The following is a 72,089-nucleotide window of genomic DNA, read 5'->3' on the forward strand; positions in this document are numbered from 1 at the left end:
TGGGCGGAGTTGTACACTGACCTACTAAATTCTTAGTGTGTGTGGAAAAAATAAAATCAGAAAGGGCTAAAATTTGGTATACTAAGATGTTTTTAATTTGTTAATTTCATTTGTTAATTGTTAAAAGTGTTTATAAAGATTTAAAAAAAATATATATATATTTCTTGAAGGAGAAGTGACAGTTGGGAGTGGTTGGTGGTTGCCGGGGGTGACAGTGGGGAGTGGTTGGTGGTTGAGGCCTGGGCTATGGCCCAAATGCATGACAAGAACCTTTTTAACACCTTAAGTAGCTTGATTTGACTAGAATGCATGAGTATCATGCACGGGTTAACTTGTGTGTGTGTGTGTGTGTGTGTGTATATATATATATATATGTATATATATATATATGTATATATATATATATATGAGAGAGAGAGATATAGAGATCAACAAGTTGAGAAAGATAAAAAGAAAGATGGTAAAGAGCAAGGTAAATGTTGTGCATCAGAGGAACAGATATGCAGTAAGGAGGATAGGTTCTGTAGAAATATATGGTAGATTCAAGATACCTGTATTAGAAGTCTAAGCAGAATATTCTTTATACACCTAAGTATCAAAAGCACATACGTATATCCCAGTAAGTACGCCAGGGAAAAATGGAAGCCTAAGGTTATCATGTAGGTCTATGCTTACTCCTCTTAGGTATGAGGTTTGTAAAAGGTAAGTTTAAAGAAATGTCCCAGATCGAAATCTATATTAAGACTGCTAGGCGACAGAGGTTTCAAGGTATAAATTCATTTCATCTCCTCCTTGGATATAAGTTTAGTGTAGACCCCCCTCCAAGATTTGCTTTCCCCAATGAAGTCAATCTACTCAGTACTCAGAGGGGAAGGTCTGTCCCTGTATTTAAGGTATCTTTGACAAATCTACAGCCAGTTGTGTGATCTATCATCGTGTATAGCGATGTTACATCACATGTCATAAGAATGTAGTCCTGTTCCCATTTTGTATTCGCTAGAATGTTTAGTACATGATTGTTATCTTTGACGTAACTCTTTTGTTTGATGACAAGTGGTTGTAGGAAAGTGTCGATGTAGCAAGACAGATTGGATGTAAGAGTCAATCCCTGTGACAATAGATCTCCCTGGTGTTACGAGCAGCGGCGGTGCCTAGCCGCCGTGACTCTCTCACAGTCGTCCCGGCTGTCGCTATGACGACCGGGACGTCACTTCCGGGGGCCAGCCGACCGCTGCCATAGCAACGTTCGGACGCATTACAGTTCAGCGCCGCGTCCCGGCACTTCGGGGCATCCGGGTGCGTGCGCAACAGTGCGGCAAGCCTGCGGGCTAATTAATACAATTATGGGGACAGTCTGTGCGCAATTAGAGAGCTAGGCTCTCATTGGTCTATTTCTGTAGGGTTTAGCCTCCTTGCCGGTTATAGCTTCCAGACTCCTGTTTGCTGCCTGCTGTTGGTGTGAAAACCTTTGGACCTTCGTTTACCGTGTATGACCCCTACCTGTACCTTGGATTTGCCTTCTGCCTGTGCCCTTGACCTTCTGGCTTGAACCTTGGATCCTGCTTATTTGCTCCTGACCCTGACCCTGACCCTTGGCGTGTTTTCTGACTTCTATCAGGCAAGTGACCCCTGACCTCGGCTAGTTCTCTGGATACGCTGTCTGCTATTACTCTCTGTTCCTGGGTTCTCCACAGTTGGTACACATCACACGACCCTCCGTTTGTCTGCGGCCAAGTCTGTCCCCACCACTAGGGGCAACAGTGAACACCAGACTTTCGGAGCAGACTCCAGGTGTTGTTGTACTGGCTGGAGGGGTTCCTAACACCGGAGGGTTTTCTAGTTGCTTGTGAATCTTAGGCAGACAGTATATGACTGGGACCCTAGGATGCTTGGTGTTAAGATATTTAAACTCATTCTTGTTAAGTAAACCTTTTACTAGGGCCCTGTTTTAAGAGGTTGTCTAGTTCTTTACTATATTACAGCCTTCCAGTCTCATGCCTAAACTCCCACCGGTCGGCTACCTCTCTTTCTCATCCCTTCTTCCATTCTCCCCCTTCCTCGACTCCGTCTCCGTTTCTCCCGTCTCTCCGTCTCATCCATGTGTCTGTCTGTCTTCCCCTCCCTTTAGATTGTTCGCTCCTTTGAGCAGGGCTCTCCTACCTCCTGTTTCCATCACTTTTAACTGCGCTCTCCAGCTACTCTGCTCACCTCCTCTCGGTCCCTCTGCCCTCTGTCTCCTCTCGCTTCTCTCCGCTCCCCTCAGTGACTCTCAACCTGTCATCCGTGCCCACCCTCTTGGGCCATAGTTACCTGCCTATACTCACTTTTCCCCTATCTCCCTCTCTTTCATGCTGTGCCTGAGCCCCCAGAGTTATAGTGCTTACTGTTACTTGTACTGTGCCGTTTCACCTTGTACTGTGCCATTGTTTGTCCTTGTGCGGCGCTACGGATACTTTGTGGCGCCCTATAAATAAAAATTAATAATAATAATATATATTGCTGTGGGATCGCTAGTCAAAGGTTCGTAAGTGGTTCTATCAGCTAATTGATCCTTAAGCACTTGAAATTATTTATTTTTGTTTTGAACTACAATCCCTCCTCCTTTGTCCGCAGGCTTAATGTTGATGGCCTTATTATTGATTAGTTATTTTATAGCCGTGGATTCTGATCCAGTAATGTTGGATCTCCTTAGGGCTATTCTTTCTGAATCCTCCTCCATAACTTCGGAAAAGTCTCGATAAAAGGCCCTTTTTGGTGACTGGGTTAAAAAGAGGATTTCTTTTTAAGATTAGTGTGTGTAACCAATGGATGTATTAGTCTCATTGTCTTAATTAGGCCATAATACTGTTTGAAAACTTTTTTAGAGAGATTTTTTTAATGAACTCGTAGAGGTCAATAAATGCTTCGCATTTATTAAGCCCCATATCTGGGGAAAATTTAAGTCCTTTCTCAAGCACATTAACTCGGGAGGCGGTGAGGTTGGTATTGCTCAGGTTAAATATCCCATTACTCTTTAGTGATGTCGAGCTGTCCAGTATCTTACTAATCGTGAGATGATTCATTTTCTGATTTTTGATTTTGTACCTATTTTGGATTCCTCCCTGTTTTCCTCTGGAGATTCTGGTCTCTCCTTTCTCATTAAAAATTGAGGACTTCGGTTTGGATGTGGTGGAGGTTCTGGTGGGCCTGTTTCCCCCATGCCAGTCTTAAAAAATTGTCTATGTTCTCCTCTGCAGTAGAATCAAATGGCGGAGAGAGTTTTACCGGGTTAGAGACAGGGTGGAGATTTTTAAGGATACTATGTTGAAGTCGTGATAAATCTGATTCGGAATCCTTGATCTTTTTCTTATAACCTAATTTAACCACTTCTGAATAGCTTCTCATCTTAGGGTGTTTGTCTAATGTGTTCACAGGACACTTCCTATCCTGTGGGCCACCTACAGGGAACCCAATGTTCCTTGGGTATAGAGGTTTATACACTTTTTTTTTGTTAGTCTTATGGCAGGGTGGCGGGAGGTAATGGACTGCGTCTAGGAGAGGACCAAGAGTAACATCTGTGGCAACATCTTCATGTAAGTTATACCCCATTCATACTGCACCAAAATCCCAGGTTTTTGCCGGGGCGAGCTCAAACGACCCGGGTCTTGGTGCAGTATGAATGGTACAAGTCAAAAATCCCGGGTCTTCAACCCGGGATTTATCGAGGGGTAATTCCCGGGTCGGACTATGAATGGTGCAACCCGGGTTTTTTGACCCGGGTTGCACAGAAAACAAGCTGATTGGCTGTCTGCCTGTCTCTGGAGGATGATGTCATCGGTGGGAGCCCGTGGAAGATTCGAGAAGGAGTTTAGGAGAAAAAAACAGTCACCTTTCAATGACATCACCATTTTTCAGCCAATGAAAACTGCTCTGGTGATGACTCCCACAAATTGCCAGGGCACAGACTTTTGCAGTATGAATGGGGTCAACCCGGGAAATTCCCGGGTTTGAGGTGCAGTATGAATGGTGTTTCTGAGCTGGGACGCTCCGAGCCCCGGCAAAAACCCGGGATATTGCCGGGGCGGCAGTATGAAAGCGGTATTACAGAACTTTTTGTCTCCGTTATTGAGGTTGCAATACCCATAGGAGCAAGATTTTCTATACTTTCACATAAGCCACAGATGGATCTGTCCCCATACATCAAGTTTACATTATTCACTGGAGTAAAGCTTTGCGTTCTATTACCGCTGTTATCCACTCTGTCTTTTGAACATGCCATTTCTATTGGAACCAGACTGTGTATACAAATACGATCATTCTATTTGACTAGTAGGCACACCGCTTAGCATCAATAAGAATGTGCTGGAATACCATTTATGTCCCTTTTGTGTTGTAATATATGTGGCTGTCTACTGTACATGTTTTCTCACATGAGTTTCAATTCAATCTATTTGATTGTGGACCACTCATTGTTCTTGCCAGAACTTTTTATTTTCTGTATTGTAAATAAGCACTTGGTCTATTTTACACTTTTCTGTGACATTACTTTCATATACTCACTGCGCCTAAGAAGAGGTTATTTTTCCACAAATGTTCCTAGAGGCTAGTGAATAAATGACTACTTGTATACAGATTTACACAGAAAAGTTGATGTATTTAGTAGTAGTGTACCCCCTGCAGTAAAATATGTCACTGAGGATGACCATGATTTGTCCTAGAACTGTGGAAAAGCCATGTAGTCCTAGGATAGCAGAATGCAGGGATGACAGCTGACCTATCTTTCAACATTTTACCACCTTTTTTTTTTCTTATGTATGAAATTCAATAATCATACCAGTAAGTGGTAGCATACATTTATTCTCTTTGATACACACAGAGCATGATAGAGTTTGCTGTCATTAAGGTCTATGAAGATGAGGTGAGGAAACCTCAATAGCTTCCTAGGGTGGCAAAAAAGTGATCTCTGAGTTTGTCTGTTAACCAAAGAAACATTAGGCTGTGGACCAACGGCATTTATTCTCGGTTCAGAGTAACTTCTAATATGCTGATCTGTTCTAGCCTGGTTATAACAAGAGGTAGGTTCAAGTACTGTTAATAAAGGTTTCTTCAAAAAGTGTGAGCCGGCACTAAAATGCATTTAGGTTTTACAACTTATTTTTACACACACCTATCTGAATACTGACCAGTATTTTCTTGAGCTACCAGCCTTTTGGTGCATGCATCGCGGCATATACTGCTGAAACGGGGGTACTGCTTCACTGGTACAGACAATCCTTTGCTCTCTTTAATACACAGTCTGACACCAGGGGGCCGATTCAATTTGGCCATGTAAGTCTAGGAATAATGCGGCGCTAATTGTATTCCTGTTAGTACGGTCATTTTAGCCTGACTTATTGCTCGCGACCCCGAGGGCTGTGAGCAAAAATCAGTGTTAATATTACTATACTAATGGTAATGCTGTGGAGGCTGCGTTACTCCTAGAATAGCACGGCCAAATTGAATTGGCTGCCAGAAGAGCTACAATTCTGGAGACGGGTGGACAGTATGATGAGACTTTTATCCGGATACTCCTATTGTCTGAGTTTACACCAATGCTGGTAACGCACAGGTTAGTCTTACTGCTCTCTCCAAGCTCCAATTTAAAGGTGCCAAATTGGATGCAGTCCGTCTTTTTGTCACAAAGGCCAAGTAGCCGGAACTCTTCTGGCCTAACTGGGGCCTCTCTGTACTGTTGAAAGATGCCACATACACAGACGGATTGTTATCTTACGGCCACACTTTATAACACGCCCAATACCTGAACAGACATTTGTTTTGTTTTGAGAACACACAAGCTGCAATATTGGACCAATTACCTCATAATGTTGATGGCCGGTGAACAGAAAAAAGTCTTCGATGACGAGGTGGTTCTTCATGGTAAATTGCAGCAGCATTGTATTTTGTATTGCTGCGATTTACAGCAATACGTAATGATTGGTACACTCTTTAATAATAAATAGACCCCTACAAAAGATATAAAACTATGTAAACTGACAAACCAGCACAGATTGAGCAATATAGATAGCAGTTGAAGTAAAGCAGTGATGCTGTGATGACTATGATTTTTCTATCACCATTTATCACAGCAATAGAAAATCTCTTACAGCGATATTTTCTAAATCGATTGTAAGTATATCAACTGAGTGGTAAGAATAGTCTTGGTTCCATCTACACATGCGTGACCCACACATGCACAGTGGAACTGGGAGCCCAAGAAATCTGTGAAATTATATATATATATATATATATATATATATATATATATATATATAATCTTTTGCCACAATGTTTGTTAGATAAGCTCTTTATTTAAATACATCTTTTTTTATTCATTTCATCTGCTATTGTCATCCAGTAGCAGAGATCAGAGAATTGCAAGGGTCCTTGTACTGCTGCATTCCTTAATTAGACTTACCCATGCTTGATAGGGAGAAGATTTCTCTGTAGTGAAGAAACCAGTTTATATCTCATAGATACTCTGTAAAGTTAAAGATATCTGTCTGGATCGGGTCTCACATATTGCAATTACTGTTAGATCAAATGTTACAAAATATTAAAATGTCCATTCATTTTATTGCTGGAAACTTTAAGCTATGTATGTGTTATGAGCCGCGGCGGTACCCAGCCGCCACGACTCACTCACCTGCGTCCCGGCCGTCGCTATGACGACCGGGACGTCACTTCCGGCCAGGACCCGGCCGTTGCCAGGGCAATGGCCGGACGCTGAAAGTAATTTTTATGCGCTCCGGCAGGCTGTGTAGCCGGGCGCATTCTCACTTGTAGTTCACAGCCTGTGGGCTGATTAAACAGGGCATATTATTTATTAGCCTACACCTGAGTGTAGGTCCAGGGGCAAGCTCTGATTTGTCTAATGGTATAGCAGGCAATTAGCTTGCAAATGTGCACTCAAGCCCTGATTGGTCTGCCTGTGTATTTAAGGCAGTGAGGTCTGCAGCCTCACTGCCGGTTATAGCTTCTGTGCTCCAGTCTGCTGACCTGCTTGTTCCTATTCCTGTATCCTGATACCACTACTGATTACCCGTGTATGACCCTTGGCTTTGAATTGGACTTCGCTTGTGTTTCCTGTGACCCTGATCTCTGGCCTGTTTACCGTTTCTGCTATCCGCTTGTGACCCCTGACCTCAGCTTGTTGACTGATACTGTTGTCTGCTGCCGGCCCTTGACCTCTGCGTGGACCTCACTCCTCTTGCCTGGGTTCTCCCCAGCCGGTACACACTTCACGACCCTATGTCAGTCTGCGGCCCAGTCTGTCCCCACTATCAGGGGCGTAGATTCTGGGTTGTGTTGTGCCGGCTGGAGGGGTTCCTAACATTATAACCGGCCTACCCACTGAGACGAGGTTGTGATGGATGGAAGCGGATCCACGCCGTCTACGGCGCAAGCCTTAGCAGGCCATGTTGAGTCCTTGTACCAGATGATGCAGGGATTGGCTGAGCGTATGTCTATCCAGGAGGAACTTGCAAAGACCTCGCCACCCACTCCAGATCCCATCTGTGAACCCAAAATGAATTTACCGGACCGGTTCTCCGGAAATAGATCCCTGTTCCGGAATTTCAGGGAGAGCTGCAAGCTCTATTTTCGGTTGAGACCCCGCTCCTCCGGTTCAGAGCAGCAAAGAGTCGGGATTATCATTCCCCTTCTACAGGGTGACCCCCAGTCCTTGGCGTTTTCCTTGCCGCAGACCAGTCCTGCCATGCAGTCAGTAGACGCTTTCTTCGAGGCATTCGGTCTACTATATGATGACCCGGACCGTATGGCCTCCGCTGAAGCTCATCTACGGGCCTTGAAACAAGGCCGGTGCTCGGCAGAGGAATACTGCGCTGAATTTCGTAGATGGTCACCTGATAGTGGATGGAATGACCCTGCCTTACGTAGTCAGTTCCGCCTAGGTCTGTCGGAACAGATTAAAGACTCTTTGGTGCAATACCCGACTCCTACCTCATTGGAGGATCTGATGCACCTCGCCATCAAAATTGATAGAAGGATTAAGGAACGCAAATCTGAGAAGGATGCATCTTCTCCTCCATCTGCCTTGATTCCTGTTGTCACGGATGACGAGGAGCCTATGCAACTTGGAGCATATCGTCTTTCCCCTGAAGAGAGAGACAGGAGGCGATCACAAGGCTTATGTCTTTATTGTGGCACTAAGGGCCACTTCTCCCGTTCCTGCCCTAATAAGCCGGGAAAAGGACATGCCTAGGGAACGAGAGGAAGGTTCACCTAGGTCTGCAAATCGTTTCCTCAAAAAATGCTGTGTTAATCCCTGCACAACTCACGTCTAGTGCCGGCTCGGTGAACCTATCGGCCTTCATTGATAGTGGAGCTGCAGGCAACTTCCTTGACATCGAGTTTGCCCACTCTGCTGGGATTCCGCAAATTAAACTCCAATCGGCAATTACGGTATGTGACTTAGACGGTAGTCCATTGCCAGGCAGCAAGATTACCTGGGAGACCCCACCACTACAGTTGAACATTGCCGCTCTCCATTCGGAAACCATAGTCTTCCTCCTTATCGAATGTCCATCAGTTCCCTTGATTCTGGGCCACCCCTGACTATCCCGCCATAACCCTGTCATGGATTGGGTAAAAGGAGAAATTGTCCAGTGGAGCTCTCGTTGTACACAGTCATGCTTGACACTACCTCTGCGTGTGATCCAGCCTATTCCGGAGCAGCTCCCTTCACAGTATCATGACTTCTGGGATGTTTTCTCCAAAAAGGCTGCTGACACTCTACCACCACACCGGGATTTTGACTGTGCCATTGAGCTCATTCCGGGTTCTAAATTACCCAAGGGACGCTTGTACTCTCTCTCCGGTACAGAGACCAAATCCATGCAAGAATATATTGACGAAAACCTGGAGAAAGGCTTCATCATGCCATCCAAGTCCCCAGTAGGAGCAGGGTGCTTCTTTGTATCCAAGAAGGATGGGGGACTCAGACCCTGTATCGATTACCGAGGGCTAAATCTTATTACGGTTAAAAATACCTATCCCCTTCCTCTCATATCCGTACTTTTTGACCAATTAAGAGGGGCAACTATCTTCGCAAAAATCGATCTTCCTGGTGCCTATAACCTCATACGTATTAGAGCTGGTGATGAGTGGAAGACGGCATTCAACACGCTCTGGGGCCACTACGAATATCTGGTCATGCCATTTGGCCTTAGTAATGCCCCTGCAGTATTCCAGGATTTGATTAATGAGGTGTTACGTGAGTTTCTGGGACACTTCGTTGATGTTTACTTGGACGACATCCTCATATATTCTGAATCGTTGTCTGTACATCAGGGTCACATCAGACAAGTCCTACAGAAATTGCGAGAACACCATCTCTACGCTAAACTCGAGAAATGCGAGTTTGAGGTCCAGAAGGTATCCTTCTTAGGTTATATAATCTCCTCAGAAGGTTTCTCCATGGACCCAACCAAGCTCCAAGCAATCCTGGACTGGGTACAGCCGAATAACCTCAAGGCGGTTCAGAGATTCCTGGGATTTGCCAATTATTACAGGAGATTTATTGGCGGCTTTGCTGATATCATGGCCCCTATCGTTACCTTGACCCGCAAGGGAAGCGACCCAGCTAATTGGTCTCCACAAACAATAATGGCATTTGAAACCCTGAAGAAAGCCTTCGTGTCTGCTCAGGTCCTTAGACACCCGGATCCTAAAGTACCATTTATTCTTGAAGTTGATGCCTCTGACGTCGGTGCCGGGGCCATCCTGTCACAAAAGGATACCCGGACCCGCCGCTTACATCCGTGTGCCTTTTTTTCCCATCAGTTCTCTTCAGCAGAAACCAATTATGACGTGGGAAACCGAGAACTGTTGGCAATTAAATGGGCATTTGAGGAATGGCGACATTGGTTGGAAGGCGCTGCACACCAGATCTCCGTTATAACGGATCATAAGAACCTAGAGTATATACAGTCAGCCAAACGACTGAACCCCGACAGGCTCGTTGGTCACTGTTCTTCACTCGGTTCAACTTTATTATCACCTACCGTCCTGGTTCTAAAAATGTCCAAGCAGACGCCCTGTCCAGAAGTTTTCAGAAATTGGCTCCTGATAATACTCCAGTAGGATGCTTGTTTGTCCCAGTACATCTTAGGAAGGCAGTCCTTGCGGAAGCACACAATAATCAGACCGCTGGACATCCTGGAGTCTTCAAAACGTTGGAAATTCTTTCACGTACGGTATGGTGTCCATCTTTGTCGGCTGACGTCAAGGATCACGTCCGGTCTTGTGAAGTTTGTGCCAGAAACAAAATTCCCAGGACTCGTCCGGTAGGCCAGTTGGTTCCTTTAGCCATTCCTGCAAAACCATGGACGCACTTGTCCATGGACTTTATAGTGGATCTGCCTATCTCTACAGGACACAATACCGTCTGGGTCGCGGTAGATCGGTTTAGTAAGATGTCTCATTTCATTCCATTAACCAGACTTCCTTCTGCTCGAGATTTGGCCGTCTTATTTATTCAGCACATTTTCCGGCTCCATGGACTTCCTACTGACATCGTTTCTGATCGGGGGTCCCAGTTCCTAGCATTGTTTTGGAGATCCTTCAATACCCTTCTCGGAATCAAGGTCAGTTTCTCATCTGCATATCACCCTCAATCAAATGGGCAAACTGAGAGGGTTAACCAGTTCTTGGAGAAGTTTTTACGTTGCTACACATCAGAGTTCCATGACAACTGGTCCTCCTTGTTACCCTGGGCGGAATTTGCCTACAATAATTCCTGTCACTCATCCACCAAAACCTCTCAGTTTTTTTGCAATTATGGTTTTCACCCCAGGTCCAACTCTTTATATTCACTCAAGTCCGTTGGTACCCAGGAGATCCGCTCCACTGCCAGGGATCTCAGAGTTGTCTGGAAAAAGGTCCAATCATCATTAAGACAAGCCTCATTTGTGGCAAAAAAAATGCGGACCACCATCGTACGATCTGCTCCCTCAAGGTGGGCCAGAAAGTTTGGTTGTCTACAAAAAATATCAGGCTTAGACAGCCTTGTAAGAAGTTGGGCCCTAAGTTCATCGGGCAATTTTCTATCGTTAAGCAGGTTAATTCTGTTGCCTTTAGACTAAAAATTCCGAGCTCCTTAAGAATCCCCAACACATTTCATTGTTCGCTGTTGAAACCAGTACTGTATCCTAGCCAAACCCAGTCGTCAAGTGTGCTTAGGGGAGATTCAAGCAAACCACCAAGATATGTGGTTCAAAGGATCCTGGATTCCAAAAGAGTGCAAGGAGGAACCGCGGGTTAGAAGAACGGTCTTGGGTTCCGCGGAGACAACTCCATGCTCCCAAACAGTTGAAAGAGTTCTTTAAGAGGTTCCCAAGAAAACCTGGATGTCGGGGTCCCTCGACCTCTCCTCAAGGGGGGTTACTGTTACGAGCCGCGGCGGTGCCCAGCCGCCGCGACTCACTCACCTGCGTCCCGGCCGTCGCTATGACGACCGGGACGTCACTTCTGGCCAGGACCCGGCCGTTGCCAGGGCAACGGCCGGACGCTGAAAGTAATCTTTATGCGCTCCGGCAAGCTGTGTAGCCGGGCGCATGCTCACTTGTAGTTCACAGCCTGTGGGCTGATTAAACAGGGCATATTATTTATTAGCCTACACCTGAGTGTAGGTCCAGGGGCAAGCTCTGATTTGTCTAACGGTATAGCAGGCAATTAGCTTGCAAATGTGCACTCAAGCCCTGATTGGTCTGCCTGTGTATTTAAGGCAGTGAGGTCTGCAGCCTCACTGCCGGTTATAGCTTCTGTGCTCCAGTCTGCTGACCTGCTTGTTGCTGTTCCTGTATCCTGATACCACTACTGATTTCCCGTGTATGACTCTTGGTTTGAATTGGACTTCGCTTGTGTTTCCTGTGACCCTGATCTCTGGCCTGTTTACCGTTTCTGCTATCCGCTTGTGACCCCTGACCTCAGCTTGTTCACTGATACTGTTGTCTGCTGCCGGCCCTTGACCTCTGCGTGGACCTCACTCCTCTTGCCTGGGTTCTCCCCAGCCGGTACACACTTCACGACCCTCTGTCAGTCTGCGGCCCAGTCTGTCCCCACCATCAGGGGCTCCAGTGAACACCTGATTGGCAGAGTAGATTCCGGATTGTGTTGTGCCGGCTGGAGGGGTCCCTAACAGTATGCATTGATGATAAAAAAAGGTTTAGAGTGTTAAGTGCAAACAAAACCTCACTTGCTGCCCTTCACTATAAGGATCCCATCCCCCCCCAAAAAACAGTGATTACAAATGTGCAGCTATGTATGCACTGGGTTAAACTATGACATATTTACCTCTGCTACAGTTAGCTGCAAACACCATGTGACCTAAGCAGCTAGAATACCTGCCATTATGGAGATTGTTGCTATATATGGTAACCTATGATCAATACATGAATATCAAACAGGAAAGACTGGTTTGATTACTACATACGCTTCTCATTGTTTGACAAGTTACTTTATCATTCTTCACCTCAAAAACTGTACTTACTGCTGTGAAACTTAAAACTACAAATTACATTGTGTGCATCTACAAGTGCATTAGAAATGTAATGTGTTGAGCCAGAAGGTAATAAGAGGGATGTGTTATTCTTACCTATAAAGTGTTGCTCCTCTGTGCCAACCTTTATATTGGCCACATGCACAGTAGGGTTGTTCAATTAAAAAGAGCAAATTAGTCAAAACTGGATTTGTGGCATATTTGTTGAACTCTGTCACAAGATTCGAAAAGCCATAAAGGAATATCTATCTGTAGGTTAAAACAATATTTCCTTTGGGTACTGCCTTCTTCACTAAATTTTTCTAGTCCCAAAGTCCTACTTCTTTCTCAGTGGTGTGACATTTGAATGGAAGCTAAGATGGATGTTTGATAATATTATTTTTCACCTTTTCCTGTTTAAACTTGTACTTTTTTTCTTGTTGAATTTCATGAATTGTCACTATTATTTAGACACCTATTTATTAGTATTTATTTGAATGAAAAGGAACAATTAAAAAACAGACAATTTTCTGAAGTAAGATAGATTAAAATAATTTGAACTAGACCTACTGCAGTGTTTATTATTAAGGCAATTGTGTCTAACAGTATTCTTAAAAAGTAAATGTATTATTTACAAATAATATTTGTTAAAATGTAACATGGCTACATGTCGAGAAAGCAATGAGGCAGATTAAGGTCAATTATAATTGTTCTGCCTCTGATCTACCAAGCCACGTATCTGCCAATTTTGAGCGTATCACATGCAAAATCACTCTGCACATGCCCAGAACAGGGACATACGCAACTAAACCTAGCATTGTTCACTGCAAATACATACATAAAGGACACTTACTACAGCCTACGATTTCTGGGAGTGCACGGTGAAGGGAAGAGGTATTTGCCCGTAGTTAATGTATAGTGAGTGCGTGCCAAACTAGAGCGTGCGCAGCCACATCCGAATCAAGCTGTGGGCATCTCAAAGTTACTTGTTTTTCTGCCATATCTTTTGCATTAACTAGAGGGCTAGTCTGAGTCCTGAGAGACATATCTTCAGATCCGTTCTTTGTTGAATTTGGGAGTATGCAGAGGATTTACATGCGTTTTACAACAAATACATGTTGCACTCATTATGCATGTCTTGATGAATCAGGCCCAGTATCTCCACAGATCAACTGTAGCTGTATATTTTTCTGTTAATATATATGGGGCAATCCATATAATTCTAAAAAAAAGTCTATCCTCTATTAAAGCTTCACAGCAAAATAAACATTATGAAGTCTTCACATATATAGACTTTCAGAAAGCGTCAAGGCTTCTGGTCTTATTACATAGAGCATAACAATTGCACAGATCATACTGGAATACTACTGCACATCCATACTACCGTGCCAGACGGTGCAGCTCTAGAACGGTCTTGATTTACTCTCAAACAGCAGGCTCAGGGTACATTATTTTGCCCTATATATTCTATGATCAATGGGGCTGAACAACATCAAGGGTGAGACTAGTTCCCCCTTTAACCGAGTGGATATTTCGGTAATTGGAAACAATAAATAAGTGTAATAAAGGAGCGCAAAATGTAGTCAACGTATAAACTATCTAATGTAACATGGCAAACAATAATATAATATCATGTTAGGAAGGATAGTATTTATATCTTTTGCAGAGTATATGTAGCGAAGCAAACAAATTCCAATATCCGGATATAAACTCACCCTCACACGCTAACTAACGAATCACCCTGTAAATAGAGGATAATTCAAGTTCAGGGGCGAGATCCGTCTGATTTAAGGTCCGCCATAAACCACTGTTGTCAAGTGCTGGAAGTGTGTATGTTTCGCGACTTCAGAAACTTGCCGCAGGGCCGCACTGGGTAATGACGGTGTCCTTCCTGGACCAAAATTAGAAACAGTCAGTTCCAACGCGTTTAATATCATCATGTTGGTGTCCCTGGCATTCTTTTCTGTGATTTTATACTATGCAATGAGCCACAATTAATAATTTGATTTTGCTGTCTTTGTTCCCTTACGGCTACATTTCAGTCTGTTCTTACACACCATGCTTCAATCTGTTTGCTCTTGTACACCAAACAATAGTTGATTATTATTATTTTTTATTTCTATATCATACAATAAATGTTATTGATTTTACAGTTTAAGACATGCAACAATTATTTTTTACCTAGTTGTTTATTTGATCTTCACTAATCTTTAGTAGAGATGCTCACTGACCCCCGTGAAGGGGTTTTGGATCTGGATTAGCTTCGTGTTTTGGTTTTGGAAAAACCACCCTCGTGTCTTTTGGTTTTGGTTTTGGATCTATTTATTTTGAAAAATTGCTAAAATATGGTAAAATCACATAATTTGGTTCTTTTTTTGATCCTACATTATTATTAACCTCAATAACACTAATTTCAAGTCATTTGCAGTCGATTTTGACCACCTCACAGGTTACAATATTATTTTCATACAAACAAAGATTGCAGCAGTTCTTGCCAGTGATAAGAAAAAGGCCATTGTCATGCCTGGGCATAAGACCAAAAATCCACCTCTTATGTGTGCAATTATTTTTACACAAGCCTGGACAACAGTTTTCCAGCCATTTGTAGTGTTTGTAAAGCCACACTCAGTAGAGGTAGGGACCTTAACCATCTAGGATCCTCATCCATGTTACGGCATTTGAAGCGAGTTCATGGAAAGCTGTTGGGAAAATCAGAAACTTATGTTAAAAAAATAACAACAAGCAGTCCAGCATCATCTACCTCCCTTCTCTCATCTAGATCCCAGCACCTGCAATCTACACCCCCAACACTTTCATAATCAATATCCCCAGAAGTGACGGGAGTTAGTCCTGCATCCAAGTTGCTAAGGCTAGATGGCTCCTCCACTAACCATGATTCCTCTGAAGAATTATTGAGCATTAGTCCTGCTGCTGCTGCTGCTGCTGCTGCTGCTGCGGGTGGATCTTCAACCCAGAAGAAGACTACTAGTAGTTTACAACAATTGACTGTTAAACAATCCTTTGCTAGAGGAAGAAAGTAAGAAAGCTGTCACCCAGTCGCAAAGCGGATCACAGACGCCATGGGGACTATGCTAGTATTAGATCTGCGTCCAATGTCCACTATTAATGCAGCTGGTGTTAGACAAGTACTTGAGGTCTTGTGTCCCCGTTACCAAATTCCATCACAACACCATTTTACTAGAAAATATATTCCTCACCTCTACCAGAAGGTTCGTAAAAATATAATTATTGGGGTAAAAAATGCCATTCTACCCACTGTACACTTAACCACAGATATGGGGACAAGCGGAACTGGGCAAACTAAAGATTATATCACTGTGACAGCCCACTGGGTCGGTGATTCACCTTCACCAGCAGGAACAGCAGCAGCATGTACCCAAGAACGTCACATTTTTCTGAGGCAGGCTACTTTGTGTATTATCTGCTTCTCTAAGAGGCATATTATTATTATTATTATATATATTATTATTAGTGTCAATAGTGTTATCGTGGATAAGGTCACCTCTAAAAAAGAGAAGTTTTCAAAGAGCATCTAAAGATTTGAAGGCTGTGGGAAAGTCTGATTGAGCGTGGTAGGGAATTCCATAAGTGGGGAGCAGCACGGGAAAAGTCTTCAAGGCAGAAGTGAGAGGTGATTATCAGACACGACACAAGGCGCAGGTCAGAGGTAATACTGCTGACAACCTGTTTTAAAAACTAAGGGATGTCATTGCAAAATGGCTTATCCTGCTTGGACTCTCCTGAGGATATGTGATTTCTCATAACGCCACCAATATTGTTAGAGCATTACAGCAGGGGGAATTCCATCACATTTCCTGTTTTGCTCACACAATCAAATTGGTGGTACAGAACTTTATAAAAAATTACAATGACATGCAGGAGATGCTGTCTGTGTCCCAAAAAGTTTAGGGTAATTTTCAGGATTGTGCAACAGCATGTAGGAGAATGCAACAGCTGCAAGAAGTCTAGGTTGAGGGGGACTGTCCAGCGAAGGAGCCATCATCATCATTACCATTTATATAGCGCCACTGATTCCGCAGCGCTGTACAAAGAACTCATTTACATCAGCCCTGCCCCATTGGGGCTTCCAGTCTAAATTCCCTAACATACACACAGACAGAGAAAAAGATAGACTAGAGTCAATTTTTGATAGCAGTCAATTAACCTACTAGTATTTGGAGTGTGGGAGGAAACCGGAGCACCTGGAGGAAACCCACGCAAACACAGGGAGAACATACAAACTCCACACAGATAAGACCATGGTCGGGAATTGAACCCATGACCCCAGCGCTGTGAGGCAGAAGTGCTAACCACTTAGCCACCATGATGCCTGTGAAGAGAGTGCAGACACGGTTAGCTTGAGTCAAGTGATTGCCTTAATTATACTTTTTGAGAAGCAGCTACAGAAATTGAAGGAGGAAATTAAACTAAACAAATCCGCTAACTAGATTGTAATTGTAGATTAAGTACTTAATTCGCTTTACGAGGATCAAATAGCTATTAACATCTTGTAATGACGTCTCCTCCTTCAGTTTATCTGGCAACTGGTTCTAGGAAAAAACTTAGCTTTCCCAAGACACCCAGTGGTGATGCAGATGAGTCAGCACAACATTTTGACATTTGCCCTGCTCTAAAAGAATTGCCCAAAAATCGTGACAGCTCTGCCATAAAATGAACTACAATTTCCATGAGGAAGGCCATTATTGGCAACTACATCAAAGTACACAGACTTCTGTGATGGTGGATTCCAGCGGGGATGAATTAGTATTGTTTGAGGAACATGTACACAATGATGAGGGTGAATATGATGACAGTGTACATTGCAGGTGCTGAAATCTAGCTAAGAGAAGGGAGCTACCTGATGTTGGTATGCTTGGTAATATTTTGGGTAGAATGGCATGTTGGCAATTTTATGTTTTTCTACAGTAAACTTTCACCTTTTTTAGAGAGGTTTTTTTTTTTCTTTTAAATGGTACAAGCTTTTTAGTTACATTTTGGTTTCCCTGACTTAAAACCGCTATGCACTTGAACATAGGCTTTAGCACATCAGGAAGAGGGATTAGTATCATCATGACTGAGACTGGAGAGTGACAACAACAATGTCACTCCTCCTGTTTCTGTATGAGCTATGGCACAGTACAATGTCACTGGAGACTTTTAAGAACACTGACAGCCCTATTATTTCAATTTCTGTTTCAGCACTGAACCCTGCCACCTCTCCTGTTTCTGAGTGAGCTATGGTACAGTAAAATGTAACTGCAGATTTAGAGCAAGCCAGCCAGCCAGCCCTATAATTTCTATTTTAGCACTGACTCTTAGCAATGGAGCACTCCGCTTTGTCTGTTACCTATATAACACAGTAGAATTTGCCTGCAAATTCATGAGACAAGCCTGCTACCCCTCCTATTTGTATTTCAGCAATGACTCTTAGCAATGGAGCTCTTCTCTTTGGGTGTATATAACACCGTACACTTTTTGGTGCAAATTCAGAAGAAAAGCCTGCAAGGACTAGTATTTGTATTTAAGCAATGACAACTAGCAACGCAGCTCTCCTTTTTGTGTTTTACCTATATAACACAGTAGCATTTGACTGCAGAATTACATCAACCCTGTAAGCACTATTATTTGTTTTTTACTGCAATGAGATTTAACACTGGAGCTCTCCTTTCTGTGTGTTACCTATATAACACAGTAGAATTGGACTGCAGAATTACATCAATCCTGTAAGCACTATTATTTGTATTTTTCTGCTCTACACTCTGTACTACCCCTTCTGTGTCCCTCTCTCAAATGGCGCTATCTCGCCGTGGAGGGCGGAATTTATAAAACCGATCCGAGATCCGATGACATAACAATGACGTTTTGCTTTGTTTTCGATTCCGAAAAAGCGCAAAAGTACCGAGCCGACTCAGCTCGGTACTCGGATCCCCTAAGTTTGGGTGTGTTCGGTTCCTGAGGAACTGAGCCTGAGCATCTCTAGTCTTTAGCACAGTCCAATTTGTTTTTTTCTGTAAGTCTTCACATATGCAGGTTATTTTAGCCTAATACAAATAGTATAATTAAGGTTAGTAGAACCAGTTTGTTCAAGTGTTTAATTGTCTAATTAAATATATTGTAAAAACATGTTATAGGTTTTGCTCTAAAATGTATGCATGTAAAGCTGGGTACACACCTAGGCAATCATTCTTCAGATGCAATTTCTGTAACTATTTCACCAACAATTGAAAGTTCCCGATGAGCATGCCACGTCAAGCGTTACACACCTACATAATTTACCTTCAGATCTGTGATCTTCATTTCTCATAACCATCTGCTGAAAAGAGTGTGACACTGTACACACTCTACAGCTATCTGCCTGTGCTGCTGCGATATGGAGTTTGTGGGCTAGATTTACTAAGCTGTGGGTTTGAAAAAGTGGGGATGTTGCCTATAGCAACCAATCAGTTTCTAGCTTTCACTTATTTAGTACGTTCTAGAAAATGACAGCTAGAATCTGATTAGTTGCTATAGGCAACATCCCCACTTTTTCAAACCCGCAGGTTAGTAAATCTAGCCCTGTGAGTGCGTACACACTTCCACATTTACCCAACATCATTCCATCTTTGATTGTGATTTTTAGCAAGTTTAGAAAACCAAGTCAACAAATGCGATGTGTTTTGGTACAAAATAACATGATCGAACACACTCAATATCTGACTAAATTTTTTTGTGCTGTGTACATACAAATATACTGACAAAATGATATACTTTGTAGGCATTTTAGGAATCGCTGAATGAGAAAATGATAATTGATGGTGTCTATCACGGAATTCACAGGGACAGTAGGATTCTTTGCAATCTGCCTGGTTTAACTCTGCCCACCACGGAGGTGTGGAGTCTAACGTGATTTTCACCAAAGACCCCTGCTAGGAGGTTTAGGCTTCACTGCTTACATCCCGCAGATTGTGGTTCTCCGGATGGGTACCAGACAAGACCAGAGTCAGAGTAAGGGCAAAGGCACCGGGGCACATACTCGGTCAAGGTGCCAGCAAGGGGGACAGTGTGGTAGTTGGTGGCTGGCCCCTCCTCCGGGACCAGGGAAGGGAAGGGTGGTGGGGTATGTTAATATTGTGTGTGAGGGTCTTAATATAATGGTGAATTGTAGGTGGGATTAATTATTTAATCGGTGCCATTTTATTTGTGGGGTGATGGTGAGTCAATTTAATTTAATAGTGAGGCCTATTAATTTTAAATGGGGTGATAGGACCCTTAATTTAATGCTGGGTGGTTTGTGAGCTATTAATTAGGTTGTTTGGGGAGAATGAGGTCTATTTATTAAATGTGAATATGAATTATTTAATGACAGTGATGGTTGCAGGAAATAAGTATATTTATTAAACCTAATTGTTATTAATTTATTGTCGGGTAGGGGGATCTCTACTGTAATTTGGGTGGGAGATGGGCTATTAATTTAATGGTGGTCTGTGGGTCATAGCTAATTATTTAATGGTGGGTGCTATTCATTTATTTGTTGAGTGATGGTGGGGCTTCATTTAATAGGTGGCAGGACATTTAATGTAATACTGGGTTGGTTTGGTGCTATTGATTGAATGTGAAGCTGAGTTTAGGGCGGCACTTCATGTTTCAATTGTACTGGGCCCCACAATTTATGATGGCAGAACTGCCAATATGATCCAATATCCTAGAGGGTAAGGAGCAGGCACTAAAGCACATAGGTTCAGAGTTCAAAATCAGGCAGAAACTTACAAAAGCCTTTATCTGTTCATTCACTTGTCTTTACTTTTGTGTAGTACCTGTGGCCCCATATACAAATGGCATACACTTTTATTTGTTTTTTTGGTGTTCAGTAGGTCGAAAATTGGCCTTGAGGGGGACAATACTACAAATATGCTTTCATTTTCATTACAGCCACTGTTTGTTTGCTATAATTGAAGCTGACATGTCAGATCTAGTTAGAGCTGAAACAGACAGTCCCATTTTTATTTATTTTTACTCTGAGAGCTAATCTGAGTGTTCTTACACCCAGTAGCTCTCTTTTCTGCATAGGGGTCTCAGAGATCATCTAATCACAGGGGTGATATAGGATGAGAGAGAACTGCAGTCTGTATACACAGTGTTCTATAAAACACTGTGCAGAAATTATCAAGACGTTAGCAGCTAGCAAAAATATGGCGGACAGTGATAATGATTTTTTATTTCTTCTCTGTTATGTCATCATGTCACTTCACTGCCTGACACCGTGTCACATGACTCATGTGTGAGCCAGAACATGTGTCCAGTAGTAGCTACTTGACTATTCTTTATACTGCCTCACTCAATTCCAGCTCTGCTGCTGGGTCACCCCACCATCTACCCCCCCTTCCCAGCTCCCACATGAACAATAAATAAAAGTTCCAATATATTATATACAGAGCACTGTCACAATATCGGGCACCCTATAGCTATTTTGTCCATAAGGCAATGGTTCTACATCAGTCCCTCTGTTCTTTTTTTTGGACCGATAGATCCACAAGTACCACATTGACCCAATATAGGAAAAAGACTTGCCAATCCTCGCAGTCCTTCAGTAGTCCTCTGATTCTCCAGCCAGTCTAGCAGGAGCCATAATCCCTTGCCAGTCCTGACATGCAGCTCAGGAACAATAAGCATTACAAGATTGAACACCCAATACAGCAAAATGTGCTCTTTATATAGGTGTATATATATATATATATATATATATATATATAAAACCAGTCTCCACTCTCGCCATAATTTCAAATAAGCCTTGGTATCTGATGTCATGGAGGAGTTAAAGGAAACACAATTAACTGTAATAATTCCTTTATCATTTTCAAGTGTGAAAATCACCACACAGTACCAAACTTGGGGTCATGGCCTACCCATCATTGGAGGTCATTGGAGCTGACATGTCATTGGAGGGAGAGCTGAAAATATGACAGAGAGCAGATGAAAGGGTGGTAGACACAACTCCTTAACTTTGCTCATAATCTGCACAGAGAGATAGCATTAGATTATGTCTGGAAAATATATCCCATTGTACTGTCCATTTAATTGTTTTATGCAAAGTAATAAACAGGTTAGGGATCATTCCCTAAGGGTCAGTGTCATTTGAACTTTCCAGTTAAAAATAAAAATATTTAAAAAAGAGAGTGTTTTTAATAAGAGAACATTCCTCTGCCATTCATGCCACAATTACTCAGGCCATCAGTGAAGAGTCAACCAATCAAAATAAGGGAAAATAAGGTGCTGATAAGAGTGAACATGCATGGTGCATAGTTCTCATGGAGCATTAGATATAATGCAGCTCAGTTATCACATGGGGAAAATGGAAACAATATTACAGAAGCACATTTTTATTTTTAACACAAACAGTATATTGTCATTTATGGACTGCTAAAGTGGAAAACATCAGTGCAAATACTTTTTTTGTGGACACCATGGGCCTGATTCTTCAAGGCACATATCCAGGGCTGCCAAGAAGAATTCAGGGCCCGGGTACAACAAATTCATGGGGCCCCCCTCATATTCAAGTAAGCCCCAAAATTTTTTTGCGCCGCCTTACGGCGGCGCAAAACAATTTAGGTGTATGATCATACATTCAGGGGCGTGGCTAGCCAAACGGCGGTGCAAAAATTTGGGGAGGTGTGGTCATGCATTTGGGGGCGTGGCAAACGTGCCATTGGGGCGTGGCTAACATAAAAACCACTAGGCTCTCAATTCGCCGGAGCGTCACATATGTTCAAGCACTCCTGACTTTCAGGACATCTACCACCACAGTGTAGTATACAAACAATGCAGTGTGTACACAAACAGTTCAGTCTTGGCCTACACCTTACATTGGGCACAACATTCACCAAAAATTGGTATTGTCCCTACTAGAATCACAACATTTCACACACTGTGCTGCTCTCTCCTACCTGTTCTTCTCACTTTCTCCACCTGTGGCTGCTGGTTTCTTTAGTTGTGGCTTGTCCGGATCCAGGAATGTTGAAGGACCTATTTTGAAAAAAAAATGGCTACATTTAGAAAATTACAGCCAGCCCCGGCGTTAAATCAATAGCACCCACAATTAATAATTAGGCCTTCCTCCAGCCCCAACATTAAAATAATACTATTCACATTTAATAAATAAACTTCCTGCAAACAGCCCCAGCAGTACCTATTTCTTGCAACCATCACTGCCATTAAATAATTCAGTCACATTTAATAAATAGACCTCATTCTCCCTAAACTCACCCCAACATTCAATAGCCCCCAAAACTTTTTTTCTCCTCTGTTCCTCTCTCCTTTTTTTCCTCCACTGTTCCTCTTTCCCACTTTTTTTCCTCCTCTGTTCCTCTTTCCCACTTTTTTTTCTCCTGTTTCTCTCCCACTTTTTTTTCTTTTCCTCTGTTGCTCTTTCCCACTTTTTTTTCTCCTCTGTTCCTCTCTACCACTTTTTTTTCCTCCTCTGTTCCTCTTTCCCACTTTTTTTCCTCCTCTGTTCCTCTTTCCCACTTTTTTTCTCCTCTGTTCCTCTCTCCCACTTTTTTTCTCCTCTGTTCCTCTCTCCCACTTTTTTTTTCCTCCTTCCCACTTTTTTTTTCTCCTCTGTTCCTCTTTCCCACTATTTTTTCCTCCACTGTTCCTCTTTCCCACTTTTTTTTTCCTCCTCTGTTCCTCTTTCCCACTTTTTTTCCTCATCTGTTCCTCTTTCCCACTTTTTTTTCTCCTCTGTTCCTCTTTCCCACTATTTTTTCCTCCACTGTTCCTCTTTCCCACTTTTTTTTCTCATCTGTTCCTCTCTCCCACTTTTTTTCCCTCCTCTGTTCCTCTTTCCCACTTTTTTCCTCCTCTGTTCCTCTTTCCCACTTTTTTTTCTCCTTTGTTCCTCTCTCCCACTTTTTTTTCCTCCTCTGTTCCTCTTTCCCACTTTTTTTCTCCTCTGTTCCTCTCTCCTTTTTTTTCTCCTCTGTTCCTCTTTCCCACTTTTTTTCCTCATCTGTTCCTCTTTCCCACTTTTTTTTCTCCTCTGTTCCTCTTTCCCACTATTTTTTCCTCCACTCTTCCTCTTTCCTACTTTTTTTTCTCATCTGTTCCTCTCTCCTTTTTTTCCTCCACTGTTCCTCTTTCCCACATTTTTTTCTCCTCTGTTCCTCTCTCCTTTTTTTTCTCCTCTGTTCCTCTTTCCCACTTTTTTTCCTCATCTGTTCCTCTTTCCCACTTTTTTTTCTCCTCTGTTCCTCTTTCCCACTATTTTTTCCTCCACTCTTCCTCTTTCCTACTTTTTTTTCTCATCTGTTCCTCTCTCCCACTTTTTTTCCCTCCTCTGTTCCTCTTTCCCACTTTTTTTCCTCCTCTGTTCCTCTTTCCCACTTTTTTTTCTCCTTTGTTCCTCTCTCCCACTTTTTTTTCCTCCTCTGTTCCTCTTTCCCACTTTTTTTTCTCCTCTGTTCCTCTCTCCTTTTTTTTCTCCTCTGTTCCTCTTTCCCACTTTTTTTTCTCCTTTGTTCCTCTCTCCCACTTTTTTTTCCTCCTCTGTTCCTCTTTCCCACTTTTTTTTCTCCTCTGTTCCTCTCTCCTTTTTTTTCTCCTCTGTTCCTCTTTCCCACTTTTTTTTTAATTCCTCTGTGGCTCTCTGCTTTTTTTCCCTCCTCTGTTTTTCTCTCCCCTTTCTTTATAGTACTGTCCATCTCTGTTTTCCTCCCCTTGCCTCTCCGTTTCTTTACTTACCTTTTGTCAACTTCTTTCCTTTCTTTTCTTCTCTTCTGTCAACTTCTTTCCTTTCTTTTCTTCTATCTCCTCTTCTGTCTTCTTTCTTCATGCTGGCTGCAGCGTTCCTCACTGACTGACGGGCGTGACTTGATGACGTCACGCCCGGCAGTCAGTGTGAATGGAGAAGAGGAGAGGAGGGACACGGCGCCGCGCGATCACGTGAGTATCGTTTTTTTTCTTTTTCTTTTTTTCTTCCAGCTCCCCCCACCAACGAATAACCCCCCCCCCCCCCCCCGCGGGAAAAAAAATAAAAAAAAATAAAAATCGCAAAAAAGAAAATTATAAAAAAAGAAAAAAATTTAATTAGCGGAGAGGGCCCGGCCCGGGCCCCCTGGCATGGCCGGGCCCGGGTAAAATGTACCCGCTCCCCCCCCCTCTCGGCGGCCCTGCACATATCTGGCAATTTTGTGTGTATTGTACTGTATTGTAATATCACTCTGCTTATGCCGGGAAACTGTAAATACACTCTGACCACCTATGATTTTAGGGGGAGAACAGGATGCAGGGCCGGTGCAAGGTTTCTGGGTGCCCTAGGCAAAGCTTCAGCCTACCACCCCTCCTGCCCACAATTCTCACTTCCTAGCCCCTCATACACTTGACATTTGTAAAATAGAAAAAGTAAGTCTTACCGCTTCCTGGCTGGCTGGTAAGGCTGCAGTCCTGATGCACTGATTTCCAGGTGTGTACTGATGGCGGAAGCAAAGTGCTGTCCAGGCTTCACTGATGCAGAGGAGAAAACACAGAATATCTAGAGAGGAGGCACCAAATGATAGATTTCATAACAAAACACAACAAAAAAATCACTCACACTGACATGTCCCCAGGTTTCAGCCCGGGGGGCGCAGAGGCGACCGCATCACATCACACGCGATGCGGCCGCGTAATGACGTGGCCGCATCGCGTGTCATGTGATGCGGAAGCCTGTACGCTGACGCGGCCGCATCGCGTGACAGTAATATTAAGAAATTATTGCATCCACGTGGGGGTGGGGGTGGGGGGAGGCGGCCAGCCCGAACAGCCGTTAGACTGAGCAGCCCGGGTGCCCGCTGCCCCCCTGCCTAGCCCGCCCCTGCCTGCTGCCCACCAGCTTTTCTCAAATATGCCACCCGAACGCATTAGCTCTTGTCATACATGCCACCTTCAGTCCACCAGCTTTTTCACATGCCCCCTGCCCACTAGATTTTATTACATATGCAACCCCTGCTCTAATCCCCTTGTCCAACAGTTTTTCTTGAACATGCCCCCCTGTCAAACAGCTTTTTTCTCACATGCCCTCTTGTCCACAAAATGTTAATAAATAAACAACTTAATGCTGTATGTATGTCATTTAGATTACCTTTGTTTATTGTGTATTCTGCAGATTTAAATTATTTATGCTAATAGATAGCCAAATAGTGTGCAAATACTAAGAAAAATAAATGGTTACTCAAACCACAAGTTCCTTTAAATTGATAGTATTTAACTTGTGGGGATTTATGACTGTAACTCCCTCCATTTTCTGTTGCCCCCCTCTCTCTGTCTCCCCATATTTTCTGGTGTCCCCTCCCCCTCTGTTTTCTTTTTACTACCGAAAACACCTTACCTTTTCTCATCTTCTCTGTTGCTTACTACTTCTTTTTTTTCTTCTTATCTTCCATTTTGTGAGCCTCTAGGCACCTACACACTGGCTGGAGAGATGCATATAGGCAGTGCTGCATCACTGTAGTTCCTTTACGTCTAAGCGCCATGAAATAGTGGGTGGGCGATCACAGCGCTAATTGACTGCTGTAACAATGGTTAATGTGTGCAGATACCATAAATAGGTCACTTACAACCGATTCATTTTGTATTAAAATAGCCCATGGGACTGCATCGTTATATGGTTCATCATCCTCAGCTGTTTATATGGATATTGATTGTCTGAAAAATGAGATGCTTCAAACAGCTAATGGGGGTAATGAGTGCCACTATAATAGGTATATCTTAAGGATTACCTGTAGCCACAAGCTAGTGGGTGTAGTGTGTGCCACTTACGTTAAAAGGATATCTCAAGAGTTGCCTAAAACCACAAATTAGGTGACGCAAATACTAAGAAAGTAAATTGCAACTGATGATAAAACGGTGACCAAATAGTAGGGCTCAAAGTGGTACAAGTTATTGTATAAAAAACATTATTTAATCATTCAAATTAAGTTAAAACAAACAGTAAAAATATATATAATATACATAGGTAAAAAGCATGTGTCCATAAATGGGTCCCGGAAGAAAGTAATGGCCAATCTGTACTGGCCCATCTAGCCCACGGCCCTTCGGGCATTTGCCACAAATGCCAGATGGCCAGTCCGGCTCTGGCATGCGCAAAAGGATTTTGCGCAAAAGGATTTTGTTGCGGACTACGCGCATAAAGTCGGCAGATACCTTCCTTAATGTCTCAGGCCCATAGGAGCATATTCAATTGTCCGCGGTTTCCGCCGCGGAAAAACTATTACCAGTATTACAGTAATAGTAAGATGGATTTCAGCTCGCAGCTCCCTGCGCCGCAAGCTGAAATCCAGCGAGAAAAGTACCATAATACCGGTATTTACGCACACTATTACTGTAATGATGGTAATAGTGCGCGCACCACAAGAATTTTGGCTATAACGCCAACAATTGAATATGCCCCATAGTGTCAGATCATTTGCACCAACCAATTATTTTTATCACACTGATTTATGTTACACAACTTGTCCTTATTTATTTCCTGTTTCTGTCGTATCAGTTTGGTTTTAATGTCACTTTCACTTTCTCCTGAACAACCCTGCAGCATAAGGAAATATTTGCCTTCAGCTTATGAACTTCGAACAGAAATTACAGCTCCTGGTGTTGGGGATTCTGAGATCTGTTTCTGGCAGTGAAAATGAATTTTAGTCTTAATGTGGGCATCCAGGATGTTTAACATTGATTTTAAAAATAGATTATGAGAACTTTTCTATAAGCAGCAAACTATTACTGGACAGAAACAATCTGGCATTGCTGTCACTGAATGCTTTAAGTTTCCATACATCTACTGTGGATATGTCAGAGACTTGCAACTATTACACCACGGCTAACCATAAGGTAAGTTAGTGTTTGAGCTTCCTGGGTCCAAAGATATATTGATAGGGTAATTGGTTTCTGATTAAATTGACAGTGGTGTCTGCTTGGATGTTTAAAGTATGGAAAATTGATTGAGGCTTCACTGGCAGGGAGTGATGTGCCTTAATAAAATTAAGTTGTACACTGCTGAGGAATATGCTGGTACTATATAAATAAATAATAATGTTGAAAATTGTAGGAATTTGACTTCCATAAATAAATGTACTTGAACTTTCAGTATTGCACAATATGCAACATTTCATATTGTTCAGTATCTTAACAGCCTGTTAATCTATAGACTGCAGATGGATCAGTGATTACCAGCTTATGCATGTTTTCTGGTTGTTGATTGGGACTGTGCAGTCTGTATGATCTGTGAAGTATTGGTTAATGTTCCCAGTAGACGCTATCCATTTAATGGTGTGTGATGTAACATTAAAGAGACAGTATATTGAAAAATGTACTAATGGGTGTAATATATAGTTATGACCAGCTAAGTTGTGTTATTGCTATTTTTTGTGTGGCCCCTTTTAAACTGGAGGTTGTTGTAGCTGCTCCCATATATGCCTATCTACCTTTCCCTAAGGTTCTCCAGGCTAGCTCAGTCTTTCTTGTATTCCCAGGCTTTGGGTGAACAAAGGGTCATTGCACTGGTAAGTTTGGATGTTGGATATTACAGGTGTATTAATCTAGATCACATCATAGTTGGTAGAATAAATGGGCCCACACCCTCTCTAAGAAAACTCACTCCTTTGTTGAACCCCTATGTGCAAGAGCTGGCACTCACAAGCCCTGGGTACTGTCACTCTGTTTCCTGATTCTACATTGTCCTCCTCAGCAGCTCCCCTGATCTCTTTACATCAGGTTTCTCCATTGTACCTGTCCCCAAGTCCTCTTACTAGGCACAGGGGTATCACACAGCTTACGGGCATTGAACTTTACTGTTTAGCTCAGGTGTCCTATCCTCATCAGTCTTTCTTTCTTTGCAATTAGAATCGCTAGCCTCGGGCTTGCCACTCTATTTGTCCCAATGCATATTCTCCAGCTCATCTAATTTTAATAACCTGGTTTTGCAAAATAACAGCTTGTTTTAGATTGCTCCACAATACTAGGCACCTTCTTTATACTTGACAAGGAACGCCCTTGCTTTACCCAACTGCTCGAGTCAGCCATGGAATGCTGCTTTCAACACATCTGCAATAACAATGGAAACATCTGAATCCAACAAACCGAACAAAATTGCGACTTAGATAAATAATCACATTGGTTTTATGTAGACGCCATCTAACATTAGATAAAAAAAAATCCCACCAACACAGGTCTTATTCACTAACTTTTCAACCATCATATCCCCCCAAAAGTGCCTAGACAAATGTAACTTTAAACAGCAGGACGTCAATTGATTAACCACCTATTGCTATTCTCATGTTGTCTGAATGCAAAACTGCCCTGCAACTACCAAGGTCTCCCCGACACAATCTGAGCGCCTTCACAATGGGTAACAATTAAATGTCAAGTTCGCACACAGTCTCATATCCTCCCAATGCTGCGACAATTGATCTGCACACAACTTCCACCCCAGAAATGCTCTAAAACCCACAAAGCTGTCTACATCAGAAAAGAGGTCCAACAATTAATTAGAAATCTGTGGCCCCAAGCAAAATGTCTGCCCATTATAATGAAGCAGAAACATCCCCAAACAAGCTAGATCCTCCTCAGGTGCTGCGTCATGCAAATGTGAGGTTGATCACAGGAAACATAGGTTGTGCCAGCTGCCAACCACCTGAAAAACCCCTGCACTCTCTCCTGTGTTTCTGCAAGCTTCTCAAACGGCCATGGGATTTATCTCGATTTTCAAAAAGCTGAGGCACAAGGAAATGCCCTACTGAACTCCAAAAGTTTCTTCCAACCACTGCAAAGTATTCACCAAATGCGATCAAATTGCATATTAGGTTATGCTGAGTGCTAATTTTGAAATGGTAATGTACTCCAATGTGAAACCGAAACATACAAAAGGAGTTAGTGAGATGTACTGTCACACACTCCACACTCACAAAAACAGGAGGTTATTTAAAAATGTAAAATGGGTGCTCCAGAGTGCAAAAAGAACTTCTGAAGTGGCTGCGTGACGTCTGCCGTTTTGTGCAAATGCTTCTAGATTTCCACTGGGGCACATTGGTTTGTGGGACAGGAATTGTGCATTTGTCAAAGGAGCAGCAGTTTGCACAGGCAGAGTGTAGGCATTGGGTGAATAAGGGGTTGCTAGCACTGTATAGCAGGTGCAGTGGTGCACTTCATTTTGTGGACCAGTGGTTTACATTGAAGAGTACTGAAATAAGATAAAGGTGAGCACATGGCAGTTTCCACTCCATGAAAGGATTACACCAGCTCTGAGCAGAGATTGTCCTGGCCCAGTGGTTCCCAAACTGTGCCGTGGCTCCCAGAGGTGCCGCGGCGATCTCACAGGGGTGCCTCAGTCAGAGACGTTTGTAAGCAAGGCAGGGAACTTCTTGGTAAATATTTTGGCTTATGGGTGCCTTGAAAAAATTATGGAGACCCTAAGGGTCCCTCAAACTGAGAAAGTTTGGGATTCACTGCCCTATAATTTTAAACTGACCTATTTTATGCTTCCTTGTACACAAAATTTCCACCTGTAATGAAGACAGTCCTTATGGTTTCAGATTCAAATGATTAATATAAACTATTATGTCAGGGTAAATCAAGCATTAATTTAGGAGAAAAAGTTTCATTAAAAGTGGTGGTATTAAAAGGATAAGACTGAGGTTGGGCTTTGATATGAAAGTTACAGGTTTGGATTGTTTAAAGATTTTTCTACCTTTCTGCAAATTAAGGTGTGAACAGTTGGTGTGTGGTGAAAGTCACAGTTCGGGAGTACAATAACCATTTCTGGTGTGTTAGAGTTGTTAAGGTAGTGATTATTCATCTTAGGATGGAACGTAATGTTTTAGTTCATGTTGCCTCCAGAACTCTTTATGGGTAGCTATGAAGCAGCCAGTGTCTGGCTGCTTCATGAGTTGTGCAGGTTGTAACTCGAGGGGTATATCAACTATGTTGTCATCTAATATATGTCCTACATAAACACTGATTAGCCACCTACCTAAAATTGTGTAGGCCTCCCTCGTGCCAAAAAACAGTTCTGTCCAGTCAAGGCATGAACTTCTCAAGACCTCGGAAGGTGTCTTGTGGTTTCTGGCACTAAGATAAAAGCAGCAGATCATATAAGTCCTGTAAGTTGTGATGTGGGGCCTTCATGGCTCTAACTTGTTTCTCCAACACATCCCACAGATGTTCAATTGGATTGATATCTGGCAAATTTGGAGGCCAAGTCAACACCTAGAACTATTTGTCATGGTCCTCGAACCATTCCTAAATCATTTTTGCAATGTGGCAGGGTGCATTATCCTGCTGAAAGAGGCCATGGCTATCAGGGAATACTGTTGCCATGAAGGAGTGTATTTGGGCTGCAACAATGTTTAAGTAGGTGGTACGTGTCAAAGTAACATCCACATGAATGCCAGAACCCAAGGTTTCCCAGCAGAACATTGCCCAGAGCATCACACTGCCTCCGCCGGCTTGCCTTCTTCCTGTAGTGCATTCTGGTGCCATCTCTTCCCCAAGTAAACAATGCACACGCACCCGGCCGTCCAGATGATGTAAAAATAAACGTGATTCATCATACCAGGCCACCTTCTTCCATTGCTCCATGTTCTGGAGCTCACATGCCCATTGTACGTGCTTTTTGTGGTGGACGGGGGTCAGTATGGTCACTTGGTCCGCTCTGTGGCTACGCAGCCCCATATGTAGCAAGCTACATTGAGCTGTGTGTTCTGACACCTTTCTATCATAGTCAGCCTTAACTTTTTCAGCAATTTGTGCTACAGTAGCTCTTCTGTGGAATTGGACCAGATGCCTAGCCTTCGCTCCAAACGCACATCAATAAACCTTGAGGGCCCATGAACCTGTCACCTTTTCACCGGTTGTCCTTCCTTGGACCACTTTTGATAGGTACTAACCACTGCATGCCGGGAACACAAAACCTTTTTTGGAGATGCACTGAGCCATTCATCTAGCCATCAGAATTTGACCCTTGTGAAAGTCTCTCAGATCCTTACACTTGCCCATTTTTCTTGCTTTCAACATATCAATTTCAAAAACTGACTGTCCACTTGCTGCCTAATATATCTCACCCCTCAACAGGTTTGACATTGTATTAATCAATGTTATTTACTTCACTTCTCTGTAGTTTTAATCTTGTGGCTGATTGGTGTATATCCTGATTTATGCCTGTTAGACCATTACAGCGTCAGGGATGCTATTATTATACATTTGTTTTTATATTTGATATTAACATAATTTTTTTTTATTTTTATTTCAGTAATGTTCCTTTATAGCAGCGATACTCAAACCCAGTCCTCAGGAGCTACCAACAGGTCATGTTTTCAGGATTTCTGCCTGAAGAAACATGTGGGATAATTACAGATCCAGAAAATTTGATTAAATCACCTGTGCTTGATTAAAGAAGTCCTGAAAACATGAACTGTTGGTAGCTCTTGAGGACTGAGTTTGAGCATCTCTGTTTTATAGTAATAAAACTGTTGTGGCCCCTCCACTCCAATGGCACACAGTGGATGACTAAGGATTTTATTACAGGGCCAAAGCCCATTTCTCCTAATCTACCTAATATCCTACTCTGGCAAATAGATTTCTGACCTTCTCCCATCAAAAGCTTCCGGGGAAGCCTATTTAAGAAGGATTGTGGTGATACAAGTAAAAGAATCCCACAATCATTTTTATTATTTGTTACTATTTTTAAAATATTTAAATTTTAATTTTTTCAATTAAAAGTGAAACTGGAAACCCAAGTCAGAGCTCGCAGCTCCAGTATGCCAAGTAAACTCTGATGCCCTAGTGAAATTTTGGAATTGATTTGCGACAATACTGGATTTTCTATCACTGCGATTAGCGACAATAGAAAATCGTATTTATCACCATATAAAAATTAATAGCGCCCTATGACTCTTTATTTCAGGCTAATACAAGGGTATTTGACTTTACCCTAGACTTGCCCCTATGACCCTTTTCACAGCATGAATTGAAGGGAACATCAGGGCTGTAATTATTTCAGGTTTTATATTTGTGCAGTTATTATGATCACATTGGTATTCTTGTGACACAGCGCAAGCACTATTTATATTGTGCACACAAAATTTATACAGGGATCTGTTGGGATATCGTTGTAAATGGGTCTGTGTTCAGTGCTATAGAGAATAGTATCTGGTCATAGATTGCTTTATATGCACTGAATGCTTACAACTCTTTAAACTGAAGTGCCTATTGAAAAACATTACTGTGAAAACCATTGATTTCCAAATATGCAGAACCTCTCCAAATATCAATCAGACAAGTTGCCGTAAATAAATTAAAATGCAAATTAAATAGCATTTTAAAAATGACCCATATACTTTGCTTGAGAACTGGAGCTTAGAGCCCTGTGCCAAGACCTATATGTGGGCCCATAAAACAAACAATCCCACAAAGGGTTAATGGCGCACACTATAGAATGGAGAGATATAATTATGTATATCTAAATATAAAGATATGTATATGCATGTATTACCAGAACATAAAATAAATAAATAGAAATGTATATTACAATAAACAGGAATACTCTAGTTTCCCACTGCTGCAAACCCATGGTCTATTGCATATGAACCACTAATGATATTTGTCAGACAAGAAAAAAGCAATATGGCCTGCGCTGTGGGAGACCTGTGACACCTATAGTTAAATCAATATAACTGGAGTCTCTCTTTAGAACCAGAAGAGAATCAGTAAAGACATAAATACTCTAAAAAGATACAATGTTTATTCACCAGACAAAAGCAGTCATGGAAATGGATATAAAATAAGATACAAATAGAAAAACATCACCGGCCAGCAATTAAACCATCAATTGAATCATGTATGGTATAAAAAACCTTCAGTACTGAGGTAGGGAGTTGGATTAATTATAGTAACTGTATTTCTTCAATCCAGTGTAAAACAGCTATTTCCATAGTTCAGAACTGGGTATATCTTCTAAGGGGCTTATAACATCAGCTTAGGCCACCTTATAAGTTGGCAATAATATTCAAGAGTAATTTTCTGTAACCACAACTATATTCCTTCCTATTGTAAATCAAATTAGTATGTTGAAACAGTCATCTGGCTCCCTTTAAACTAGCCGGGATCGTGTCTGTCTTGATAGAATTCAGACGAGTAATGACACACTGCTTACCCGTGTCATCTTCACCCCTCCGGAGGGAATTGTTGTGTAACAACACAGACTTTACTCACAAACCTGCTCCATATGTACCTTCCTGTTTTGCTCTAGGGTACTTAGCGCAATGCTACGTGGCTCTAGATGTAGCCCGCTAATCAGCGGGGTGGTAATTCCTCTTCTTTCAATACTAATTTCCTTAGCGCAATTCCATGCAACTCCAAATGGAATCCCGCTTATACCGAGTGATGGAAACACTCGTTCCGGTACTTCAGTATTGCATATGAGCCGACAGGAATATATTGCAATGTCCGCAGGCAGAGTGAAAAATTGACAGACCTCCCTGATGCGTTTTGTGCCTGTACTTGGCACTTTTTCAAAGCTACTTGAGGTCTGTGAATGTTCTTTAAATAGGGAGCCCAAGTCCCAGGTGTGGTTACTAATTGGGGTTTCCTGTTTGCATTAAATCAACCCACAATCTTATTTCCTGAAGATAAATAACCACATCTATCAAATAATGAGATATATAGACACCAATCATCCAATAAAACCAAAGTATGATGCCTATAGCTTCAGCCATCTGTCAAAAACCCATATAGACCCAAGTAAATGAGAGGAGGAGTTTATTAACCCGTATAGTTACAATCTAAAAAGATCATATAATTTAGAAAACTGAGGAAACATAACCAGTTTCTTAATTGAGACAGTGATGGTCTAAGGCTTCATTCAGACCTGTGGGACATAAAGTGGCTAATTTAAAAATCCACACTGATTCACATAAACATATCTTCATAAATCTATCACCTCTCCTTTCAGTATTTATAACCTGTTCAACCCCTAACACTGTCAGGCTACTAGGGTTGCCTTCATGACAGTCGGCAAAGTTTATAGAGACACCATGGGTACGTATTTTACTCAGAATGTTTCTTCTGTGCTCCCTAAATCGCGTTTTAGTGTCCTAGTAGTTCTGCCGACGTATTGAAGTTTACATTCACATTCTAAGACATACACAATATAGGAACTCTTGCAGTTAATAAATCCTTTTATAGGAAAATTACCACCCGAATGATTAGATTTAATATTTTTGGATTTATTAATAATATGATTACAGGTTAAACATGTTTTTTTTATTACATTTGAAGCAACCATTTGGTCTTTGTAACCAACTCTCCCTGGGATTTTTTTGTAAAGTCCTAAGGGAACTTGGCGCTAAGATTTTCTTAAGGTCTAGATTCTTCTTAAAAATAGCAACAGGCTTTTCTTCAATATGATCACATAAGACATTATACATCTTCAATAAACTAAAATTAGTCTTAATGATGTTAAGTGATTTGTTTAGATTTAGAGTTATATTTTGAAACAAAGGCAGGAGTCTTCGAATTTTCATACTTCTTGGCATTCAATTTTAAGTTTTTGGTGCTTTGAAGAAGAGACTCTCTATTAAGAGACAAAGCATATTCTTTAGTTTTCTATAATAGGGCTTCCGGATATTCTCTAGATCTAAAGGGATCCATCATTATATTCAATTGGTTTCTAAATTCAAGGTCGTTAGAAACAATTCCTTTGTAAATGACCTAACTGACTTTTAGGAATGTTATTCACCCAGGGTCTATGGTGAGCACTCCTAAAGTGCAAAAAACTACAAACATCAGCAGGTTTATTATAATTAGATGTAACAATGTTACCCTCTTTAATAGATAAGGTTATGTCTAAAAAATTGATCTCATGTTTATTAAACGTGTGAGTAAATGTCAAATTAAAGGTATTTTGGTTCAAAAAATTAACAAAATCTAAAGCTAAATCTTGACTACCCTTCCATATAATGAAGAGGTCGCCTATATAGCATCCATAGAGGACCAGGTTCGCGGCAAATGGTCCATCCCATATGAACTGTTGCTCAAAGGTGGCCATATATAAGTTGGCAAAACTCGGTGCGAACCTGGTCCCCATAGAAGTTCCAGTAATCTGTAAATAAAACCGTTTTTCAAACAGAAAATAGGTATGTGATAAAATAAATGCAATTGCCTCCAAGAAAAACATCTTTTTCCCATAGGGAATTTCGCTATCACCCTCAAGATACGTTTTAGTGGCCTCAATACCATTCTTATGTGGGATGTTAGTATAGAGGGCTTGTACATCCAGAGTTAAAAAATTATATTCATTATCCCATTCTATTGACTCCACTAGTCTTAACATATGTATAGTGTCCTTAATATGGGACTTCTGGCTAGAAACATAACCCTGTAGGAAATGATCTATATACATAAGCAAGTTGGACTTGGACCCTACTCCCGAAATAATAGGTCTCCCTGGTGGCAAAACTGGGGACTTGTGTACTTTAGGTAGATGATAAAACACTGGGACCACAGTAGGCTCACTATATAGAAACATATATTCATCTTTCGTTATCGTTCCTTGTCTACATTTCTCTTGAAGGAACATCTTCAACTCCAACTGAAAACTCAGAGTCGGATCATTCTCCAGTGTTTGATAGAAAAGATTGTTGGTAAGTTGTCTCATAGCTTCATTAATATAATATTCTCTATTCATAACCACCATTCCACCCCCCTTGTCTGCCTGTTTAATGACTAGGGAGGAGTCTTTCTGAAGTTCCCTAAGGGCCTGTCTTTCACATCCCGTGAGGTTACCTACTCCCGAAATTCCTAAACACTTTGTTTTGTTATTGTACTTATATTCCAGACTCCCTGTGTTAGTCTTGGAACTACAAAGAGATCTAAAATCATTTAGTGTCTTATTGTCAAAAAGGGTTATAGCTGGACTTTTATGCTGAGTGGGGAAAAAACTTGATCTATTCCTAAAAAATGATTGATTTACAGTATGCTGTTTTCCCCTAGATCTATCTATATCAAATATCAAACTACAATTTTCCTCATCCACATGGTTTTCATTAAATAAAGATTCTAAATCAGACAGACAGTCTATATCTCCACTACCCAATACAATTGGAAGTACATCCCCATCAATGTTCTCAATTTCTTACAAGCAAAAAATCTTTTCCTACATAGATTCCGTACATACTTATTCAAATCTAGGAAAAGATCAAACAATTCTGGTTCCCTACTGGGTGCAAAACTCAAACCTCTTGAGAGCAGACTGATTTGATTATTGGTGAGTTGCTTACTTGAGAGATTAAAAATACCCCCAGTATTTAGTCTATTCTCTTTTTCCTTAACTTTCCTTCGTCCTCCTCTCTTTCCTCTTGATCATTTGGTCTTTTCGGTGTTCTCTGTTGTAGACCATCGTACCTGTTTTGAAGTTGGAATGATTTTCAATTTGGACTTCTTACTAAAAAATCATCATCTGACCTATAGTTCTTTTGCTCAATGGATTTTGGTCTCGCACCTTGCTTATGAAAATCTTTCTCTGAATGAAAGGGAGTTGGCACCATCTTATCGCTTATGTCTATATCCCACGGGATATTTCTTTTATATGAAGGTACATCCCTTCTGTGCTTATACTCTCTATTTCTCATAGGAGAGACATATTCAGAATTATTATTGATTCGAGATGTTCTTTCTTTGTAAGGAGGTCTAGTCATTTTAGGATTTGTGGGACCACTATATCTTTTTTATGGTAAGTTCTCACTCTATCAGATTTATAGTCAATGGTATCCCTGTCAAATTTACCTGACTTCTTGGAAATGAGTTCCTGTTCATATTTTTCTACCCTACTATTTACTGAAGAGTCAAGGTCCCTGAAATCACTATTGGAATTAAAGGGTTTTAATTCCTCCTTCAGAATATCAATCTCCTTAATAGTTTCCTTTACTTTCATATCTCTATATTCTATCAATAATGTCATCAACGAGATTGAACAATTATCCAATGTATTGTTCCATTTTTCAAGTAATCCCGGATTGTCATTGATAGAAAGAGTTTTAAACAATCTTAAACCTTTAGGGATTTTGTTGGTGTCTATATATCTCTGTAGGGACACACCAGTTTCTCATCTCATTATTTAAGAGATCCTCCAGTTTATAAAACATTGTCTTCATATCTCTGTTTTCATCAGTCATTATTGAATAGCCTTTTTGTTTAAAAGTTTTAAGGTAAGTATCCCTTCTATTGAGTCTCTCATTGTAACTGATAAAATCAGCCATAATCAGATTGTATTTCACCTTCCTTGGGCAGCCAATGGATGCAATAAACCTAAGCTACATAAAACAAACAATCCCACAAAGGGGTTAATGGCGCACACTATGGAATGGAGAGATATATGTGGGCCCAACATAAAAACATGGCAACTGATTTTTTTTGTCCTGGATCAAAAAGGTTGGGAACCTCTGAGCTACATAAAATGCTGGTGCTGGGATTTCCTACACTCTTGCGCAGAAGTGACTTTGCTGTGCATGTTCCGCTCCCCCATACCGCTACACTTGTCCCAATACCTGCTCTGTTACTGCAGAGTGGTGACGAGGAACTTAAGGTGGCATGTTGCACGCAGAGAAAATAAACTCGTTAAGGCAGGGGCAGGCTGGGGGGCAGGAGGGCATCTGCCCCCCGGGCTGGTCCCACAGAGGGGACCTGTATACCTGCATTTTTTTCCCTTTAAAATAGGATGCTGAGTCGAGTCCCCCCCTGGGCTGAAGTTTGCCAGGCCTCCCCTGCTGGCAGGGTACACTGGTAAGTCTCTTGTCACTCTTACCAGGCTTAACGTGTTCCAACGGCTATAGCTGCACAATTGAGTCTTCTGTGCACTCTATTTAATTTGCTATTCAGTACATACTCATGCTTTAAGTATAAACTTTTTTGTCATAAGTGCACATGACGATTTTTTTTAATTAGTTATTATTATGAAGTATTGTACTAATATGGCACTAAGTTAATCATTTTGCCTCACTCAAAATTAATCAATCATGGGTAGGGCATGCCATGCATTGCCCTAATTTAAATGAAGGATTACATGGTGAAAGAAATATTTAAAGTTGAATGCTCTAGTAAACCCTTGTGTCTTTCGCTGACAGATGCACTGTAACTCTCAGGATGTTTTGAGGATATATTCCTCCAGCGTAATCAGTTATCTACATGTAAATCAGTAGAACTTAGTTACAGTAGTGCAATACATTTTTTTTGTAATGGCAGAGAAGAACAACAAGTAATTTTGGGGCAGCTACAGAACCCCAAATTACATGATTCCTCGTTAGGTGAACAACCTACCTACATGTCCAGAGCTGGATTAAGGCTTTGGGGGGCCCGGGGCACTTAAAACAGGGGGGCCCCTAAGATCTGAAATTAAGATCATAGGGGCATATTCAATTGAGCCGTTTCCGCGGCGCGTTAAAACTACTACCGTAAAAGCTGGATTTCAGCTCGCGGCTCAGGGAGTTTCCGCCGACAACTGAATATGCCCCATAGTGTCATCATGCACAAGAGAGCGTTACAAGTAGGTGGTGAATATTAAAAAGACAATCTGACCAATTCTATCATAAAAGGAATATTTATTTAACATGTATCCAAAAATAATAGTGAAAAAATAAAATGTTTTATATATTATATGTATCTATACATACACACACATATATACAATACCACAAATACATATGTATACATACATATATATATATATACACACACATATATATATATATATATATATATATATATATATATATATATATATAACAACTACTTACAGCTACCTCTACTGCTTCTGGAAAGCTGGCTAGGTCCACAAAGATGTGAAGGTATGATGGCTAGATGTAATATATATTAATATTAGTACAGGTACTTGTAAATTATACAGGCACCTCCGTATAAAACGCATGTAATATAACGCCATTGGGTATAAGGCTATTAGCATTGACACATCCTGCATTACGACACCTACAGCCCACAATATGACATAGCTCATCCAGAGGGCTCGCCTAGGTTGTCTGCACAAGAAAAATCGTTGTTTCCACAAGCTAAAATACTGTACATTAAAACAATCATAAAAACCCCACATTAAAATGGGTATTGAAAGCGCACATTAAAACTAGCAATGATAGGGAGATCCAATGATTAGCATTAATTTAATAGTAGTTGGATCTCCCACCATTTCAAAAGTCTCCCTAACGGTATAATAAAAAAAAAAACATTGCCTCTGCCTACCTATATGCAAACCTTTAGGGTGTCCCAACCATGGTGGTGTGTGCCCTAACCCTCAAGAACAGGTTCTACCCTCCCAATGCCCTCTATGCCTTTTTATAGGGTTAGTAGTTGGATTTCAAAGAAAAAACCTACATACTTTTATGTAAAACTGTGATTACTTGTAAAACACACTAGCATGAACAATTCAAAAAAAAAAAAAAGCTTTTTTTTTAAATTAAATGAAAAAAGTCCCATGAATGCACCATAAAAAATGTATGCAATGTTTCTGTTCTGTGTCATAATTTGTCCAGTATTAGTGATACTTATGCATTACAAAGAGCATCCTAGTGACCGTCATACAATATAACGAGCAACCTAGTGACCACCATGCAACGCAAAGAGCATTATTTTGCCCACCATGCAATGCAAAGAGCATTCCTATGACCGTCATAAAATACAGAGAGCATTCCTATGACCACCATACAATACAGAGAGCATTCCTATGACCACCATACAATACAGAGAGCATTCCTATGACCACCATACAATACAGAGAGCATTCCAATGACCACCAAACAGAGAGCATCCTAGTGACCCCATATAATAACATGTGCTTTTGTGACTGCCACACATACCACCCTCAAGATCATTAATTAACACCCTTTCAAAATGATTAACTCCAGCCTCATTATAAAAATCCCTTCATAATCATTAACTCCTTCAGGCAGTTTAATTATTAATCCTGATGTCATCAATTAAGTATATATATATATATATATATATATATATATATATATATTCATTAATCCCCTTCATTACCTCCCTCAATTGCATCAAAAGACTATAATGCATGCCAAGGGTGTCTGCACCAGTGTTTGTGTGCCCAGTGTCTGTAATAGTGTATGTGTGCCCCGTGTCAGCGTGCCAAGTGTCTGTCCCTGTGTATGTGTGCCCAGGGTGTCTCTCCCAGTGTAAGTGTGCCCAGGGTGTCAGTCCCAGTGTAAGTGTGCGCCTAATGTATATATCAGTGTGTGTGTCCCTGTAGTTCTTCTGTGTGTGCCCAGTGTCAGCATGCCAAGTGTCTATACCTATGTATGTGTGCCCAGTGTCAGCGTGCCAAGTGTCTGTACCTATTTATGTGTGCCCCGTGTCAGCATGCCAAGTGTCTGTACCTATTTATGTGTGCCCCGTGTCAGCATGCCAAGTGTCTGTACCTATGTATGTGTGCCCAGTGTCAGCGTGCCAAGTGTCTATACCTATGTATGTGTGCCCAGTGTCAGCGTGCCAAGTGTCTGTACCTATTTATTTGTGCCCCGTGTCAGCATGCCAAGTGTCTGTACCTATGTATATGTGCCCTGTGTCAGCGTGCCAAGTGTCTGTACCTATGTATGTGTGCCCAGTGTCAGCGTGCCAAGTGTCTGTACCTATGTATGTGTGCCCAGTGTGTGTGTGGCTATTGTATATATCAGTGTATGTGTGTCCCTGTAGTTCTTGAAAATTACTCACCTTAAGATTCCCAGATGTTGCCCAGGATGGCAGGGCGCAGCCACAGGGCAGAAGAAGTGGGCCCCACCGCTGAGTTTGAACAGGAGTGACCATCAGACGTGAGATAGGGGCCGTGCACTGTATCAATAGACTGCACAGTCCCCACTTTGAAAAAGGAGCAAGGAGAGACTAGTAGGGCCAGCTGCACATTCATTACTTAGTCAGCCTCCGCGTCCATCCTCCCGCGTAGTGCCCCGAACCAAGCGCTCACGTGCGCGCTGTGTGTACTTGGGGGGAAAAATAATTAATTCATAACTGAGACTGCCTCTGGGCGGCGCTGCAGGGTACCCTCCCTCCCCCTGGCGCCGACTGTCGGCACACACGCCGGGTGTATTTGAAAAAAAAAAAAAAAAAAGACATCCCTCGTTACTAAGGCAGCCTCCGGGCAGCCTCGTTAGGGTACCGGCTGCTGACAGGTTAGATGATGCGGGCGGCGGACGGCGGGGGGCCCTTAGAGAGAGGGGGGCCCGGGGCACGTGCCCCCTGTGCCCCCCCCTTAATCCGGCCATGTACATGTCCCACCAGAAAGTCACTCTGCAGGTGTCAGCACAGGATCATTTTATATTTTGTTAAACAAGAGACAACTCTTGTACTTATCCAATCCTTTAGTCCATATCTTCACATTATTAAAGTGTCCTACAGATAGATGTAAATAGAAAAAATGGTAACTTAGTCAAAGAGAAAATCTTCAGACACAGGGTCTGTAACCAGGTGGTGGGGTGTGGCACCTTTTGGGCTGGGGGAAAAACACAAATAAATAGCCAGGCTCTTTCAGTAGTGCTCCACAGCAGAAAACAGCTGATGACAAAACACAGGGGGTCTGGTTTGTCTGCTATAGGCGTGGTTTTACACAGCTAATAAAATATGTGGAAAATATGATAAGACACATCATATCCTATACTTTCCTAATCTGGGAGACTAACAAATTTCGGGAAAGTTCTCCAGGACTACCAGGATAGCACCCTTCTGGATCCCACCCACTCTCTTAGTGAAGTGGGTGAGCTCTTAATCACGCAATTCACTGCAAATCATCTTGTCCCCTTCCCCGCTAAATAATAATATGAATCATGGCGTTACGCGGTAGGCCCATGATAATGTGAATTGCATCATCACTGCCCCTGTCCTTACCTCTTGGATCTCTCTTCCGTAAGCTCGCGGAGGGGAAGTCTAAAAAGTAGGCAAGTATGATCACAGCCTCAAGTGATTAGTATTCAATGCAGAGCCTAATCTAGTGAGCTCTTGTCATGTTCTTTTGTGGTCAGCCTCTCTAAGGCATGCACTTTTCCTACTAGCAGCTTCTTTTGGCTGAAACTGTGCTGTCGCAGTAGTGTATACGGGCACGAAAGGACACTATGAAGTGACATGCGCCTCAATTCTCGATCATGACCTATGTTAATCCAGATGTGGCATCACTTATGCTCCTGTTATAGGTTTGTTGCTCTATTTTTGCTTACCTACTACCCTGATCTTTTTGCTTGTTTATTGACCTCAATTTTGTACTCATTCATGTGTTTGGATCTGTCCTGGCCTGTATAACAAAGGTTGTCCCTGTGATGTTTACTGCCATACTTTTCTGCAACTACAGTTATGAGTTATGACCTGGGGCAAATAAGTAGCAGTGAATGTATTAAGATCTAATGGAAACTGTAGCAGTGGCACAGTGATTAACATTATTGCATTTGATTCTGACCAAGGCCCTATCTGTGTGGAGTTTGTATGTTCTCGCTGTGTTTGCTTGGATTTTTCTGTGTGCTCCAGTGGCCTTTTACAGTGCAAACACATGCTGGTAGGTTGATTGGTTACTGACAAAATTGAAACCTAGTGAGTGTTTAGACATTTCAGACTTTAATCTCCAAATGGGTAGGGACTGATTTGAATGTTTATATATTCTCTGTACAGCACTGTAATATGTTGGTCTTATATGAATAAACAATAATTTGTGATTTCTCCAGCGTTAATCATTTGATAAATCAGAAATAGTGGTAAAAAAAGATCTTTTGCCAATGTTTACGCCGGCATTTTGGTTCTTCACCACTTGTTAAATAGCTCCCATAGTCTATACTTTATTATCTATTCTTTCCAAATCCTTTTCAAGTAATCATAGCCCCCTCTGAACTCCAATGGACTTACATTTATTTAATTTAAGACTAAGTAAGATTATGTCTCTACATCTCCTCCCCAAGATAAAAAAAAACAGTACCATTAATTGAGCGGTTTCAAGTAAGTGTTTAAACTACAAATATGTTCTATTGGTTCAATACGATCAAGATAAAAAACATCATACAATTATAGTATTAAAGCATAGAAACTGAATAGACTAGATGTGGTTGTACATAAATATCAAGTACTTGTGTCTTTATATAAAAGTAATAAGTGTTTATTTCATCTTGTGGTCTCCTAGTAAATATTTTTTTGGAAGGTGGAGTTTCTCTTTCAAGTTAAATAGTATGTTAAAGGAATAATAATTATACATGATGTCATATATATTATGTCATATATTTGCAGGAGAGACTGATGAAAATTGTTTCTGTAAAGTCCACAGTGGCTCCACCTTTCAAGCAGCCACCACTTGATCATCGACAGTCACTTTGCTCCTTTATTGAAGAAGTGATATGCAAAGTTCCAGGAAGTCTCAGTGAGTACACCACCATGTAACATAGAAGAGCTTGAAGAAGGCATAAATAGCCCTGTAGCCTATGACAGACTATAATAAATGTGTTTATGGTGGTAGCTTAGGGTCTGGAACTGTAGGGTGGCCTAGAACTTCTACATTCAACCTCAGTGGTAACAAATGTTAATGTGATCCTAGGGTTATGATCCTGGGGTTAGGGGCTTAGTGAATGGTGCGATGAAGTGAGTCCGATGTCTGATATGAGCATATTGCACAAGCCAAAGCTCTAATACATACATATAGCGGCAGTTACAATTTATAACATTACCTGTATGTAATAAAGTTTTATACTTGACTTCCAATTGCCAGATACAATTGTTCCCCAAGTCACCATTTTTATACTATGGTTTTCAGGAATTCATCCATCTTTGTGGAGCAAGGATGATGTCATTAACTGGCTACGATGGGCAGAGGAAGAATACTCGCTACAGAAAACAGATGACAGCAAGTTTGTAATGAATGGAAGAGCCTTGTGCATTCTAACAAAGGATGACTTTAAAGCCCGTTCCCAAAGTTCAGGTAGTGTAGCAGCCATTGTTTGCAGTGGAGGTTCACTGGACTTCCTTCATTTTCATGCAGACATGCTATTGCCAGTATTTAATTAATTTCGTTAAAATCATATGCATTCATTAATGATCAGGTGTTGAACAAATCTCTGTAGGTATCTGATTCACTTATTGCTGGGTGACTACAATACATCTCCTCATGTTAACTTAAGAAACCTCTTATTTCAGTCTCCTGGACAAAACCATGTTACAATGCAAGGGGTGCAAATTAGTATTCTGTTATGCACATAAGTTAAATACTGTCTGTTTTTTCATGTAGCGCACAAATACTTGATAGCTTATTTGTACAATGAAATTTAAAGTTGATATTTGTGTACTACATGAAAAAACTGTCAGTATTTAACTTATGTGCAAAACAGTATACTAATTTGCACCCCTTGCATTGTACTATGGTTTTGTCCAGGAGACTGAAATAAGAAGTTTCTTAAGTTAAGATCCTTAATGAATCAGGCCCGTGTATATAAACAGCAGATATAATATAATTCTATAGATGGTAAATTTGAAAGTAGGGCCCTCTTACCTCTTTGTCTCTCTGTTAATACACAGTTTTATTACTGTGTTTGTTCCCAATTATAATGAGTATTCTGACACTACATAAATAAATGTTAATAAAAATATGATAAACTGATAAACTTATCAATCAAATAATGAAATAAATTATTGAATAAGGTGCAGTACAGTACCTTGCGTATACTCAGTTTTAGTTTTTTTTTTATAGTAAGTACGTGGAATACATAGTAAAACTATTTAAACACATAATATAATACATAATAAATTGTCTTTTTTATATTCCAGGTGATGTTTTGTATGAATTGCTACAATGCATTAAGAATCATAGACAAGGGTTAATAAGTTATCCTTTCTTAAGCCAGACAATAAGAAAAGGTGATCATCTGCAACCTCAGACCTGCATAAGTACAAGTGTGATGTTTATTTTGTACTGTCTGCATTTAGTATGCTACATATACAGTGTATTATATACTAATGTAGGACAAATTGGTCGTTAGTTTAAAATTTGGGACTTTATTCATTAAAATAATACTAGTATGTATATCACATGTATTTATATTTAGAACATACAAATTGAATTACCGGTAATATTTTTTTGTTTTCAAAAATATATTGAAGCATTTGTTGTTTTCATCTAGAATTTACAGGACGCAGTTGACATTTCAGCCTGTGGTGGGCAGCTGTCAGGCCAAGGAAACACTGAGGGGGTCTTAATGAGTTGAATGCAAATTGCGTTTCTGGTGTATAATCGATTTTTTTACATCTGAGAATGCGCACAAACCGCTAGATTCAGAGCTAGCACTTTGTGCGATTGTGCAGAAGTAAAAAAAAGCGTATTGTACATGACCCCCTCAATATACAGCATTAGTAATAGTAACACTTTAGTATTCTATCACTGCCAATGATTAAATATTAATTAATAGATAATTAATAATAGATTTTATAACAAACATATCTATTTAGTATTCATAATAACTCATAAATATTTGTTCCTGTATATTATGTTATTTGCTTTGTTTTAAACACTGTGAGGTATCCATGGGATTACATTAAGAGATCATACCTATACACCACTGTACCTATAATGTAACCAATTGCAATGCAAAACCATTAGTCTAGCAACCCTCAAATACTTTGGTATTTCTTTAAAGACTACCGGTGTAAAACGAGATCCGATATAGAGGCAATTTGGTTTTTAGATATGATTTAAATGTAGATTTGATATGTAGTTCTGAAAAAATACAGCAACTAAAATAATGTTCACTAGTAACACATAGCAAGTCAGAAATTAGCGTTTATCTGTTTTGTGCAAGATAAAGTTTGATTGGTTGTTATAGGTTAGTGCATATTTACAGCATTTACACTTTTAACACATTGGGTATTTCAAACAAGAATGTAGAATGTAGTACTGATCTCCAGAACTAAAAACAAATAGTATAAAATGTTTACAGAAAATGCAGGTTTTATGCTCCAAGCACCTTATGATATAATTCTTTATTATATGTTGCTTTAGATGTGTTTACAACAGAGGCTACTAAATGCCTCACAAAGGCAACACAAGCAGCTGCTACAGACATGAGTAGCCATCAAAATGCACCTCTCAATCTTTCTCAACGGTTGCAAAGAACCCAACAACAATCTGCAAAAACTGCTGTTGGTGTAGAAGGAAAAATAAAAGGTAAACCTTTGGGATGAGTGAAGTTGTGACAGAATTGGCTGTTTCACAGATGTGCAAAGTTTTAGTGAAAAATATTTGATTTCGCTTCTGTAATGCCGTTCTGCTGAATTGTATTCCACATTTCCCCAAAATTATTATCTAAATAGAGCTGATACAATTTATATTGCTCTGTGGTGTGGTTTGGGTATAATAAGCGAGACATTTGCATGGAACAAAAATGGTAACAGGAATTCTGCATGGGACACTTAAGGAAAAATTCCTCTGGAGATATGAGCCAAAATCTTAGCCCAAATGTACTTGCAAAAATGGAACAAAACAAAATGTAAAAAAAATAAACTTATAAAAACATGTGGAGCTGTCAGCAATTAAACCTCTGAGGCCTGATTTATTAAGGAAAGTAAAGCAAGAAAAATGAGTAAGTTTGAACCTTGCCAAAACCATGTTGCATTAGAGGGGGAGGTAAATTTAAAATGTGGTGACAGTTTTATAGCTGGGGTAGGACATGTCCTAGATCAAATTTTAATGTCAGTGTAAAAATAAAGCTATGAAGTATTTGTGACAGAAGAAGATTTCAACCAAGTGTAGCCGCAGTCCCATTTGTGGCTATAGAAGGGGCCCCAAGAAGTTGCTGTACTGGGACCATCACTTGGTATACGGTACTTTTTGAAATTATATATATATATATATATATATATATATACATATACATATATATATATATATATATATATATACGTATATATATATATACATATACAGATATATATATATATATATATATATATATATATATATATATATATATATATATATATATATATATATATATAAAAGACAGAGTCATATGGTGAACATTGGATGTGTCTTGGTTGCAGGAAAAAGTAAGTAGTGGTCAAGGAAATTTCATAACCATAATGAAGAGCAATTTTACCCATATCAACCAATCACATATCAGCTTTTAACAGTCCACAGTAGTCAAGCAGATGAAGTCTTACATGTGATTGGTTGCTATGACTAATTACATTACATTTTTGCAGCACGTTATCAAATAAGCCCCAATGTGTCCTTCTGCACAGGAATTTATGATCCATAGTTACAGATGGTTTCTCTAAGCAACCAAAAATAGCTGATGCTGGATATAACATGAACCAACAAGAATCACACGTAAAGATGTTATTACACACCTATTAATCAAGTAAATGCAGGTCATATACATGACTTGTAAAAACAGAATAACAACATGGTTATAAAAGTAAATTCTAAATTGAGCACTGTTTTTTTTTTCCAGTAATGGCAAATATTTAATGAACATATATTTATTTTGAATTTACATTATCTCACATTACTATTCAAGTGAATGTTTTATCTTATATAATTAGATTTAAAGTGTTGATAATACTTACATTTCAACCTTGGGTAATACAAGTCAAATAAATGTCATGATGAATAATGACGAAATGCACATGCCATATGAAAATTAATAAATGAGATGTGGCTTGAAAACAAACTTCAAAACAGTAATAAATATTCTATTTTTATGGTCGTCTCTCACTGTGCCGTGGGGCACATGGTCACTATTATTGCACAGAAGTATGTGAATTGTGCACCATCTCAGATTGTATTCAAGTCGCACCTTATACTTGTAATGGAACACAATATGTATTTTCTGTGTGCACTTCTGTGGAGTAGTGAATTTCTAGGTGCTTTCCAAGCAGTCTAATAAAAAACTACACATGTAATAAATACAGGCCCAAGTTCTCCTCCCTCTCATGATTTTAAGACATCAAGGAGGCTAAACCATGCAGTGCTTTATGAGAAAGGTGGAAAAAGTTCAATGTACTGAAAGCGGTGGTTCTAAAGTTATAGGGGGTTGCACTTTGTTATTGCGTTCACATATTTGAACAGTGTATCTCTTCAGAGTTATCTGGCTCTCCACCACCCTAGAGGAACTTCTGGTCTATGGATGCTTTTCGAGACCATTGAAAAGCGCTAGGAGAACCATCTAGGAGAACCATCTAGAAGAACCATCTAGGAGAACCGCTACGAGAACCATCTAGGAGAACCATCTAGGAGAACCATCTAGAAGAACCATCTAGGAGAACCGCTACGAGAACCATCTAGGAGAACCACTGCACATTTTAGAGAGTTGCAAATGATCTCCGGTGTTTAATACACACCTGACTTAGTAGTTCAGCGGGCGGCATTGTGTAGATTGCCTATTTATTATTTAACATCCTCCTTACTGGCCCTATACTAACTCACAATACGTTGACTCACAATATGTATGAGTACGACGGCCACATTTCTTGATGTTAACGGGTAACACATTTATTTTTTTTAAGCTCCCTAATATACATATATAATGTATATTTTAATTTGCTTAGGGACATATTCTGTAATAATATGAATTGTGAATCCAGATTGCAGACTGCTGTGGGATTATTTGTACCAACTGCTTGCTGATAAGCGCTATGAACCCTACATTAAGTGGGAAGATAAAGAATCCAAAATCTTCAGAGTGGTGGATCCAAACAAACTTGCTGCACTGTGGGGAAATCACAAGGTATGTTTCATGTGTTTTACTGTGTTCAGTATTATATCAATAGAACTATTTATTAAAGGATAACCATAGAAAGCCAGGCAGGGTTTAGCTGTCTGTTTATTAAAGGGAGATCCTGTAAAAAGGGGATTTTTCACAGGATTAAGGCCTTTTTCTATTTACCAAAGCCTCCAGCCAGTAATCGTAGGTGTATAGCCATCACTGGGGACCCCATGAAATACTTCCCCATTTCCCTTTGCATGGGGAAGCAATGCAAAGGGAAATGGGAAAGTATTTCAAACCAATGATTGTTGGCTATGGGTTACTGCACTTTGCAAGTTGCACCTAGTTAGTTAATAATCCTTAATGTTTGCTCCCATTGTGAAAACATTTTCACAACGCCACTGTCTTATGTCTCTACTGTCTAGTATTTATATATTATAATGTTTTACTGTATTTCTTTTTTTCAAATTTTTAGCACCAGAGATTGATCAATTTTAATAATCAATTTTAACATTTATCTTAGAATAAGAAATGTGCAGAGTGGAAAGTAAATGGTTAATACTAGTGAGGATTTAGTTTATGATTTCAGGAAATGATCCCCATTGGAATCAATTGGATACACTGACAATACAGCATGCATTATCTTTAGTATAACAGTCAGCCTTATCCCAAAATCAATGTGCTTAATCATTGTGTCTGGGTCAGGGAATGGGCACAGTATGATGCACATTTCCTTCATTTGTCCTGTAGTTCCCCTGTCAGTAGCTGAACATTCTCACAGAGCAAAAATAAAAACATTCAATGATTGTTACAAGGATTCTAATCACTGGAACGAACGTATTAAAGCAGTACAATGATTGCTCATTGTTTTCATGCAGAACCGTCCAAACATGACTTACGAGAAGATGTCAAGAGCCCTGCGACAGTATTACAAAATCAATGTTTTAAAAAAAGAATCTGGACAGAGACTAACATTCCGGTAATAAACATAATAGCCATAAATATTTATTTATTTGCCTAATTTGAGATGATTATTTCTTCCCTAATTTTATCAGGCCAATAACATTTCATAGTACTTAGAGTGGTTGACAGAAAGATTTAAGTATTTGATTTTCAGTCCTTGAGATCGAATGACTGATCATGGACTTACCTATACACTTCTTCCTATCGGAGTGATAATGGACATCTTTCACTAATGCCTATATTTATCAAAACGATATTATCAAACAGCTGAGTGTTACTCAGCTTTCCAAGCCACACCGGCCCAGAGTGAATAGATTTACTTGTCGTTTCACCAGGCTGGTTTCTGTCATTGTGTGCACGCGTCAGCTGGCTTGTAGGTTTGCACATGCAAAGTGGAACTAAAAGTCCAGATTTCTGCTTTCAGTTCCACTAATAACATTTTTGTCAAATAAAATATTGCAAAAAAGAATAGAAACCTGAACAGCACTGTATATAATATAAAATTTATGTTGCATATAATATTCTTATATGTTTTCTTAAATTAAAAGGCTTTATTTTTATTATTCAGTATGCTTCCAGAACATGCATCGCGACAGAACAAGCACCACACTGATACTTAATAAATAGGCAAAACGTATGGGGAGATTATACTTTATGCTGGTGGGGTTATTGCCAGCGATAATAAGATTATTGCCAGTGGTAACCCCATTTATATACAGGGTGAAGCAAAAAACAAAATCTTTTGCTGGTGAAAAGCACTGTTTTTGCCAGCCAAAGGGCTTTTCACTTTTTGATAAATAGACCCCTTATTCCCTATTCATTGATACTTGTAGTTGACTACTTAATCATTTGGTGGTTGTACCCATATTTAGTTACGTTTTGAAATCTTGCTGAGGAACATACCCAATATGAGAGATGTCATGCAATTGGGTGAGTCATGTATATATTGAATATACATGATAAATGCAGTTTTTTGCTTTTTGCAAAACACCAAAATACAGGGGCAGAACAGTGCATTACTGGGCCCCATAGATAAAAAGAAAATAAAAGAGAGGGGGGCTCTTCTGAGCATGTGTGCAGAAAAAGACTAGATAGGGGACATCAGGGAGTGCTGAAAGAGACTCCTGGTGGGGGGTATAGGGGCTTCGGAGGGGGGGGGGCACTAGCATTTCAGGGAACCCAAGATGTCCGGTTGGTCCCTGTATTGACCACACCCCGTGCACCCATGGTAGTTACACCACTGTCAAAATGGTAATGCAGTGTAGAGCGCTGATGAATCATATGCTGAAATTCAACTTCAGTTCTGTTAATAAGTAAATTGGGCCTTAACAATCCTCTCTTTACAAACATCTAAATCTACATCTTGTATACTGGAGACACTATCCTACATGAAAAAGGTTATAGTGCAGAAAATATCTTGTTAGTAATGCTTGTTGTGAAATTGCTGCTAACAAACCTATGTATAAATCTACCAATCAGCAGAGTGTACAGAGCATTTATGTTACCATAGAGACTTGCTAGCCAATCATGCAGTTCTGCATTTTGCCTGATGTAAGATAGAGAAGCACAATCCTCCCAAGCAATGTCTGCATTCTATTACAATGAGCATGCTCACCAGCTTTTGTTAAGTAGAAACACACATTAGTTATCTCAGGTTCTATTTAGCTTACCAAAACATATGCTTTCATTTATGCTAATCACAAGAGGTGGCCTGGCTTGCTCTTTAATACAACCATTGTTTCATACAAATAAAATTATGAGACAATATGAAAAGCATTCATTTTGGTACTCATCACTGAGATGTTAATTTAAAAATGAGAACTTATGCAAAATTGTAAATTTTTTCAAGGTCTACTTTAATTGCCAAATACTAATTTAAAGGCATTATACTATCTAAGGTATTGTTTCTTTGCCACTACAAGTGTATTTGGTAGTGTTAGTTATATAGATGAATGTTACCAAAAATGTGTCTTTTTCTAAAACTTGTTTTCCATTTGTCTTTCTGAATTATTTTGTGCCTTGTCTGTTTTAAAATGTCTTTCTGTTCAATTTTTTTTATAACTTTAAAATTAAAGTGTAGTATGTTTGTAGCCATTGAAAAGCTAAAATGTTCACTATTTGCTATATAAATAGCATTTCCTTCATATTAAAGCCATGCATTTATAATTTTAATGCTAACCATTGTTTCAACCATGTTCTCCTAGGTTTCTCATTTCACCTAGAGAGAGACTAACATCAGAGAAGTTACTGCAACTGGAATTTGACACATATGATTCTAATGAGGATGTGATAGCTATTTCACCTTGAGATGTTGGCTAGGCGAGTGTTTGTCTTTGGACTTCCAAATGTAAAAAATATAGTGCAATAATTACTGATCAAAGAGTGTTCCAAACATCATATGACAATTTGAGAATCTATCACACTACACTGACTGCTTTTGGTCATGGCAGCAATATGATTAGTCTGGGAGTCATAGCCATGATCTTAGTACTAAAGTGAGAAGCCCTAAACTTGGGCCCAAAGTTTTCTGAGGTTTGTTTTTAAAGTACTAAATCAATTCATGATGACACAACTCATGGTTTAAGTTATTTGAGAAGTACTCACTTAGATCAGCTTGGAATAAAGAGTTCCGTTTGAACTATGTAGAGGAGCAAAGGCAGGAGCTTCAATGTTTATTTTCATAGAAACTTTACGGTCCAGCTGTCAGAGGAAGTCTGATTCTCCTTATACACAGATAAGTCTCTTATAGATTTTTGAAGTACACAGATCTAAAATATATTTCTATATTTGGATGTTATAAGGAATACACTATTGGTCCTTTGGGCTTTTGCCCATCTTTCCCTAGAGATTCAAATACTTGGAATTTTGTGAACTGAGATCCAAAAGCTTCTTAATTTATATTACTAAGTACACAAAACATCAAAATTACTACACTATCAGCCCTCTCCTTCTGTGGCAGAGTTATAATTGCTCTCTGTCACACAGCACTGGGGTCATGAGTTTGATTTCAACCAAGGCCTTATTTGTATGGTGTTTGTATGTTCTTTCCATGTTTGCATATGTTTCCTACCAGAGTCCAAAAACATACCTGCAGGTTAATTGGCTTATGATAAAATGGACCTGTGTTTGTGATAGGAATTTTAGACTGTAAGCTCCAATGGGATGGGGACTGATGTGAATGGTTATATATTTTATGTACAGTGCTGCATAATATGATTAGTAATATATAAATAAACAATTATATGTATATTATCCATCTTCTTATTTTTCTGTTCACCGTACTGTTTTTTAGGGAGTGTCTAACAATATACATAGAGAATGGTGTGGAGATATTGAATAGTAGCAAGCAAATATATTTTTCAAGATTGTTTTCGAAGTCAGCATTATCTTTCACAATTATATTCTATTTTAGATTTACATTCTTTTCAAATAAACTTACATTTAGAGATAATTCTTTGCAGTATCGGTTTTTTATTTTGCCATTTTAAAAGCTTTTAAGCACATAGACATGTATCTGTATCTCCCATATTATACCTCTATACTGTATTCAATCATAGATGTAGTGAACTTTTGAACTTCTGTCTTTTGAATCCTGCATGCATTTGATTTTTAAATAGTTACTCAGACTATGCCATTCCCAGAAATGGATTACTCACAAGTCTGATATTCCCTGCTGCCGACAAGTCACAGTAACTGAATTAAATAAACTGTTTAGCCTTATAAGATTAGATGAATTTAGAGGCACTCAAGCAGTTTTCACTTTATTTTCTTGTGGTACTTGTGATAATCCTTATTTAAATCTACAATATAGACATTTTTTAGATGAAAAGGCTTTATTTTTATTTCTATTATTTATTTAAATTTGGGGCAACTATTTCTTTTTATAATTTTAAGTACTGTGAAATTTTCACGTCTGTTTATTTAACATGGGGAATCATTTTGACGTACAAGACACAGCCACTTAGGACACCTGTACAAGTAGGTTGGGAATCATTTATGTTTTCATTATTGCGCTTTGCTGTTGGACATAAGTACACATTTTCACCTGTATATAAAATATGTTTAATATGTTTAAATAATATTTGGAATTTCTGCAGCTAAAATAAGAATAAAATATTTTTATGCAACTTTTATATGTATTATTTTAATAAAACTTTCAGCACTACTTAGTTATGATTAACTGATGCAGCAAAGCAGAGTGTGGGCAAATTGTACCAATAATAGTACAAAATGCACTTTTACAGTTTTTTTCTTTGCCTCCTAAAGCTGTTTCTGTCCCACCCTGCGTAAGAGCGATAGGGTCATCAACATGTAACTTTTCTTTGTTTGGGCTACACCGGTCCTCTTACAGGCCTGGCCGAAAACCATCATCATCATCATCATCATCATCATCATCATTTATTTATATAGTGCCAGCAAATTCCGTAGCGCTTTACAACTGGGAACAAACATTAATAAAACAATACTGGGTAATACATACAGACAGAGAGGTAAGAGAACCCTGCTCGCAAGCTTACAATCTATGGGATAATGGGAGTTTGAAACACAAGGGCATGTGCTACCATGAGGAAAAGCTTGTGAGTGGTCCAGGAGGTAGAGTACTCACAAGCTGCTGGAGGTATATGAGCAGGTCCTCTTCCTCATACACCCCCTCCGTTGATATTTAAAAGTGGTATTACAAGGAGCCCTGAGAAAAATGGCTGCATGTAGTAGCTCCCCAGCGGCAGTTTAGTCTAACCTTTTCACCAAGGCATACTCTAGTGGGCTCTATTTTGGAAGTAAATAAGATTTGCTAAGCTTACAAAGATGTTTAAGAAAATATGAAAATAGGCCTTTAATGTAGTATTTCACAATATGTATTTTTGTGATATGCTTAAATATACTTAATGAGAAGAAGCAATATAAAAAGGATTTCAACCATCTTAACCTTTAATACGATATGACAAGTTGGATTATGAAATGGAAAACTGCTGTCAACAAAACGTTTTTACACTAAACGAATCGACTACATGGTTTAATGTGTGTTGTACCTGTTTTTTCGGGGGAATCTTTAACACACATTAAGGGCTCGATTTACTAAGCGGCGGGTTTGAAAAAGTGGAGATGTTGCCTATGGCAACCAATCAGATTCTAGCTTTCATTTATTTAGTGCATTCTTCAAAATGACAGCTGGAATCTGATTGGTTGCCATAGGCAACATCTCCACTTTTTCAAACCAGCAGTTTAGTAAATATACCCCTAAGTCATGTTCAGGGTGTAGTAAAAGTATATGCCTTTCATGTGTTAGCATGAAATGCATGTGTATGCTTTCTCAACAATGGGAAATAATGTAATAAGATATAAAATAAATGTTGCACTACATTGATTACTTTGTGTCTAAATAAAATATATTTCTATAGCAGCTATTGCTATGAAAAGAATCAGACATAGTAAGTTGTGTGACATAGCACATAGTAGTTGTACTCTGTTTATCTTTTGACATTGTGCAAAACACAAAACAATTATTAACTCAAAGTCAGTTTCTTAATGGCCCATTCTGTGCAAGAGGGAAAGCTCAGCAAATCAGTAGCAAGCTGGTATATTAGGTACTTTCCTTCCTGCTGATCTTTAGTCTTATAGTGAACAAGCTAGTTTGTATGGCACAGTTCACTTCCCTCACTATATGTAAATGAATACGGTTGCAGAGTAAAGTTCCTGTTTACTAATGCATACTTAATCCAGAAATGTAACATTCTGAGTACTAAATATGTCATCCATGCAGATCACACTAAACTGTGGAATGCACATGTGATTGACTAAATGGGAAAGTGAATATTAGCAATTTATTATATCTAAATAAAGATAATGGTTACTACTGCATGTTCCATTTCACCTCCGGTTTTTGCAGTGAAGGTTGCACCTTGATAGGATTAGATTGTTGGCAGATGCAATGCTTTTTTTTGTTGTTGCCATTAATGCACATTAATACTCTGTGTTATATACTGAAAGCTCCCCCCTGGAATTTTTTAATATTGAGCATATTTATAGCAATAACAAATAAATAAACCATTAAAAGACTTTTAAATCTATTAATGTGGGCCAATAAATATTGCTACTGGAGTGTGCTGGGGACAAGGAAACACACACATGAAGAAATGCAGGATCATTTGAAATACCCCTGGCATCTCCAGAATGGTGTCCAAATTTCAGCATTTTCCTTAAATAGGGCTTATGGCTAGTAATGGAAAACTCCATAGACTGAAAGTTTTCAAATTGATTTTAATAGTGCAGCTATGGAAACCAAATTGAAATGATTGTACCTATTCACTTACTAGCATTCTTGTGTTAAATATCACTTATATTGAGTGTCTTATTATTACTGTTGTTTGCTAAGATCTTTTATAGAATCACCAATTCTATAGCTGATTTCAACAGTTTTGCCATTAGAAAATCAATATGTAAATCTTCAAAAAAAACATAAAAATGCAATTTTTGAACACAATTCATGCAAATTGACCTCTAGTACATATCCCCTAAGGAGATTTTGATTTCCCATTTTATTTTAAATTAAATACAATTACTGAAAAAAACAGTGTTAACTCTCCATTCTGTCAAGCAGAGATTTCCCTTTAAATGCATGTAGTTAGCAATTATTTCCATGGATTTAAAAATTGTGAATTCACCAGAGAACTTTTAACTTTACCATTAATAACAATGGCTTCTTCATTTCAACTGTGTTTCCATTGTGTTCACGTGTAGAAATCTCAATGCAATGAATGGGCCCAGTGTTCAAGCAGAGCAAGCTGTAAAATACCTGGGTTAGTCACTACTAAAACTAGATACTACAAGCTTGGGATCTCCCTGATATAGTAAATATATATAGTAAATATACTGGTCACTTTAGGGCTGATGTTTCTATATGGAAAGTGAAAAAAATACCATGGGCTAACTTGTGCTGAAAAGCACTGGTACTCCTTCTGACTCAAATTGTGACCCCTTCCACCCTAATGGTTCATATATAATGGAAACAGATCCCTAAAACCAAAAGAGTAAAAATAAGTAAACACACATACAAAAATATACAATACTAGTCACTCATCATTGGCCTCCGGTGAAGATGGGTACTCCTACTTAGCAGCTGGCAGCGCTTGTGAGTAGATGTGTTATTTTGTATGGGCATTTTTCGTTTGCCCACTTAGATAAAGACAGAGGTAAAAATGGTTTTCACTATGGCAGGTCCATGGTCGTGTTTTGTTTTAGTGTAAATCTATGACAATCTGCTATCAGTAATTGGCTCAGCTGTGTAAGAGACTGCTCCTGATTGGCTGCCCTGGATTATTCTCCCCTGAATTACAAGGTTTCCATTGTAGCACAGCAGACCAAGAAAGAAATAAGATTTTGTATAAAAATTTATTATGAGGCCAGCATTAATAAGTATTTATAAGGGCAAAACATATTTAATAATTGTGGTGGCAACATTTAATAATTCATTATGAGAGCAACATTTAATAATTCATTATGGAGGCAAAATTAATTAATTAATTAAGGACACAACATTTATTCGTTAATTACGGTGGCAACATTGATTCATTAATTTCACAGACAGCATTAATACATTAAATAAGGGGCAACATAAATTCATTAATTATGGCAGCAGCACTTTCAGTGCACCCATGTGGCACTGCAAGTGTACGTAAGCATTTATGCCCATGAGCATGTTGGCGCCTTTTCTATTACGAGCTCTGGTACGTAATAACCCTCATGGGCTTTCAGTGCATGCTGTCACTTGTAATGCCACAATTGGTGCTACAAGTGTTTACATTTTTAGCCTGGTAGTCAATAGACAGTGGTAACAGGAGGTACCCAGTCCTAGTCAGCATTGGGCCAGTGCTGTCTTGGTGTCCCTGTTCCCTTCAAGCCTCTCCCCCAGAGGATCGAGCCTGATGTTGAGTAAGCTGTTATGGAATGTAAAGGAGGGGACATTTATTTTTCTTAATTTTGTTTACACTTCAGAATTTAGTGCATCTCAGTACACCTCACCAGACACTTCACATAAGCAAACCTCAAAATAAGACCAGATGTTTCAAAATCGATTTTTAACATGCAGTTTGGCTTAAACCTCGTGTGGTTTAGGGGATATGGAAACCTTCACATGTCGGATGAGGTTTGAGTTTCCAATCTCCAAACCACGGAATGGTAAATCATTCCATTATTCTAAACCCCTACCTTGGCACTCCAAGCTCACTCACTACATTCATTCTGCTGTGAACTTCTGGAGAAAATCTTGATCTGACACAGACTTTATCCATTTCAAATTTATCTAATTACACATGGCCTCTTACTTGCCAAACAGTCTTACTTTAAAACCTATTTATCCTCCCAGTCCAACAACCCCTGTCACCTCTTTAACACCATCAACTCCTGTCCAATATCTCCTTTATGTCGATGGCACTCTAAAACTGAACTCGTCATCTTTCAACTGCCTAGTGTCACATATCCTTCTCCTTAATCTCTTTAGGTTGTTGGTGTCGCCCTCTCCCCTGTTCACCACAGGCAATGTCTAGTGGTCATCATTGACTCTGCCCTCAATTTCACTTACGACATCACTTGCCCAATCCTGTCACTTCTACCTTCCCAACATCGCCTGCCGGAATTCACCCTTTCCTCTCCCTGGATGCCACTGAAACCAACATCCATGCTCTTATCATCTCCCACATTCATTATTGCAATCTTCTCCTCTATGGCTTGATGACAACCATCTGTCTGCCCTGGAATCTGTACTGAATGCAGTGTTGTGACTAATCTTCCTCTCCTGACATTCCTATTCCACTGTCTTTCTCTACAAAGCCCTCCATTGGCTCCTCATTCCCTCCAGAATACAATTCAAGTTGCTTACCATCACTTATAAAGCCCTCTTTAACGCCTCCTCTCCTACATTTCCTACCTTGTCAAGAAACACTCCCCTACTTGCCTACTACATTCTGTCATTGACCTTCGCCTATCTTCACCACCCTGTCACCACCTCACAGTCCCCCGATCTTTGCCCATGACACTCACCACATTTGGAACCCTCTGGCCGGAACCAACCAAAATCGCCCCCATCTTTCAAATGCTCCCTCAAAACTCATCTTTTCTCACCTGCCTACCCCACCCCATTCTAAGACGATTCTCTCCTCATGTTCCACCTGCCCCTTTCACTCTATTATCTCAAACCCTCTTATTTCCATTTGCTACCCTGGTCATTTTCCCTCCCATTCCTCTTTGTAATGTTTCTTTGTTCTAGTTATATCCATGATCTATTCATTTCTAAATCTCTCAACCTCCTTGCCTTTTCAGAAACTTGGCACACCTCTTCTGACACTACATCCACTGCAGCTCTCTCCTATGGGGGACTCTCCCTCAGCCCCATCCCAGACCCAGAAACAGACAAGGTGGTGGAGTAGGCATTCTACTCTCTCCAAACTGCACCTTCCTAGTCATAACCTCTGAGCCCTTCCTCTTATTCTCTTCCATTGAAGTCCACACTATCCGTCTATTTTATCCTCTCCACTTCATGTTGCTGTTATTTGTCACCCCCCAGGTCCAGTTTCCCAATTCGTTGACAACTTTGAGTCCTGGCTCACTTACTTCCTATCCTTTGACCTTCCTATACTCATACTAGGTGATATCAACATTCCCATTGATAATCCCACTGTCTCTTCTGCCACTAAACTTCTTTCACTTATTTCTTCCTTTGGTCTCTTCCAATGGACCTCATCTCCCACCCACTGTGATAGACACTCCCTTGACCTTGTCTTCTCCCGCTACTGCTCCACCTATAATTTCTCCAATTTAGCCTTCCCACTTTCCGGCCACAACTTCCTTTCCTTCAGCCTCACCTTACCTCATGCCCTTTCCCCTGCACCCAAATACACATGCACACAACGAAACGTAAGTACTCTTAACCCAATCCACTTCTCATTTTCACTTAAACAACTATTTTCTCCAATGACTGCATAGTCCTGTCCTAATCAGGCTGCCTCTTTCTATAGCAAAACACTCACTTCAGCCCTAGTCAATGCAGCTCAAGCTACTACATATAGTCTCCGACGATCCAAACCCCAACCATGGCACAACAAACAGACCTACTACCTGCAAAAGTGCTCCCGTACTGCAGAGCACCACTGGAGGAAATCTCATTCTAATCACGATTTCCACCGTTATAAATTGATCCTGACAGCACAGCCTTTCAATAAGAAACAAACATTCTTCAAATCTCTAATATCCACCCAGTCTTCTAACCCATGTCGCCTCTTTGCCACCCTCACTTCTCTGCCCACCTGCACCTCCTCCTCTTTCCCCTCTCACTGCCCATGATTTTGCCACCTATTTCAAAGACAAAATTGACACCATTCGACAAGATATTTCCTCATGCCAAATTTCCCTCACTCCACTCACTCTACCCACCTTTATCTACACTCCCCAATCCACCTTAAATTCATTCTCTCCAGTAACTGAAGACGAAGTCTCTGCACTCATTTTATCATCTCACCCTACAACGTGTCCACTTGACCCTATTCCCTCCCAACTTCTCTGCTCCCTCTCCTCCATTGCATGCCCACCTCTAACTCACCTCTTCAACATGTCTCTCTACACTGGCAGATTTCCATCCTCCTCTCATCTTACCTATTCTAAAGAAACAATCTCTCGATCCAGCCTCTCTATCCAACTACCACCCTATTTCTCTCTTCCCCTTTGCATCCAAAATACTTGAGCAATTAGTGTACTAACACCTGTCTCACTTTCTCTTCTCTTATTCTATTCTCGGATCTCTACAATCAGGCTTTCGCCCCCAACATTCCACTGAAACTGCTCTCACAGAAGTGACTAATGACCTACTTACTGCAAAATCTATTGGTAATTTCACCATACTCATTCTTCTAGACCTCTCTGCTGCTTTTGATCACCCTATTCTCCTACACACCCTTTACTCCATTGGCCTTTGTGACACAGTCCTTTCCTGGTTCACTTCCTACCTATCGAACAGCTCCTTTAGTGTTTCTACCTCTGGCACATCCTCCCCTCCACTCCCACTATCTGTTGGGGTCCCACAAGGTTCAATCCTTGGCCCTTTACTTTTTACATTGCACACCTCTTCTCTTGGGGCACTAATTCACTCATTCGGCCTCCAATACCACCTCTATGCTGATGACACCCAAATCTATATCTCTTCCCCTGACCTCTCTACTTCTGTACTATTTTGTGTAGCCAACTATCTTTCTGCTGTGTCCACATGGATGTCCCAACGCTGCCTAAAGCTCAACACGTCCAAAACAGAGCTTATTGTTTTCCCTCCTTCCAGAGTCACCACCTGCCCTCAAATCTCCCTCACTGTCAATAACATCACAATTTCTTCAGTCTCCTAAGCACGCTGCCTTGATCTCACACTTGACTCCGCCTTCTGCTTTATTCCTCACATCCAGAGTCTCTTCCAGTTCTGTTGAATCCACCTTAAAACCATTGCCAGAATACTCCCTTTTTCTTTCTCAACATGCTACCAAAACTCTTCTCCATTCTCTGATCATCTTCCGACTATTGTAACCTTCTGCTATCTGGCATTCCTGACACCCATATATCCACACTTCAATCCATTCTAAATGCTGCTGCAAGACTGATCTTCCTCTCTCACTGCTACACATCTGTTGAACCACTTTGCAATCTCTACACTGGCTCCCTGTGTGTTCCAGAATCGAATTCAAATTTCTCACCCTTACCTACAAAGCCCCCAAAAACAAGACCCCTGCATACATCTCAAATCTCATATCAAAATATTCTGCCTTCCGCCCTCTTAGATCCACCTCTGAACTGCGCCTTGTCTCATCTGTAATAACCACTTCTCACTCCCGCTTACAAGACTTCTCCCGTGCTGCTCCCCAATTATGGAATTCCCTACCATGTTCAGTCAGACTTTCCCATAGCCTTTAAATCTTTAGATCCTCTTTGCAAATCCATCTTTCTTTTAGAAGTGACCTTATCCTTGATAACACTATTCACACTAATGCACCCTCATAGCTATCTCCACTCTAAGCCACACTCACTCCTTTTGTTTCAGCTGTGCCCTCTTTCCCTTAGAAGGTAGGTTCTCTAATGAGCAGGGTCCTTCATACCCTTTGTTTTCATGTCTCCGTTCATTTTGTCTGCCTTGTCTGTTCTTATTTTACCTATTTCCTGTTTGATGTATGTCCTTGTCTTCCCTACTCTATGGCGCTGCTGAGCACTGTGGCGCTTTACAAATCTACGATAATAATAATAATAGCTGTGTCTTTTTATGTATCTTATTTATCTATTGTCTCTTGTGTCAATTTTTACTGATACTATTGTTTCTCTTGTCCCTTACATATCTGTATTTAGTTCTGTGGATTTATGTTTGATTGTGCAGCGGATTCTGTGGCACCATATAAATAAAATAAGATGAGGATGATGCTGTTCCTAGATAACCTTGTTAATTGCTCACCCCTTTCCACTCTTTTCCTTATACTATTTATAGCACCGCCGGCTCCAACTCTTAAAACACAAAACACTTGCAGGTAACTACACTCAAAGTCCCCACATCAATGATTTGCTCCACTGTACACACCCATACTTATAATAAATAACCCACAAACACAGTGCAGATATACTTGCAATATATCTTATTAGAACATAAGAATGTGTATATCACTTACAATGTAACCTCTCCAATGAGCAGGGTCCTCCATACCCTTTGTTTTCATGTCTGCATTTATTTTGTCTGCCTTGTATGTTCCTGTTTTATGTATGTCCTATTCTCCCTACTGTACGACGCTGTGGAGCTCTATGGTGCCTTGTAAATCTACGATAATAATACTAATATTACTAATAATAATAATAATAATATCTCCAAGAAACTATAGACAATACATTTAAAATTTTAAACATAGGGCACAAGCAATATAATACAGTTTATCAGGTAAAATACAGTAACAATGAACCAATGAGATTTTCCAGTTCACTACTGTTCATTTATGCATCTATGCTATCCTATTATGTTGCTTTCATTTGATTTGCTTTTCCCGTTTGATTTCTCTCCTTGTATGTAGTATGTTTTTTTCTAAATTTGTATTCTGTCTGGTTTTCTTAGTTTGTTTTTGTAGATACCTGGATGTATGTTCTTTCAATTTGTGTAGTTGTTGCTTACCTTTGCGTGTATGGTCATTGTTAAGGGTGTATGGAGAGAGTTCAGAGATTAGTTAGTGGTGGTGTTGACAGAGAGAGAGGAACTTATGCTTGTTTTTCGGGGGGTGCGAGAGAAATTGAGATTGCTGAGTGCTGGCCTTTAGAGCCCAGCACTCACAGCTTTCTGGTCATTCAAGTGTGTGCCATGACGTAATCACAGATGCACTCCACAAATATGAATATGCATGGGAAGACATTGCGCACAAGCTGACATGATCACAAGAATTTCTTCTCATGCTGTTTGCACAACATCTGATCACATACCCTACAATGACACATGTCTGCAGTGGGGGGACAGGAGTGGAGTTGGATTCCAACTTCAACTTTCAGTCAACAATTTCCTGATGTAATCTGGGCAGTGCTTGCACCCCCTGAATAGTAACAGGCCTGTCACTGACAGTTACTGGCTTGTACATGAGATTCAGGAACAATAACAAGAGGTTTCTGGCCATTAAATCAATCCTTAGATCCTCCAAAAATAGCTTGGTTTTCTACCATAGTGACTATATGGACTGCACTGTGCTCATCTAGGTGCAAACCTACTCTTGCAGAATCATCACTATAGAAAGATGACTCTGCAAACCAGAAGTATGCCTAAGTGTTAGAAGAAAAAGATTCCTCTGTGTTACAAATGAAGAACACTTCATATTGGATATATAATAAAGTATATTTCCCAAGAATTTCAAATTCAAAATATTTCCATTGGAGTACAAAATATACCATTACCTTGGACAAATTACTGTGGATTACAAGAAGAAGACTTTATAATAGAGATGTTCAATGGCCCCTGTGTTCTGGTTTTGGATCTGAATTAACTTCGTGTTTTGGTTTTGGCAAAACCACCCTTGCGTATTTTGGATCCCTATTTTTTTCTAAAATCCCTATTTATTTGCTAAAATCCACATAATTTTGCTTTTTTCCCTACATTATTATTAACCTCAATAACACTAATTTCAAGTCATTTGCAGTCAATTTTGACCACCTCTCAGGTCACAATATTATTTTCATACACTTTCAAACAAAGACTGCAGCGACCTGGCTGGATGCTAAGCGACAGAGCAATGACACAAACACATGGCAGTTCATAGCACATCTAGGAAACATTGCCACACAGCAGTGGCAGATAAGAAAAGTGGTGCAGGATGGAATTGTCCTTGGATCATGAAATCAGTTATGGTTCATTTGATCGCTCCACCTGTTCCTTGGATAACCTGCAGCAATTCTACAGCTAATATATGGCGACGAGCGCTGACCCCCCCCCCCCGTCCTCCGGGATGCATGCTTTTAATAGACCCAGACCAATCCAGGGTGCCAGACAATGCACTAAAAAGAGCCATTGTAATTCACAGCAAAACGCAAGTTCATCACTGTGCTTGGAATCAGGCCCAATTCCAAAAAAATTATAATATAGTTAGGTACCTTTGACGTAAAGTGCAGATTACAAACACTTTGTGCAATACTGATGAAGCTGCAACAAAGTGGAAGGTAATACATTTACACATCTATTTAGACATCCATGCTTGCATTACTTTTGTAAGCAATATTGTTCTTTGTTAATAAAACTGTCTTTATACCGTTAAAAAAAAATTAAAATAATCCTCCCCCATTCTTTGGATGTTGACAGTTGAAAGTAGGATCAGGTGGAGTTACAGCAGAGGTGTCACTAATTCTGGTCAATTCTTTTACAGTAGACAAGACCAGGTGTCAAAATATTGTGCTGAGTCATCTGCATCATCAATGGGTGTCTAAGATTTTTGCAAAGCACACAACAGTATATAGCACACGTAGGTAACATTGGCACACAGTGGTAGCTGAAAGGAAAAGTGGTGCAAGATGGAATTGTCCTTGGATGTACCAAGCACTTCAGCGACAAGGAGTGCCGCTTTTGAGGCTGATGTGCTTGGTTTGTTTGGGCCCCTACAAAACAAGCTAACAATGGCCTTAATCAACTCTACTGTGGCAAGATGTTGTTGTCATCATCCTCAGCCTCATACTCACCCTCATCAGTTTGTACATCATCCTCACACATTATTAATTAATCACTGCTGGAATCCACCATTACAGAAATCTCAGAATTTTGATGTAGTTGGCGGGAAAGGCCTTCCTCATGGAAATTTAAGTTCATTTTTATGAACATCATCTTTTCCACATTTTGAGGAAGTAGCCTCCTGCGCCGATTGCTGACAAGGTTCCCAGCTGTGCTGAAAACTCTTTCCGAGTACACACTGGAGGGTGGGCAGCTTAGGCATTGCAAAGCGAATTGGTACATGGGTCTCTAAATTAACTTTTTTTTCTCCCAGTATGAAAAGGAACTGTCCGATGTGTCTATTTCTATGCTGTCGTTAAAATAGTCCTCCACTATCCTTTGGATGTTGATAGGATCAGGTGGAGTTATGGCAGAGGTGTCAAATATTTTGGTCAATTCTTTTAGACCAGACCAGGGGGTAAATGTATCAATATGTGGGTTCTTCAACACCCGCGTGTTCAGCCTCTTCCGCGATTAAATTTCAAGCGGCGCTGCATTGTAAAGGGTTAACTTCCCTTTACAATGCAGCCCCGCTTGAAATTTAATCGCGGAAGAGGCTAATCACACGGGTGTTGAAGAACCCGCATATTGATACATTTACCCCCAGATGTCAAAATGTTGTGCTGAGTCATCTGCATCATCCCTGGGTCTCCTCGGAAAGCTAGGTTTTTTCTTAGTAGCAGTTGACTGAGAAACTGAAAGAGGAGATGCCGTCCTGTCATGTAACACTTGAGCTGTCATCTTGCTCCTTGTTTCTCTTCAGATCTGGGTCAGTTGGAAACAAAGTGAAGACATAGCTCTTAAACCTAGGATCAGAGTCGCCAAAATGTAGTGACCTGATTTCAAGATTTTGATAACTCATGGATCCTGCCGAAGTGAATAAAGTACTTGATCTACAAATCCGACCTACTTAGCGTAATTGCTTTGTTTCATCTCCTCCTTCAGTTTCTCAAACGTCTAATTAAGGGAATCACTTGACTCAAGCTAGAAGTGTCTGAACTCACTTCACAGGTAACTACTTTCAATGGTTTTAGCAGCTTGCACAACACGGAAAGTATTCTCAACTGCGCTTGAGTAAAATAAATCCCCCCTCCTTTCCCAATGTCATGGCTTGTGGAGTATTGTTATTATTATTCTTTATTTGTTAGGTGCCACAAGAGTTCCGCAGCGCCGTACAATGCACAAACAGTAGACAGTACAGGGTATTACATTACTGAACAGTAAACAAAAAATACTGACACTTCAGGAGCTCCAAGCAGGCTAATGCGGTAGAGATGGAGCAGAAGAGCTGGTAAGGACACAAGAGGGAGGAGGGCCCTGCTCAATGAACTTACATCCTAAGGGAGGGTGAACAAAACACAGGTACAGAGGGAGTGAGTTGGCGTATAAAGGAGGGGAGGCGGGGTTAGGTGGAAGGTGGGTAGGCTTTGAGGAACAGGTGGGTTTTTAGTGCCCGTTTGAAGGAGCTAAGAGTGGGAGAGAGACGGATGAAGCGAGGCAGGTCATTCCAGTGAAGGGGGGCAGCGCAGGAGAATTCTTGGATTCTGGAGTGGGAAGAGGTAATCAGAGTGGAGGAGAGGCGTGAGTAAGCTTGTGGATGGCTTTTTGCTGTTGCTCCATACTCAGAAGCATATACAGGATGGAATTCAACCTTGTTACCACCTCACCCAGCAGCAGCAGTGGGACTAATGCTCAAGAAATCTTCTGAGGAATCAAGGATAGTGGAAGAGTCATCTAGCCTTAGCAACTTGGATGCAGGACTAACTCCATTCACTACTGAGGATATTGATGAGGACAGTGTTGTGGGTGTAGATTGCAGGTGTCAGGATCTAGAGGAGAGAAGGGACCTAGCTGATGCTGGACTGCTTGTTGTTATTTTTACCATAAGTTTCTAATTTTCCCAACAGCTTGCCATGAACTAGCTTCAAATGGCGTAACATGGATGAGGTTCCTAGATTTTTAAGGTTCCTACCTCTACTGACTGTGACTTTACAAACGCTACAAATGGCTAGACAACTGTTGTCAGGATTTGGGTAAAAATATTTCCACACATAAGAGGTAGATTTTTTGGTCTTATGCCCAGGCATGACAATGGCCTTCTTATTATCACATGTAAGATCTGTTTCCACTGGTGTATGACTTACACAAACAACATCATCCTCATCAACATCCTCATTAGCGCCCTTGTCAGCTACACAAATATTCCCCTCATCCTGTTGCAATTCCAAATTGGCATCCTCAATTTGTGTATCACCGGCTACACTTAGGCTGTTCATGTACACATCTGTAGAAATGCTGAAAGGGGCCTTCTTTATGGGTACACTATCAGAAAGGTCAGGCTTACACATAGCTCTCGTGGATAAACTCTCCTCAGGGATTTGTGTCATTTCTGAATTTGAACATACATTTTCTTCTAATGCCTTACTGATTTCTTCCAGCTCGACTTTTACACGTAAAAGTATTTGGACACCACTTTTTAGTCAGAATGACAAGGTCTTGTTTGGTCATGACTGACCTTACAAGAAGATGCCTCAGTGACAGTTGCAGAACTAGCACTCATAGAGAAAGGTGAAGGCCTCATTCTTTCCTTGCCACTGCGTGTGCAGAATGGCATGTTGGCAATTTTATTATTTTCTGCAGATAACTTTCGATTACAGGTCTTTTTTTCTTGACCAAGGTAAAAGGTGTTTTTTTTACATTTCTTTTTCCCTGACTTAAAAACACTATGCACTTTTACATAGGTTTTAGCAGATGACGTAGAAGAATAACTGTCATCATGACTGGTGCCAGCAGCTGCTTGGTGCTCCTGGTATTCTGTGTATTGCTGTGAATCCATTTTTATAACACCATACAATGTGACTGCAGATTTAGAAAACCAAGACTGCCAGCCCTATTATTTCTCTTTCAGCAATGACAATTAGCACTGAAGCAATGGAGCTCTCCCGTTTGCGTATTAGCTATATAACACCGTACAATTTGACTGCCGATTTAGACCAAGACTGCCAGCCCTATTATTTCTATTTCAGCAATGACAATTATCAATGAAGCAATGGAGCTCTCCTGAATGTCACTGGAGACTTTGAAGAACACTGCTACCCCTCCTCTTTCTTTTCTAGCTTTGACACTGCCCAACTGCACTAGAGAATCGTGCTACCTCTTCTGTGTCCCTCTGTGAAATGGCGCTGGATAGCCGTGGAGTGCGGTACTCATGGAATCCAAAACTCGCGAGATCCGACAATGTAACAATGACGTTTTGCCTCGTTATCAATTCAGAGGGTGCGCAAAACTGCTAAGTTCGAGTGTGTTCAGTTCTCGGGAAACCAAGCCTGAGCATCTCTACTTTATAATAATAAAATCCCCTTGGATTATAAATAAAGAAATTGATGATTGAGGGTGGAGGTTTTGTTTTAAAAAAAAAGTTGATTTGACAAAAATGTTTTCTTTACATTTTTTACAATTTACTATAGTGTAAAAGGGCCGTATGTACCCATTACCATTATACTGTGACATCTGAGGTAGTAGGATATATGCATGTCCAAAATGTCTAGAATTGCATTTGATAAGCCAGGAATGCCACCTTAAATGGTCAGTCTCCTCTCCTTGAAGTTTATTAGAACATTAAACAAAAACAAATGTAATCACTCCATCTCTCATCAATATCTCGCATTATAAGAAGCAAAATTCTCCCCTCATTTAAAACACCATCTCAATGCCCTAACCCAGTGGTTCCCAAACTGTGTGCCGTGGCTACCTGGGGTGCCTCAGTGAATTCACAGGGGTGCCACGGACAGGGCTAGTGGTAAGCAAGGTGGGGGACTACTTAGTCATTATTTTAGCTTAGGGGTGCCTTGAAAAAATTATGGAGACCCTAAGGGTGCCCCGAACTGAAAAAGTGTGGGATCCACTGCCCTAACCTATTCTTTTGCCTATAACAGATGCACATGCTCAAAAATGACTCATGAAATGTCATGAAGGCCACAAATACAACAATATGTATGCATTTCAATCTTAGGATCCAATTATTTTGTTATTATTATTATTATTATAAACCTGTAAATATAATTATTATAACCCATCCTGAACAATTATTGTATTACTCAGTATCCATGAAATAATATACTATATGGACAAAAGTATTCTAACGCTTGACCATTACACCAACAGGGACTGTAATGACATAGTATTCAATATACTTTAATATGGAGTTGGTCCTCCTTTTGTAGCAATAACAGCTTCCACTCTTCTTGGAAGGTTTTCCACAAGATGTTGGAGTGTTTCTGTGGGAATTTGTGCCCATTCATGCTGTAGAGCATTTATGAGGTCAGGCTCTGATGTTGGATGAGAAGGTCTGGCTTACAATCTCCATTCCAGTTCATCCCAAAGGTGTTCTATGAGGTTGAGGTCATGGCTCTGTACAGGCCAGTCAAGTTCTTCCAAACCAAACTCATCAAACCATGTCTTTGTAGTCCTTGCTTTGTGCACTGGAGCACAGCCATGTTGGAATAGAAAAGGGCCTATCCCAAACTGTTGCCACAAAGTTGGAAGAATAGCATTGTCCAAAATGACAGTGTGCTGAAGCATTAAGATTGCCCTTCACTTGAGATAAGGGGCCTAGCCCAAACCCTGAAAAACAGCCCCATACCATTATCTCTCCTCCATCAAACTTCACAGTTAGCATAATGCCAAACCCAGACTCACCCATCTGACTGCCAAACAGAAAAGAGTTATTTGTCACTCCACAGAACACGTTACCACTCCTCCACAATGCAGTATCGGTGTGCTTAACACCACTCCATCCGATGCTTGCCATTGGTCTTGGTGATGTGAGGCTCGCATGCAGCTGCTCGGCCATGGAAACCCATTCCATTAAACTCCTGCCACACAGTTTTTATGCTTACATTAATGCCTGTGGAAGTTCGGAACTCTTCAGCTATGGAATCAGCAGAGCGTTGACGACTTTTACGCATTATGCGCCTTTGCAGTCATTGACCCTGCTCTGTGAATTTACATGGTCTTCCGCTTCATAGCGGAGTTGCTGTGGTTCCTAAATGCTTACACTTTCTAATAATATCACTTACAGTTGACCGTGGAATATTCAGCAGGATGAAATTTCACAAACCGTCTTATTGCAAGTGTGGCATCCTATCCCTGTACCATGCTCTAAATCACTGAGCTCTTCAGAATGACCCATTTTGTATCACAAATGTTTGCAAATGGAGACTGCACGGCTGGGTGCTTGATTTTATACACCTCTGGCAACGGGTCTGATTAAAACACCTCAATTCAATAATTTACAGGTGTGGCCAAAACTTTTGTTCATATAGTGTATGTTCTTTTCTAGACTATATGTTATGTCACATATACTGAATGTTTTTCAATTGTTGCCATATAGAAATTTTTTATTTGTATTAACTTGTGAATTGTACACCGATTCTATCTTTTGTTTGGTATTGTATGATAACTTTAATGCACCTGATTGTTGGTTTCTTTACTAATTAATCGTTAATAACTTATTTAAGTTGTAGAAAAAGAATAAAAGATATTAGTGTTTTAGCACTGACAATTAGGAGCTGCCCTCTGTTTTCTGGCTTCTGATCCGTAAAGCCGAAAATCAAACAATATTCATAAAATTCAAAAATAGAGATGGCACTACCAATCAACAATCTTATACTTAAAAAGAATATATACAAAAAACTGTAATAAATGAACCCAAAAAAAAAAAATCTGTGAAAAGTATTGAAACTACAAAAACAGCAAAACCTCATATCTACAATATCCAAAATGTACAACCATCCCAAAGTTTGTGTAGTCCAATTCTAATTGATCAAAAAGTCCAACAAAAAGTCTGTGACATCACTTTTTCTTATATCTTCCTCTCACGTGATATAGGTATAAAAAATAGGTATAAAAAATAAAACGAAAAAAAACCCCCAACATAATGTAATACTGTAAATAATAATAATTCACATAGATATGTTCCCAAAGTAATCTTCTTCTCTTAGGTGATTAATAATAGTAATCAATTCCTCCATGTGAGCAACTCAACACCCCCATTTTAAATGCACTCACAGAATATTGATTGTAACATTGCGTTGTATATCAAAGATGTGTCATCTTCTTAAAGCCAAATACGTGCAATATCCCTTTAAGAACAGCTCACTCCATGTATAGGAAAAAAGAAATGCCACTAATAATATATTATCGTTTACGTATTTATTAAAAAGATTAAAATAATTATAAAAATAACAATGATCCCCAGATGGGATAAAAGGTGGACTCTTACCCCGATCACAATATATATGTAGAAATGTACTCCCCACGATGGCATCGGGGTGGCCGACTTTTTGCAGATATCAAGGATGGAGGAGCAGTCCACTGCCGCACGTAATCTTCAGCTGTACTAGCTCCGATGCGTTTCAATTTTGAAAATCTTTATCAAGGCATATTGGATCATTGAGGAAATCATCTATCAGCTTCAGAAATGAATCATCTATTTGCAATTACTCAAACACAACCTACTCAACCTACGTTAGACCACCCATTCCTTCTCCTGTCCTGTTTCTCCAGTCACAAGCAGGTATCGATAAGTGCAAATTGGTATACACGCATATATATATAT

The 72,089-nt window shown here is 40.2% G+C and overlaps 1 protein-coding gene across 6 annotated transcripts; it reads left to right on the forward strand.

Annotated features, from left to right (window-relative positions):
* The first annotated feature begins 4,846 nt into the window (after positions 1-4,846).
* Positions 4,847-54,363, forward strand: LOC142139057 (transcription factor ETV7-like). Of its 6 annotated transcripts, none has more exons than XM_075196320.1 (8): positions 4,847-4,897; positions 43,808-43,937; positions 44,328-44,492; positions 45,335-45,424; positions 46,563-46,727; positions 49,148-49,290; positions 50,148-50,248; positions 52,437-54,363. In XM_075196320.1, exons 1-8 carry the CDS (start codon positions 4,859-4,861, stop codon positions 52,537-52,539), a joined length of 936 nt encoding a protein of 311 aa, XP_075052421.1. In that variant the 5' UTR covers positions 4,847-4,858; the 3' UTR covers positions 52,540-54,363. The 6 variants fall into 6 exon arrangements, with proteins under 6 accessions (XP_075052421.1, XP_075052423.1, XP_075052425.1 ...); XM_075196322.1 differs by lacking the exon at positions 4,847-4,897 and adding an exon at positions 5,525-5,587; XM_075196319.1 differs by lacking the exon at positions 4,847-4,897 and adding an exon at positions 27,040-27,370.
* The last annotated feature ends 17,726 nt before the right edge of the window (positions 54,364-72,089 follow it).

The sequence above is a fragment of the Mixophyes fleayi genome, chromosome 2, assembly GCF_038048845.1.
Source record: "Mixophyes fleayi isolate aMixFle1 chromosome 2, aMixFle1.hap1, whole genome shotgun sequence".
Lineage (NCBI taxonomy): Eukaryota > Metazoa > Chordata > Amphibia > Anura > Limnodynastidae > Mixophyes > Mixophyes fleayi.

Excerpts from the sequence above, each read along its gene's own strand:
- LOC142139057 (XM_075196319.1), top strand. The coding sequence starts at position 27,329 with ATGTCAGAGACTTGCAACTATTACACCACGGCTAACCATAAG. Across the intron at positions 27,371-43,807 it reads ACACCACGGCTAACCATAAG|GAGAGACTGATGAAAATTGT; the intron begins GTAAGTTAGTGT and ends ATATATTTGCAG. Across the intron at positions 49,291-50,147 it reads CACTGTGGGGAAATCACAAG|AACCGTCCAAACATGACTTA; the intron begins GTATGTTTCATG and ends GTTTTCATGCAG.